The sequence below is a fragment of the Lethenteron reissneri genome, chromosome 16, assembly GCF_015708825.2.
Source record: "Lethenteron reissneri isolate LAM-NWPU_2019-01 chromosome 16, ASM1570882v1, whole genome shotgun sequence".
In the NCBI taxonomy this organism is placed as follows: domain Eukaryota; kingdom Metazoa; phylum Chordata; class Hyperoartia; order Petromyzontiformes; family Petromyzontidae; genus Lethenteron; species Lethenteron reissneri.
Window position 1 is genome coordinate 9,229,472 of NC_083794.1, and position 72,089 is coordinate 9,301,560.

A 72,089-nucleotide genomic window follows, 5' to 3' on the forward strand; every position below is an offset into this window, starting at 1 on the left:
CTTTCTGTCATCATCATCATCACGGTGGCTGCGAGATGTTAACTACCTCGCCGTGCTATACAAGAGGTCCTGGGTTCGATCACGACCCTGACGATGCCTGCGTGTCTCTCTCTCCCCGTGGTCGCGTGGATTTTTCTCCGTGTGCTCCGAGTTTTCCCACCACGCGTTTAGATTTTTTGGACGCTGTAAATGTCCACACGATAAGCCACTTCGTTGAGCTATCATTTGCGACTAGGTCGTTTCTGAAAAGCTATGTAGCTCAGTGGACCTTAGCTGGTAAGACAAAAACAGTTTAAATCTTGACTTGAAGCTTTTGTGACTGCAGGAATTCATATTATTTGGGTCTTTCGGTAAAGCCACGTAGATACAAAAATAAGAAAAAATCACGACGTTTCGATCGCAACACCTGATGACGATTGCTTGTGTTGTGATCGAAACGTAGTGATATTTAAAAAAAAAATTCTATCTACGTGGCTTTACCGAAAGACCCAAAAAAAGTTTAATTTAGATTCCAAGCGCAACGCTACTTAGCCGTACTCGCGGTCTGATCGTAACTGGCATATGCGTCCTTCGCGTGTGTTTTCTTTGGGGACAGTAGGTTATTTTAATGAAGTTATGTTTTGACTTGTAATGATTTCAGTGTGTTCGAGAGCCCTTAGGAAAAACATTTCGTCGAGTTATGAGGTATTTATTAAGTGTTGGTTTTGATTTAAGTGGGCTTCGTTATGGCATATATAATAACACAACATCACATGGATGACATGAATGTTGACCTATCCCATAATGAGGGTTTCTTTTGTGTTATTAATACAGTTCAGTTAATTTTATCTATTTTATTAGGTATAGCCCTGTGACCCCCTATAGTCCGTACAACGCCACGCGCGGCAGCCGCGATTGGGGGCACCGCGTTATGAACCTGGCGATCTGAGCGTGGTTTCTCACCCACGGCAAACTATCGGTGGCAAGTGACTTCTGAACCGGTGCTGGCCTTCCCCATTCACCGACCAATTACCGACTGGCGTGGTGAAGTTACCGGTCGACCAACTCCCTCGCCATAACCAACATGGCGTGGGGGAGGCCTACGTGCAGAGGTGAGACGACAAGACGCTTGAAATGTACAGGGTCTCATCTTCTTGGTTCTTTCGGTAAAGTCACGTGACTTTACCGAAAGAACCAAGAAGATGAATCCCCGCGGTCACGAAAGCTTTAAATCGAAATGTACAGGGTTTTTCAAAAAGATGGACCCAATTTCAAAGCAGTATATTTCACGATGGCAACATGTTACAATTACAGAAAAAGTTACAAACGGTTCAATGAGTTATTACGTTTTACTAACCATTGCCCTCCACCTGCTGTACGGACAACATCGAGACGATAGTTGAATTCGTCCCAAACGCCTCTCTTCTCACGTTTTCCTCTGAGGTGCGTGTGGTCGCCCTGTGCTCTTCCCCTTACATCAACAGCCTGTTTCCTCAAATTGTCGGTACCAAAGACGAATGCTCTTTGATATTGGCGGATTCAATGCCAAAACGCCGTTGAAACGCACACTGCACCGCAATTACGGATTCAGTCTTGCTGGACTGCAGAACACAAAACGCCCCTTGTGTTGCGGGGTCACCATCTTGCGGCGAATGACTGAGGCTAGGGGCTGTTTGTGCGCTGGGAGAGGCATCTCGTGGTAACGATTTGAAACTCTATGCCCCGCTCCCTCTATGCCCCGCCCTCTCTAGGCCCCGCCCTCTCAAGTGGTAAGAGTTTAATTCATGGGCGGTTCGTGGTTGCAGAGATATAGCGATTTAAAATCGGGTCCATCGTTTTAAAACACCCTGTATTAAGAAAACTGTGGACTAATCAACTTCAAGCACACGAGAAAAAGATACCAAACGGTAGACGGGGGGGGGGGGGGGGGGGGGGGGTAGCTACTTTGAGAGAGGATGCGTGAAGGTCGGTGATCGACTTCATAACGACTCTGGGAATCCGGAAGAATGAAGCTTGAAGTGATGGCAAAATTCCGTGGCAGTGGCAGTAACAGCATTGGGCTCTGACTCGACTACGGCAATCATAAAAGAGTGTTAACAGATTCAACATGTCCATTAATAGTGTAACACAAACTCCATGTACTCATTACGAGTCAATTTTGCTATAAAGTCAAAACCTCGGGGTTCTTTGGGCTCGTGTGGGTGACATAGCCCGAGGTGAGACGTGAATTCCAAGTGAACAATTATTTGGAGTTTATTGTGATAAATTTCCTGGCAGCCCGAAATTGCGAAGAGCATCCACAGTGCAGCCTAGGGGCTTAAAAGCCAAGATGTTGGTGTCAACAGCGATAGAATTGAAACCAGTTCAGAAGCCACAATCGTATTACCTTAACAGACATCCCACCAAAGCTAGCAGAAGCCACAATCCGCAACTGTAAAAAGAAAAAATGCACGGCATCTGTGACTATACTTCACCATTGTGTGCCATTGTGTAATCGTTGAAACACGCACTTCCTGTGCGAGTCACATTTACAATCGGGTTATTTATTGGAAAAATTCTGGAAAACGGTGCCAGGAGTTCCCGTAACAATTCAGGGAAAGCAACTTGAAAATTATATTTGCTTTGCGTCAAGGCAGGCGCTGATAAACATTAGCCTCGCGCACTGGGCACCAAGCCAGTAGTAATTCGATGAAAAATCACATTTTAACTCGTAGTTTCATTCCGGTATAAATTTACGATTGTCTGGTTTCACCATCTCCATTTGTATTGCTCTTTGCCGATAATTCCTACAATATTTATATGCTAAAAAAAAACGTAACTGGGAAATATGCATAGCATTTGCAAAAGTCGTCAAACAAAGGTTCATACAGGAACAATTTGAAACAGGTAGCGTGGGCATATGCATGAGTGTTAAGCGACGAATTGATGTATTGTTATCTGTATCATCAAGTATTTTGGCACATGCCTTCGTGTCGTTCCTTACATAAAATTGTCTATTTATTTCCCCCCTATTTATTCCAATTTTGCCGTCAGATTCTTGTCATCCGATGCTCTTCAGAAGTCATTCAACATTTTCACTCCACAGAGTTGTGCATCCCGTGTGTTGGAGAAGGGCATGTCGGAGAGATCAAAGAGATGTAAGCAGGACTTATGACAAATATTCAAGCGGCTTTTTAAAAATAATGTACTACAGTAGAGGTCGCACTTCCATAAGTTCTGCATACGAGATTGTCACCTGGACAGTCAAGGCGATTAAATTATTTACCGTACATATTACAATTTTCTTGTAGCTGGAATTTGGCCAACTCAATTGTAAAGCCAACTTTCACATCATGTTTTGTTTGTGCAGCCATTGCTTACTGGGCTAACACCATCGATATGCTACGCTTGGGATCCAGTTTTTTTGTTTGTTATCAAGGATGGCTGAAATTCGAAATTCAAACCGAGGATCTCAGACGTGCCAACTCTGCGCTCTGACCATTGAGCCACCTTTTAGTGTCCTAGTAAATGGTGCAGTGGTTCACGTGCTATGCTCAAGGAAACCGAACTCGATTCCCGGCCACGGCGAACATCGCTGGGGAGTGATTCTGAACCCGGCCCCGTCCACCTCCCCTTCACCAGCCCGCACTGACCAGCGTGGTGAAGTATGGGGTGGTGAATTCTTTAATTATGTTTTATTTTTATTATTTTATTATTTCCATTCTACGTGACTTTACCGAAAGAACCAAGAAGATGAATCCCTGCAGTCACGAAAGCTTTAAATCGAAATTTATGGGGTGGTGGTGGTGGTAGAAACGCCCACCGTGAGACCAACACAGAGTGTGGAGGCCGTCATCCATTCATGTGCACCTTAAGTGAAATGAGAGTGGTTGGGGAATTACTCATTTGATTATTTTATTTTATTCGGAGGCACCGAACGAACGGTGTGCACGTGCCGCTCTCATCGTCGCTCTCGGAATTCACTTTGAAACAAAAACAAAACAGCATGCAGCCTCCTCCTCCTCCTCCCCCTACGGGCGTGCGCGCGTGCGTGCGCGTGCCGTTGTGGTGTGTGCAGAGGCGAACGCTGGGAGGCAACTCGTGCGGATTGTCGTCTGATTGATGCGTTCGCGCTCGCACGCAGGAATGCAATGGGAGCCACACTGCCGTGAAGCTAGCGTGCTCATTGACAGGCCGGCGTTTGTCTAACTTTTTGTAAAAAGGAAATCGTCGAGCGAAATTGCTGTCATCAATCAGGCTATGAAGTTAACAGTGAGTAGAAAATAGGGGGGAAAAATGCGAACTTATTCTGATTATGGAATCAGAATCTGTATTTATCGTGGAGGAATCCGATGAGCTGTGAAGCTATTTTTCATACCGAGTTACAAACAACAAGCGATGCACAAAACGATAGGAGTGTAAAGTGAAGAAAAGGGTAAGAAAATCACTAAAATAAATAAAAAATAAAGTATATAAAATGACAAGAAGCACAATAACGGTGGTTCACACCTGCCTTGGACAGCCAAGTCATCATCAGCCATGACCTATCCACTGCTGGATGAAGGCCAGCAATGGACAGGACATACATGTCTTACAGTGTGTGTGTGTATGGCCTTCATAGGTGCTCGCTAACAGCACTTGCCCCTACAGTCTGTTAAGGCTATATGGGGGATCTTTGTGTGTATGTTGAACTTCTTTTGCACCATGCGTAGCCAACCGTACAGACATAAATAAAAAGTGCGGAGTACGTGTTGTCTTGTGGACGGTGTTTATGATTTTATTAACACCGGGAAATCACGTGTAGGGCGCGTTTTAATGTCTATTTTAACGTTTGTAGCGTCTTACGATCTGGAGTATACGGTCAAGAAGAAACATCCATAAACAGATGTTTCTATCCCTGTTGTGCCAGCCTTAATAGTTGAGTGCTAAGTGAACTTTATCGACTATAAGTCTACAGACATTCGACAAAGAGACACGTTCAGATAATTGTTCTTACGCGCATATAGGCTTACGGATACGATAGTACATTTGGCAGTGGAGTGAAGTATTTCACATTCATTTTACGGGAAATATTGTTTCGTCCTTAATCATTAGCTCTATCTGCAAAAACTGCAACATTTTTATCAGTCGAGATAAACCAGGAATTTTGTTGATGCAAAACTCACGAACACGTGTCCTGCCATTGCTAAGCTGCTAATCTGACATCGCTGGGTAAATAAGCCAAGGTTGCATCTAAAGGTCGCTACGAAGGTTTGCCAAATATGAACTTAGCGGTCGGCTTGTGATCTATTGGCATGCTGTGCAGACATAGCCATGCCGGAATTGAGCACATGATGCAGACTTTGTATGCCCCAGGTTTGGGATTACACTAAAAAGCCTAGTACACCGTCATATGCACCATCAATTATTTTCACCAGAATGTTGATATTGGCGATTAACGTTAATTAAAGGCAAATAGAGTTACGTGGTTAGTGATCAATGCTATGTTCCATAATATGCATCGTTTTTGTACAATCGTCCGTCTTCAGAGCAGCTACATAGAGAGGCCAGAGATTGAGTGAACATTAGTTGGAGAAATTTCGATTTGAAGCTTTCGTGACTGCAGGGATACATCTTCTTGGTTCTTTCGGTAAAGTCACGTAGAATGTAAATAATAAAATAACGTCGTGAGAATGATTTTATTATGTTTTATTTTTATGATTTTATTATTTCCATTCTACGTGACTTTACCGAAAGAACCAAGAAGATTAGTTGGAGACTTGCACTCAATCTCTCTGGCCTGTAAATCTCTCTGGCCATAAAGAAGGACCATTGCCCAAAATGTTGCCTGTTATATATTTTTATGGCAGTTTTATTGGCAAAAATGTGATAAGGTTTTGTTATTTGTGCTTGTGCACCACTGCCAACATGGTGTCACGTGTGTGTTGTTGAATTCTTTGTTGGCAGAAGAGAGGACGTGAGTGGGGTATCGTCTTAGAACAGCGTTGATGAGCCTCTTTTGAATTTTGTAAAACACCTTTGAGTCCTAGTGTCTTCGAGTTGAGATGAAGACATTTACATTCAGAACTATCGCAGAAAGCAGTGCATCACACCGTGTCAGGGTATGTCGCCTGGAAGTGGATGTCAAAGAACTACCCTTGAGGTCCCTACAATCGCCTATTATCCACACCTAAAAAAAGCTTGTTTTTTTGTCATGCGTTACCGGTGGTGCACGAGCACAAAGAACAACAAAGTCAACAAATGTGTCAATAACACTGCATTACAAGTAATAATAAATATAATGGGTGATGTTTTGGGGAAATCGTCTTCTCATGAACACTCGGGTGGTGAACTTTCTCATATGCCCTGCTCTAGGGGTTTTTGGCCCATGGCAATTTATTTGAATGCGTTTCATTCCTCGGAGCTGGAATAAGAAAAATAAGTGAAAATCAAAATATTGTTTGATGTTTTGTTGTTGTTGTTGTTGTTGTTGCGATCTTTTGGTGACCTTGAGAAGCTGCTTTAATTGGGAGTTGTTGTGTACAGTATTTCCAGACAGCGGAGCATGAGTAGTGCTGGCTCAATGCTCTGATGTTGGTATTATCCTTCTGAGCCACCTCTGTTAAAACATATTTTAAATGTGGGTTTTCAGTGTAAGCTGCTGCTGCAGTTTGTAAAAATATTGATATTTTTTTTTACATTCCATTTGGGAAGGTTTCTCCACATGCTAAGATCAGTGTTATTATTTCTTATTATAGGTGCACGCACATTCCATACGAAAATATTAAATGCAGGCACCTGTCATATTTGTGTCAGTCATTAGAGAGTGGCATGATTACCCCATGTTGTGCGTGTAACATGGTCCCTTTCTGAGTAAATATTTCATTCTTTTATCTGTAAAACAAAAGCATACTTAATCCATAGATGGCACAAGACGGTGTAAGCTTATGGAGCATAGACAGGTGCTCATTTTTATTGGTGTTTGAAGTCACTCTCATTGATGTCAAACAGCCTCAGTCAATGTATACAGCCATGGAAGAAAAGACCTTCAACTTTTTATATTTTTTTATTTTCATTGTTTTTTTTGATAAAGTTAAGATATTGTTCTGGGGGAGGAGGCGGGGGCCCTCCCTTGGAAATAGGTCAAATAGAACAGAAATGCACCGGCTTTCTTTTAACACTTAATTTAAAATGCATTATTTTTCAAGGCGCTGACAGTACAACTCCAAACAAAGCCCCTTTGTATTTCTTTTTTTTTACTTTTGTTGTAAGCGTTATTTTTAATCGGAATTCAAAATGCAACAGAGATGGCTCTGTGGGGAACAAGGCATGATTGTTAGTTTTACTCACTGCACTCTTTGTTTTAGCCTTCATCATTGCGGACAGCTTCCTCACTTGTCACATAAAATTGACATACTCAGTATCTCATTGACGGCCACATATTTAATCACATCCCACAATATAATTCTATGCATTCAGTTTCTACAACTCCAAAACCCTGCTGCAAACCAGAATGGTCCTGTACCCTATCAAAAAACACAATCATTTTGATGGAAGTTCAAACTGATTTTTGAAAATAATCCCATGGAAATTTCGCGGGCCTTATGAAAGTACGCCTCCACGTAGCTTTTCAAGATTGTGCTGTATGGCTCTCCGATGTTTTTTGGGGTCATGCCGGCAAAGACGCGGAACAACCCGTCAACGCATCAAAAGGGCTCGTGAGAGTATATTTTAAAAATTGACAGAATAACGGCTAGGGCCACTTGGGTCGAAGCTTCATGGCCATCTGGCGCATGGAATACCAGGAGCCCTTCCAGTTCATCCACACAACGCCGTCGTCCGTGCCGTAGTCCGCCTGCTCCTTGGTGTAGATGCCGCCCCAGTAGTAGCGGCCGTTGGGATTGGCTGCATGGCAGCGATTGTACCACCAACCACCAGCGTCCTCGCGCGAGCAGTGCTTGGTCGGGTCGCCGGGGTTCCTGGAGAAGTGAACTTTGTTAGAGAAGAGCCAGTGGCAAATTTACCCGGATCTCAAACTAAACCGTAAAAATATTTTTTATTTTATTTTACCGGGTAAGGCCCACTGAGCTATATAGCGACCTGCCCACAAATGACAGGTCAACAAAGTGGCTTATCACGTGGAAATGTATCGGAGCCAAATTCTCTGAACGCGTGTTGTTGAGTCTAAATGTGGGGGGAAAAGCTGGAGGACATGGAGAAAAATCCATGCAGCCACGGGGAGAACATGCAAACTCCAAATATACAGGCGTCAGGGTCGGGATCGAACCAATTACCTCCTGTATACCAGGCGAGGTAGTTAGCGTCTCAACCCTGTGGAACGTCAAATCACGGAAGTTAAACAGCATACACAATCAGGTTGTCCTGTGGGGTGACTTGGTGGGCAGCAGAGGGCAGTGCAGAAAAATCCTGCGAGGTGCCGATCTTGTTTAATTGCAATCCTGCCCTTGTTCAATTTGTGTAATTAATTCGGTGGGTTCTGAGCCGATTTAAACACGTTCTTCTTTGGTTTTTTCGGTAAAGTCACGTATAAAAATAAAATAATAAATTAAATATGCTATTATTTAATTTATTATATTATTTTATTTTTATACGTGACTTTACCGAAAAAACCAAAGAATAATTCCTGCAGTCACGAAAGCTCCAAAATTAAGATTAAACACGTTCATTCATTCACGCTGTCATAACCGCACCGGCGGAGTTTTAAAAACCCTGCTTTTATAACACGCTCTGGATTTTTTCAAAAGTTTCCCACAGCTAATATTGACAGAACACAGAGTAGTCCTGTTTTGCACGGCGTACTCTAAATGGGCTGCAATGGGAATTGTTAGCCGCTTCTGGTTGCTCACAAAGTGTACTCTCAAACCCATGAAAGACTTCATCCCCGCTGGCACTGGCTTAGCGGCGAGGGGCCCTCAGCGAACAACTTGTTTTGCTTCCCATAAAACAGCACCGTGCGGGAAATAGCGGAGACAACACACGGACACAAAGATCCCCCGTATAACCACACAGACTGTTGGGGCAAGTGCTGTTAATAAGCTCGTCTGGGAGCCTGGCGTGGCGCACGAGAGGGTGGTTAGGGCCAGCACCCGGGCCGGCCGTCTTTGTCTCCCCAGTGTCAATGTTTGGGTACTCGTTTGAAGCGATGAGTCGACCTTGGGAAGGCCCAGGAAAGGTTCGGATATTCACCACCGCCGTTGGCCGTGAGAGGGTTATCGAACTCGGGTCGCCAGGTTCGTCGCGCAGCGCGCCAACCGACCGACTGCCGCACACGTGCGCAAAACTCCACGCGAAGTGCAAGGACGGGGCGTGCGACCATTACCAGTTGTCGTTGTCTCGGTCGAAGGTGCTGAACTGCATGCCGTTGTGGATGGTCATGGTGCGGTTGTCGCCCATGAGCTGCGTGGCCCCATCCAGCAGTGCGTTGCCTGCGTTGCCGCTGTAATCCTCCACCCAAAGGCGGTAGCCCTGCGCCTCGTTCTCCAGCCGGAAGCTGGCGTACTGAGCGTACACGCTGCTGCCCTCCCAGTCGCTCATGTCGAACAGCACCTGCTGCGTGTGCTGCTTAGTCAGCTGGTGAACGGTTTCCGTGCCCAGCCAGTACTCGCCTGCACTCGACCGGGGATTGGGGGAGACGGGGAAATTGTTGGCGAATGTGCCGGGCGTCCTACGGGCAGCTGTACAGCGTGGGTCATGAGCAGGCTTGTTTCTGGGTTAATATGTGCATTGTTCATTTGATATGTTCTTGCATTCCATCATTTATGTTTGTACTTTTTTCGTGCATTTTTTTTTTACCTGTACTGTAAGCGTTGAGTTGTAATGTACTAACGTGCAGTGCGATGCCACGTTATTAATTTGCACCAAGAAATTGGAGCACTGCCAGATGGAGAGGCGAATAGTTACGAGAGTCATTTAACAAAGTCTCGCGGAGTCTCAAGACTTTTTAACGAGAGCCTCAAAAATGACCGCAGGAGGAGCTCCGACCGATGATGGCACGAGGCCGTGCGCGACAAGTTAGGTTACCCGTACCAGTCAGTAACACCACGGCACAGACCAAGTTCTAATCGGCGCAGATTGCCGATTTTACAGAGTCTCCTCGACAGACCTGTTCTCCACCTGAGGACGGCTACTTGCGTTGTGGCCGAAACGTCGTGAGAATTATTTTATTATGTTTTATTTTTATTATTTTATTATTTCAATTCTACGTGACTTTACCGAAAGAACCAAGAAGATGAATCCCTGCAGTCACGAAAGCTTGAAATCGAAATAAAATACAATTCTCACAATTGTATTTTATTTTGTTTTATTTTTGTATTTTATTATGTTTTATTATTTATTATTTTATTATTTCCCTTCTACGTGACTTTACTGAAAGAACCAAGAAGATGAATCCCTGCAGTCACGAAAGCTTTAAATCGAAATAAAATACAATTCTCACAATTGTATTTTATTTTGTTTTATTTTTGTATTTTATAATGTTTGATTATTTATTCTTTTATTATTTCCTTTCTACGTGACTTTACCGAAAGAACCAAGAAGATGAATATTCTTAGGTTTTTTTGGTAAAGTCACGTAGGTAAAACATTAAAAAATTAATAAAAGTAAAATAAAATAAAAATCACGACGTTTCGGAGGCAACACAAGCTTCCGTCTTCAGGTGGAACCGTCACAGCCAACGACAGCTGTATCAAGTACTTGATACAAGTACTTGATACAAGTACTTGATACAGCTGTCGTGACGGTTCCACCTGAAGACGGAAGCTTGTGTTGCCTCCGAAACGTCGTGATTTTTATTTTATTTTACTTTTATTAATTTTTTAATGTTTTACCTACGTGACTTTACCGAAAAAACCTAAGAATATGAATCCTTGCAGTCACGAAAGCTTCAAATCTAGAAGAAGATGAATCCCTGCAGTCAGGAAAGTTACCTGGAATGTTGCAAATGGACTTCCCGTTATCGAAGGCAATGTTTCCAAACCCAGCCTTGTAGGTGTTCCAGTCTCTCGCGAAGTTGGAGCTGCCATCCACTCGGTTCTGGACGACGGTCCAGCCTAGAAGTGTAAATTATTAGCGTCAGAGTAAAACAGGGATTTTGTCTCGTGCTCGACAAAAAAAACAACAACAATCAAAATAATTCAAAGCCGCTTTGTCAAAATCCATTGCTGGATGAAAGAAAAACCCTCCTCACCTGTCTACTCTGGATCTTTCAGATGGCAATTTTTTAAATATTTTATTTCACATTGTTATTTAAACTTCAGAGCCGTTCAGTAATTCAAACGGGCAGCAACCACGTCCCGATTGAGATCTCACCTCCTCCGTGGCTGTCCATGTCGCAGAACACCTTGTAGGGCTTTGAGAAGAGGTCCGGCTGGATGTAGTACGCTTCACTTGTGCGGCCACCGTTTCGATAGATGTCCTCACAGTCTGTAAACCACGGGACCACATGCGTCCCCATTAATGTTTACAATGTACCCCCAGCCTCCACCGCCAGCAGTTTGATGGGGAATGTCACAGTTTTGATTCGCTATTCAATCGAGAATTGATTCTTGTTAAGACATTTTCCGTCTCGTTTGAACAGTTTTGCTCACTCCATTCGCCGAATTGTTATATTGGAATATGTTTAACATAACTGGTAGATAATTGTCACACGCTTGAGTTTACACACGTACCTTGAGAGTTAAACTCTATTTGACGAAACCCTATTATCATCACATCCTACCCATCACTTTCTCCCAGTTGAAAAAAAATATCTGGGAAAAAAAAATACGAATTCATTTGAGCTGCATGTCAGCCAATATTTTTTTTGTATCACAGTTGCTGAGCACAAGTGCAAAGACGCAACACTAAAAGAGCACTCCTGAAGGTGTAACAGGTAATAGTTAACGTGTTTCCTGTATTGAGCAAGGTTAAAAGGACATGGGAATTGTACGATAGGAAGGAGTTCCAAAGTTAAGCAGTTGCTAGGAAAGAGACGTGTCTTGTAGAGTCTTGAAATGCAACCGAATTTAGAAGCGTCATAAATCCGAATTGTATCGTTCAATGATTCGTTTTTGACATCTCATCCCATCAACACATTTGAAAGGGCACCCACTAGTGGCAGCCATCCCTTGCGGGCCCAAGGTGAACTCACCTGGCCTGCAAACCGGCATTTAGTCTGCCAGGAGCGGGGGGGCCAGAGGGGGAGGGGAGTGGGGCGACGATTGCCACCTACAATCGCGAGCGAGTGAGTTGCCGTGCTAACGCGTCGCGAGCCCCCCTACGTACGCATTCCGGACACGACGGGCACGTGACAGCTGACGGTGCAAGGCGCGCTGCACAGCTCCTTCTGCGTCTTGATGGCCTCCTCCATGCGCTGCATCTTGGCTCGCAGGTGCTCCATCACGGACTTCATGGAGCGCAGCGAGCCGGCCACCGTTGACTCGATGCGGATCTTCACCTCCTTGTAGCGGTTCTCTATCTCCTTCTGCGCATCCACGTGGGTGCTGCTGCGAGCTGCTCCTGTCACACAGCGGCCCCGCGCATCTCGGCGTCAGCTACGCGAAGGTGAGGCTTCTGTTTATCGCTTGAGAGAGTGCCAGTGGCGTCGCTATTCAGCGTGCGTGCGGCACAACTGCACCGGGGCACTACGAGCCAGAAGGCTGAGGCTCGGCCAGCTCAATTATGTTAAATTGGACAGGGGCCCAACTTAATTTGGTAGATTGAGTCACAGTGGCGTCGCTGTCGAGTGTACAGGCGGTGTGACTGCACCAGGGCTCACGAGTGAGAGTGGAGGAGCCCAGGTGCTTCCAGATCATCAATTTGAAGTTGGACAATGGGGCCCCCATTTCATTTCTTGCACAATGGGCCATTCCCACCAAGCGACACCAATGGATTGTGCCCCTTTTTAAAATTTAAAACGTTGGGTAAAAATATAAAACTGTGTTTCTAGCCTTAGCACAGTGGAAACCTTCGAATAAAAAGTGGGGCCCATGGCTGGCCTTAATTTCAGCCAGGTTTGTCCGGGTCAATGACAGGGAAAAAAATTAAATGCCTGGCCCACTACATCAAGTATTCCCCTTGCTATGGGTTTGATGTAGTGGTTGGAGCCATTAGCGCACTGCGCTATGAACCTGGTTATCTGAGTGATAATCCCAGCCAGGACTGATATCAGTGGTGAGTGATATTGTAACTGGTCTTACCACCCACCCCTCACTGCGCCAGCGTGGTCAATTATGGTCAAACAACTACCCATGGCTGAAGTTGTATAGGGAGAGATTCATCAACCGTTGACAAACGGCTGCAAATTATTTCTAAACTGATGACTGTAGCTACTAAGTCACGTGTGTATTCCATCCTACTAACAATCCAAAAAGTACCCAGTGACATCTTAAGCCCTCGAATCCGGCGACCCAAATTCGATTTCCACTCACGAACAGCATCGATAACGAACATCTGAACTTGTACTTGGCCCTCCCTTAGGTCGACTCAGCTGTAATATGAGTACCTGGTATGGTGTGTAACCGTCAGCACTGGGGAGACAGAGGACATGGCGCTGCCCATCGACCCCCTTGCGTGCCGTGTCGGGCCTTAACAGGTGCTCGCTGACAGCGGGGTCCGTCGCCTTTGCGTGTGCGCGTGTGCGCGTGTGCACGTGCGTCAGGCGCACGTGCGAGCGCCGCTCACCGTTGAGGCGTCTGCGCAGCGTCTGCACGTTCTGCTTGAGCGTGTTGGAGTCGGCGGCCATGCGGTCGAAGCTGTTGATGAAGTAGGTGAGGTTCTGCTTGAGCATTGAGATCTTGTAGCGCACCGGGTCGCGCTGCTTCAGGAGCTCCTCGCGCAGCTCGCAGCCCGTCGGGCACAACACGCCCTGACCCCCCCCCCACAACACAGCACAGGACACCCATGAAGCGCTTTCCGTTTGTTCATTCGCTCAAGTTGTTCGGTCATCCGTTTATTTATTTATGTATTCATAGGATCGATCGTTAATTCGCTCGATCAATCACTTGCTCAAGTAATGTATTCAACTCGCTCATTAATTTATCAATGAGCTCGTTAATTAATTAAGTTGTTCGTAAAAAAAAACAGCTCTGTGGGTGAGGTGGGCCTACGTGGCTCAGAGTAAGATCACTGATCCGGCACCGCTGAGGGCCTGGATCAGAATGTGAGTTTCACACACCCACGGTTACATTCGATTTTCAAGTGCAGCTCGCTGAAGGGCACAGCATCGTCACCAATTACTGCTGCATTAAAACAAAATCACAGTACATTTTATTTGTTCACTGAAAGTGGCTCATTTATTCTCTGAAACGTAAAATATTAGTTTTTTTGCCAAGCAATGAAGATACATATACAAAGACAGAGATAAAATATCCCACATATAGCCTTAACAGACTGTAGGGGCAAGTGCTGTTAGCGAGCACCTATGAAGGCTGGCACGGCACAAAAGAGGCTGGGTGGCCAACACCACGCCCGGCCGCCTTTGTCTCCCCAGTGGCGATGTTTGTACATCTCACCAGGCACTCATTTGAAGCTGAGTCTAACTAGTTGCGGCTCAGGAACGGTTCAGATAACCGTCACCGGTGTTGACCGTGAGCGAGAATTTCACCTCGGCTCGCCAGGGTTTGTAACGCAGCGCGCTAACCTCTACACCACCGCTGCATGTCCACACGCACACACACACACGTACGTACCAGGTCGCTCTCGGGCAACATGCAGCCCCCCTCATCGCGGATCGCCTTCTGGGCCTCCAGGCCGGCCTTGGGGGCGCTGGTGGGTCGCGCCTCGTAACGGCGCCCGGAGCCAGACGCCGGTGGCGGCAGCGGTGGCCTCCTCACCCTGGTGCCACTCGGCATTGGCCTCATTCCCCTCACGTCCAGCGTCTGCAATGGAAAAACGGGGTGGTGGTGTCAGCAACGGCACAGTTCAACACCCATGCTGGGGGAAGTCATCGCCGTCGGCGACACGGTTCAGGTGCAGCCCCCCGTTTGCTTGCTCACGCCACTCCCCGAGGATGGGCATCTCACTGCAGGCAGGGCCGGATTAAGATTGTGTAGGCCCCGGGGCTACAGGTGATGTGAGGCCCCCACCCAGTAATATTCTCAAGAGGAAAACAAATATTCTTGTGGTTCTTTCGGTAAAGTCACGTAGATAGAAAATAATAAGAATAAAGTAAATTTTTATAAAGTTTATTTTTAGATGATGATGACCAAAGCAAGATTATTTTTATAAAGTTTATTTGTATTATAATTTTTTCTATCTACGTGACTTTACCGAAAGAACCATAGAATATGAATTCCTGCAGTCACGAAAATTTAAGTCAAAATTTAAGGAATAGAAAGTTAGAGAAAAATATAAAATTTTTTTTACAAGGCTAACGACAAATACAATTCAGCATTCACAAATGAAACAACTTTTCGCTTAACCTCTGGAGGTCCCTCCAGCTGGTGGAGGTCCTCTGGGCTGCAGCCCCTAAAGCCCCCACGCCTTTATCCGGCCCTGCCTGCAGGTAGATCCAGCGGACGCAGCCTACCAATCCGACTACCTTTGGAAGGGTCTCCCCTCGCAGGTCTCTGCTCAGCGTGTGGTCCGAGTAACTGACTCACATTGGTTCACTTGCTCGCACGCGATGGATGGAGCAGGTCGTGCAGTGGTTAGTGAATTGCACCGTGAACGTGGAAGCGTCATCTGAGTTTGATTACTGGTCCATCATCTGACCTCGGTGGTCAGTGAAATCTGAATTCTGCTGCACCTCCCCCTCCCTCCCACTCCAGATTTTGACCAAGTTTGTGAAGTATGGTGAAGAAAACCCCTTAACTAACGCAGCACAGAAGTGTATTGACAAAGGCTTGTAAATTATTATTATTGTTGTATTACTAAATGCGTGTATGTTGAACTTCTTTTGCACCGTGCATAGCCCACCGCCAGTGCTAGTCTGATGTGGGTTTGGGAGCGTAACTCACAGCGCCGGTGTTATTGCTGTTGGGGTCAGCGGCCATGTCATCCTGGAAAGAGAAACGCTCGTCAGGGTTAAATGGTCCGCGCATCGTCCAGAGTAACAGCAGGCGCCGGCCGTGGCGCTCATGGTGACGAGCAAATTGACGGAGGAGTCAACATTTCACTGCAAGCTGTTGCTGCTGGGCCAGCGAATGCTCACGTTATGTGGTGTTTTGTGATGATATTAACTTAACAGGCTTTCAGGTTGAGAGGCATTGGAACTTAATATTGCCCATCACACAAGTAACAAGAACACGTCTGTAGGAGGTTAACTTTGTATTTTTTTAGGCATCACCCATCAAAATGATGTCAAATATGTAATTTTTAAACGTAAAGCTGTACGTGAAAGAAACGCGTATCCACCAAGAGGTTTCATTGATTAGTAACATAAAACAACGCCAATACATTTTCTAAGCACTCCGTCGTATTTCTGGTCTGTACCCATGATGTTGGATATGAGGTTCGACCCTTCGCTCGAAATGTTGGGGAGCTTTCTCAGGAACTGAGCCAAGTCAGTTTCCACAGGAACTCAGCGATAGCCTTCAATTCCCGAAGCTCCCACCAAGTGGAGCGAAACGTCGTACACCACGCCGGACAGAATAATATTTACATTTGACGAATCCGATGAGCTATGAAGCTCTTTTTCACTCGGTACGACCCGAAAACACATCCGAGAGCTACTACACTCAGCAGCAAAAGGGCGAACACACAACGCCGTGATGTTGTTGTGGCACGACATCGCTGACGGGATGGGGCATTCACCTCGGTATCGTAGTCATTTTCTGGTTGGCCAACGAGAGAAAGGTCTTCTGCCGCTATGAGCGGCAGCACGAGACACAAGATCCAAAGCCACTTCATTTTACTCGTGGTGGCGCCTCCAACGTCTACACGCACACGTCTGCAGCGCTCGTCCTGACAAGGTCCTGCAGCAAGGGCTCGCTTCTTGCTCTGCTGGGAGATCTGTTGTCACCTTTATACAGGAGCCATTGTATGCCCAATGATTGATGAGTAACAGAAGGGCACACGGTGACTCCGATGACCATGCCTGCTTGTGTGCAAACTTTTCGTTTGTATGCTCCGTCGATAATTATTAATCTTTTTCATCTTTGTTTAGTGATTCAAGCATCACAGAACGTGCCTGTTTTATTATTTTAAAAATATATGTTTGTGGCAAGAAACAAACCACGTTAAAATTCCTGCAAGGTTAGACAAAAATAAACTACGAAAGGAGCCCTTCTGTTAGCAGCAGCAGCGTGAGGAATTGTAGGGCTGCTACCTTTGCCTTACACACCACATAAAAGGATAAGGGACAACCCAAGGCCATAGACATGGAGTCAACATTGGGGGGGACCAAATCTTCCAGGGGGTATGGGGGTACGCCCCCCCCCAGAAGAAAAATATCTAAATTTGAAAACTAATATCCTGCCTAAAATATTTTTTTTTCACAAAGACATAGGATGGACTTAAAAAAATACTTTTAAAAATGTATAATAGTGTAATAATGTCTAATAGTATTACATTGCTGTTTTTCTTTTTTACCTTTTCTTGTTTCGTTGTATGTAACGGCAGAGATTAGGGATTAATAAAGGACAACCATAACCACAATCGTATAAACAGGGGATGTGTCCCCCCACCAAATATATAAAATAATTACGGCCTTGGGACAACCAATTTGCTTATGGGTCCCTGTGTGATGAGTCTATGGGTCTCTGTGTGATGAGTCTATGGGTCTCTGTGTGATGAGTCTATGGGTCTCTGTGTGAAGAGTCTATGGGTCCCTGTGTGATGAGTCTATGGGTCTCTGTGTGAAGAGTCTATGGGTCCCTGTGTGATGAGTATATGGGTCTCTGTGTGAAGAGTCTATGGGTCCCTGTGTGAAGAGTCTATGGGTCTCTGTGTGATGAGTCTATGGGTCTCTGTGTGAAGAGTCTATGGGTCTCTGTGTGAAGAGTCTATGGGTCCCTGTGTGAAGAGTCTATGGGTCTCTGTGTGAAGAGTCTATGGTTCCCTGTGTGATGAGTCTATGGGTCTCTGTGTGATGAGTCTATGGGTCTCTGTGTGAAGAGTCTATGGGTCCCTGTGTGATGAGTCTATGGGTCTCTGTGTGAAGAGTCTATGGGTCTCTGTGTGAAGAGTCTATGGTTCCCTGTGTGATGAGTCTATGGGTCTCTGTGTGAAGAGTCCATGGGTCCCTGTGTGATGAGTCTATGGGTCTCTGTGTGAAGAGTCTATGGGTCTCTGTGTGATGGGTCTATGGGTCTCTGTGTGATGAGTCCATGGGTCTCTGTGTGAAGAGTCTATGGGTCCCTGTGTGATGAGTCTATGGGTCTCTGTGTGAAGAGTCTATGGGTCCCTGTGTGATGAGTCTATGGGTCCCTGTGTGATGAGTCTATGGGTCTCTGTGTGAAGAGTCCATGGGTCCCTGTGTGATGAGTCTATGGGTCCCTGTGTGATGAGTCTATGGGTCTCTGTGTGAAGAGTCTATGGGTCCCTGTGTGATGAGTCTATGGGTCTCTGTGTGATGAGTCTATGGGTCTCTGTGTGAAGAGTCTATGGGTCTCTGTGTGAAGAGTCTATGGGTCCCTGTGTGATGAGTCTATGGGTCTCTGTGTGATGAATCTATGGGTCTCTGTGTGATGAGTCTATGGGTCCCTGTGTGATGAGTATATGGGTCTCTGTGTGAAGAGTCTATGGGTCCCTGTGTGATGAGTCTATGGGTCATCCTCACAGCAGCAGCAGCGGTTTCTGGCTGCTCGCCATCGAACAAAGGCGGCGGTCACCGCTTTGAGACGCGTTTCTGCGGCCTTCTGGAACGCTCTTCCTTCCGATATTAGGAAGCCCTTGGAGGCTGTGCACTTTAAAATACATGTTGAAAACTCGTTTCTTTAGAAATTATTTTTGTGTTTAGTTTGTTGTCCTTTCCCCCGCACCTCTGATTAGCATGGCTGGCTACGTGCTCGTACGAAAGAAGTTCAACATACATACATATTATTTAGTTGTTATATTACACAATTAGCCCGACTCATTTTCACTTTCTATTTTGTTAGATTTTAATTCTTTGTCATCGCCTGCCGACGCTGACAAGACATTTAAGAAGAGGTGGCATTACGCACACTTTACCCCACCACACGTGATTTGCCGAATGACTGAACTGTGAGGCTGAGTCGACCGAGGGGAGGCCCAGGACCGGTTCAGATAATCGTCACCGGTGATGGCCGTGAGCGGGAATCGAACCCGGGTCGCCAGGTTCATAACGCAGCGTAGCGCTAACCGCAGCACCACCGCTCCCCACACCACGCACTGTTTGCCGGATAAAAGCGCCGCGCTCTGCCAACGCTGAGCGTTGCGAAACTTATCCCGCAAACTGTGCGCACGCACGGATCAAGATGTATAAATATTTAACTCGAATCCAGAGCACTGATAAGCCTGGCTGCTGTGCGTCGGCGACGTTGGAAGTCGGCGCAAACACAACAAAGGTTTAATCCGGGAAATGGGGGTTGGCTGTTGCTTGCGCGGCATATTTGTTCCGTCCCCCTTTTGTTTTTGCACCATTTTATGGGAATGCTCAGCTGGGCTGGCCGCTAATGATTGTGACCACCTGCGCACACCCGCCATCCAGTGGCCATGGACCCTTCAGAAGAACAAACAGAAATCGACTGAACAGCTATGAATATTAACAAAATGCACCGCAACTCATTTCCGGCTGGTTTTAGTCACGGGGATTGGTGATTGGTCTCGTCGTGTTTCGGACGCTCAGCAGAGTCTCGGGCTGGATGGATAATGCTTGGATGGGTGATCGCCACGTAGAAAATAGGTTGTTACAGGTGGCTTTGGAGGCAATACTGTGGGCTGGCCAAGGGAAGTGCCGCAAAACTCATTGTTGTATTGTACTATGCTCCCACGCGTACGCTCCCTGCTTTCGCCAAGCCGAATTGACCAGCATGAGCTATGGTCAAACCACGCTCACGACCCGCATGGCACGGGGGAACTTCATGCAGCAGTCGACAAAACGGCTGTACATGGACAGTTAGTATCGGTGGTGAGATGTTAAGTCCGTCGTCTAGTGTGTAGGAGGTCGTGCGTTCGATCCTGACGCCCGTACATTTGGAATTTGCATGGTATCCCCGTGGTCGTGTGCATTTTTCTCTGGGTCATTCGGTTTCACCCTCAACATTTAGAAATATTTTGACTTAAAACTTTCGTGACTGCAGGAATTCATATTCTTTGGTTCTTTCGGTAAAGTCAAGTGAATAAAAAGAACTGCCAGTGCGCTCACTCAGGTTAAGAATCAGGCTACAGTCTGCATTGTTGACTGCCAGTACGCTCACTCAGTTTAAAAACCATTGCTACAGTCTACATTATAGACTGCCAGTACACTCACCGAGGTTAAGAACCAGGCTACAGTCTATATTATAGACTGCCAATACACTCACCAAACTTAATAACCAGGCTACAGTCTCCATTCGTGTTGTTTCAATTTTTCTTATTTGCATTCACTTAAATTTTTTATTATTATTGTTTATCTATCTACGCGACTTTACCGAAAGAACCAAAGAATATTTCTAAATATGCATTCAGAGAATTTGGCCCGCTATAATTTCCCACATGATAAGCCACTTCGTTGAGCTATCATTTGTGGCCAGTTCGCTTCTGAAAAAGAGCTACACAGATCAGTAGGCCTTACCTGGTCAAATAAAAATAGTTTAATCGTTTTCATAGTTGGAATTATTTGTATTGCTTGCAGATAAATCAGGTGCCCAAGTGACCGGGTATTTTTCGGCGGGCTGTAACGATGACTATCAAATATTAATCGAACAATACATGAATCGAAACGTGTGCAAGACTGGATATTTTTTCTGTATATATCGTATTTCTGTAATGGGTTAAAAGTGAAGCCTGCAGCCACTCGTGGCCGCTACAAACCCGAGCTCAAACATTCACCAAAACGTGAACGAATAAATCGATACGATTGTATCGGAGGCCTTCAATTGTGACAGTTCTTCCAATCACCGGGGTGGGAATCTCAATTCCCGTAGGGTTCACATTGCACGTGGACACTCGGTTAAGTGCCACTGAATTGAATGAAATTAAAAGGGAACTAATTGAGCTTAATATTCCGCGTGGTGTTCCTAGTGCAGCATTCAAGGCAAACCAGTGGGTGGCATCAGTTGCTAATGAAATTAAATTATCCGAGCATCCTGCGTTTCTCCCTTATTATAATTTGCTTGTGCGGCAGGCCGCCGCCAAAACTGAAATATAAACAGGCCTTTAATATTTAATACTGGCCGCCCAAAGTGTTTAAATTGGACAAAAAATAAATATTCAGGAGGAAATCACAGTTTGAGGTTAAACATTGTCGCAATTACAAACCAATTACCGCAACTTATGCGGACTGATTGCATTTAGATTGGTGCATTTCCTACCCCGAATTCCCCACGCCCCTTGACGTTGTGTGGTCTTTGGCCAACTTAAGCACCCTCAGGTGGCATCACTTGACGGAGATTTCCGCTGTCCCCCGTGGCGCTCGTTCCCCTAAACAAGGGGATGAACTTTGGTGAGGGAGAAGTAGCTATCTTGCGGTTTTGAGTGATCCGCAGCTATGTAGCGGTAGGGTGACGCACAAGTACATTAGGGGTAAGAAAACTGGTAAGGAAACTGACTTAAGTGACGTTGTTTTCTGGCCACGCATTAATACACACTATAGGGTTTTCTAATAATGCTAAAAATATATATTGGCTCGCCTCCCCAACACAAATCCAATGTTTGCACCTCCTTTCCTCTAACTAACAAGGTGATGCCGGGCCACAGTTCCGAAGTAGACATACATCAAATAAGCTTGCAGTGACAAATAGATATCGTTATTTGGAAGCCTTTCTAAGTGGTAGGCCTCACGTGGCCACGGGCTGTATGCAATGAAGTCGTGGGCCAGACACGACCCACGGATCTCAAGTTTCCCACCTCTGTACTAGGGACCCGGATGATCATTCGCCACGGTGGCAAGATATGAACTATCTCGAATGGAATGCAGGAGGCCGTGCGTGGGTTCGATCCCGATGCCTTTTTATTTAGAGTGTGTATGGTTCTCTCCCCGTGGCTGCATTGATTTTTCTCTGGGTCCTCTGGCTTTTCTCTCCATATTTAGAAACATACATTTAGAGTATTTATCTGCTATACATGTCCACATGATAAGCCACTTCGTGGAGCTATCACTTGTGTTTTTAGTTTAATAGGTGTATTATTATTGTACGTACAATTTACTTATTTACCCAAGAGTGCCACACTGAGCCGTATCCCTCTTTTTTCAAGAGGGTGCTGCAACTCCATTGGGTTTGTATTTGAAGCCATTTTCAACCGAGTAATGACACGTGGTGGGAGGAAATTGGAGAGCACCTTGAAAAAGAAACCCACGCGGGTGAGGGAGCAACACTAATCCTCCGTACAGATGTAAACAGATGGCAGTTAGTCCACTTGCTGTACCGCCGTCTCTTGGCGAGCCAGGGTATGGCACATCCTCAGGCGCCCATGGAAAGGGAGTTTCACAACATTTGTGCGATCCACAGCGCAGGATTGCAATGCGTGTGCCACAACGCACGGCGAGGACATTATTTAGTTTTAGTCTCCGAAGAGATTTCATCTGAGAATGCTGTTAGGAAAATCAACTGGCATTGCCTCGAGCAAAAAAGGGGTTAATTTCGTCAAGAAACAGCGGGACAGAAGAAGGAAATCGGCAGGAATATTTCCAAAGCATTCGGTGTTCTTTTCAGAGAGAGCATCGGTTAATTATTAATTTCACATTCACAAAGTAGAAATAATTGTAAACATTTACTTAAAGCCCTTTGAAATGCGCTGCTAAAAGAGCTTCCCACTCATGCTTCAGCATGTTGGTCGATGCGGGTTTGTGGAACGTGTAGGAGCTTAGACGCGGGAGCATAGAAGTACTGTAGAACAGAGAGTCGGATAACATAACAGTCAACACCCTATCTGGTTGATTACGTTCTTCCTGAGAATGCTAAATTTGAGAGAGAGATTAAACACAGAACCAGAAACATAGACAGACATATAAGCAAACAGATATCACAGAATCACAGATATACATAGAGAGAGCAAACATAGGCACATGTTTGCTCTCTCTATGTATCTCTGTGATATCTGTCTGCTTATACGTCTGTCTATATGTTTCTGGTTCTGTGTTTAATCTCTCTCTCAAATTTAGCATTCTCAGGAAGAACGTAATCAACCAGATAGGGTGTTGACTGTTATGTTATCCGACTCTCTGTTGTATTACATTACATTTCTAAGTATACTAGATTTGTGTTTCTATTTAATTTATACCTGATGATGATTGCTTGTGTTGCAATCGAAACGTCGTATGCTAGTATTTAATTTAATTTATTATTTTATCTTTATACGTGACTTTACCGAAAGAACCAAAAAATAATTCCTGCAGTCACGAAAGTTCCAAATGATGTTTTTACTGTAGAACACAAGGATAATTTCCTGGTTTGCTGCCCTCTGCTGAAAAGCACGTAGCACGGCCCTAGAGTCACTTGTGGACAACCTGTCCGTGCATGGTGGTCACCCATCCAAGGGCTATCCAGGCTCGCACCCGCTTGGCTTCCGAGATCCGACGAGGCCGGTCGTGATTCCTTGTAATTCGATCGTAGATTTGTGTCAAATATTACTCCGTTCACAGAGCACGATTGCGTTTTTATTACAAGGTGGATAATAAGGTGAGTAAAGAAACAAACACGCCTCTCAATTCATTGACGTATGTACATTTAATTTATTCATTATGTTTGTTGTAATTTTCGCGTAGACTTTGGATGCAATTTTCTGTAGTTCCTGCCAAGGCTGTCAAGCGCACAAGCCAACGGTGTGAACATCTGAGCCTTGGCTTCAGCCCTGGGCTGCATTAGATCATTAATGTTGCAGGCGCTGGCTCTCCGGGCGTGTACTCTGTAAAAAGTCTGGGTGTGCACGCAAGGCAACCCTCGCTCACAAACACGCTTAACGGGGCTCGTGCTCTTGATCAACCACATCTCAAAGCCAAGCGCATCGCAGATGTCTCCTGTCCCCTTGGTCAACTTGAGTCGCCGCCAACGCCTGGCTAAGTGTTCGTCCACGAGAAGTGTTGGGAAAGGTAATTATGACCTCCACCACCCAGTCACGGGAAGTGACATAGTTAGTTAATCCTCTTCATCCCCCACGGGACACGAGGCTGCAGTGAGTTCCCTCCACTTTCTCCCTGTCCTTGGCAATATGTTGAGCCTCGGCCCAAGGGAGGTTGATCGCTACGGCAGGTGACTTTACAGGCGCGAAAACCACCCGGTGATCTGTTGTTGGACCGCACTTTTTTTACGTGCCCACTTCTGTGTCGAACGCAATCACAAAACCACACAAGCCTTTGGCATCGCCAGGAGTGTGGTGGTGGAAGTGTTGTACGGTCAAATAACCCCCCACGGCCGGCAATTATTTCTCACTCGTATTTCCTACTCGCTGGGGTCAGGTCTCATTGTCAGTTTCCTCCATTGCTTCCTCTTTCTTGAATTCCCCTCTCCTAGCCCTGTTCTCACTCTCAGTTAGTGAGATTCTTCAGGTCCTCCCTGACAACACTTTAGTAACGTTTACTTTTTCAGCCCTTTCTCAATCCACTGCTGGATGAAGGCTTCCCCATTCCTGAGTGGTCATCGGGGTTCTTTGCCCATACAGGATCACCGTTGGCCAGTGAGGGTTTCTGGAGGGCGGCCAAGGAACGTTTCACGTATCCATCGCCGCTGATGTCAGTCGTGGCTGGGAATCGAACTCAGGCTGCAGTGTTCACAGCACTGCCACAACCCCTGCACCACCGCTCCCCTCTTCCATTTTTTTATTTGTCAGATATTGTGAGTTTTCGAGATTGGAATTTGTAAAACTTGTTGCAGAAGTCAATAGTGGTTAGCCAATGGATATGGATAGACTCGTCCCCCCACCATAGTAATGTGGAATTTCCACAATTAGCTGTATATGAGAGATGAGCACAGTCGCAATACCCAGTTGAGCAGGAAATCACTTTGACCATTTGTAATATACAGGAGAGAAGCACCCTCCAGTTTTACAGTCATTAATTAGCATCAAAGTGCTAAACTGGTGCATATTCCTGGTGCACGAAATTCAGTCCTGTAGTAATTAAATAACCACAGCCCTCTGCAGATTCTGAATGAACCAACAAGTGAATGAATTAAGAAATAAATGATCGAATTAATAAATAAGCAAATAGTGTGTGTATTTGTAAGCGGGTGCTTGTTTTAGGCCTAATTGCAGACACACAGCTTAAATTTTAATGAGTTATTATTGCACTGTTTCATTAGGCTCATTGCAAGCGAGGCTAATTACGCAAGGTTAACTAACGCGCCACTAATTTCCACTTGTCCGGTGTTGAAAACAATGCAATGGATTACCTCCAGGCACGTTATCTCCCCACTTGTCGCATCTTGTCGATTGTGAGGTCCGTCCATCCACATGCCATCTACACCAGGAGGGATTTAACAAAAGAGAACGAAGAGTCAGCTATGTGATTAGCTCTGTAGGGATATAGAGATGTGTTAGTCCGGACAAACTGCATACTCGTGTAGTGCTGTCCAATGGAAAAAAAACTGTAAGGGGCAGTCCATAAATGACGTCACGCGATTTTGAACGATTTTTGACCCCCCACCCCCATTCGTCACACGGCGTCACAAAAAGTCAGACCCCCCCCACAAATATGACGTCATAAAGCACTGCCCCCCCCCTCCTAAAATAAAAAATGCTTCAAATCGCTTTAAACTATTGTCATTGTAGCGCGTATTTAATGTGGCGCTGCACTCTGATGTTGTAGGAGAAAACATTTATTAAAAGTATATTTAATTAAGTAGAACGTGTTGTCTATATTTATTTAAAGTTGCGAATTTTGATGTGACATCACATTTCTAAACCTCCCCCCCTCGTCACACATCGTCACAAATGTCTGACCCCCACCCCCCAGGTACGTGACGTCATTTACGGACGGCCCCTAACGTCAAAATGTTAACATCATGGGAAATATACGTTGTTTTGAGATTAGTCATGCTTTGATTTCACATCTCCCAGCAAATTCGATGAACGCGGTGTAATGTTCGATTACTTTTCTTCTCGTTTTTCCCCTCCCCCCATCGCGTTTGAGAAGCTTTGATCCATTATCCTAAACGTGACAAGAGGATATCACTTTAATACGTTGCGATCAAAGATTTAGATTTGCCTGATTCGATGCAAGTATTGTGAGTGTAAGAATATATTTTAAAGTTTAACATGTAGGCTTTCGCGACCAATATTATTCATAATCAACGTTTTTGGGTTTAGATCGCGTTATTTATAAATGTGTCGTAACCCTCCACCACCCGACACGGCCAATCAGCAAAAAAGTGTCACGTTGACAAACTATTTGTCTTTTGTCAACGTGACACTTTTTTGCTAATTGGCCGTGTCGGGTGGTGGAGGGTTACGACACATTTATAAATAACGCGATCTAAACCCAAAAACGTTGATTATAAATATATTTTAAACACTGAATTGATGTATCGTTACGTGGCTATTGCAAACCCTCTATAGCCTCCATGAAAGGAATACAACTTAAAGCGCTATTTGCATCCAACTGACGGATGAAGGCCCCTCCATATTGTATCAGCCATGCAGATTGTTTGACCACACTTTACCACGCTGGTCAGTACGACTACGTCGGATAACGATCGCCACTAGTATCAGCTTGCCGCCGGGAACTAAACTCAGGTCGTCAGGTTCATAGCACCACTGCACTAAACCACTGTGACCACAGCCGCTACCCGTAGGCTCTTCGCTATACAACATTAGCTATTGATAATACTCACACCCCACGAGATGCTCCTGAATTAAAAAAAAAGTTGCATTGAAATGGAGGAAGCACAAGGTGGCCTGGAGGCTCAGTGCATCCATCAGTGGCCGTGTCAGAGGGTTTGAGCCAGTTCCGCTGAAAACTTGGGCTCAAGTTGAGACTGGACAAAAACATCACGTGATATTTTGATTTAAAGCTTTCGTGACTGCAGGGATTCATCTTCTTGGTTCTTTCGGTAAAGTCACGTAGAATTGAAATAATAATATAATAAAAATAAATATTTTACTATGTTTTATTTGTATTATTTTATTATTTCCATTCTACGTGACTTTACCGAAAGAACCAAGAATTGAAAATAAAATATTTTATGATGTTTTATTTTTATTATTTTATTATTTCCATTCTACGTGACTTTACCGAAAGAACCAAGAAGATGAATCACGTGATATGTTTCTTTCCTACAAATAATATTCGAGATCAAATTCAGGTTGGTTGGTTTTCAGAGCGTAGCATTGCAAACCACAGCCTAACCACCGTTAGTTTTAGAGATAAATCGCCTTTGAACTGGCGTTCAAAGGCGTCACAGGATATTGGCCAAAGCACTGGAGATGCCCCTTAAGGGGCCGTCCATAAATGACGTCACGCGATTTTAGACGATTTTTGACCCCCTCCCCCCTCGTCACACGACGTCACAAAAAGTCAGACCCCCCCTCGAATATGACGTCACAAAGCTCTGCCCCACCCCCACCCAAACCATATTTCTATTTTGAAAATAAAACATGCTTCAAATCGCTTCAAACTATCGTCATTGTAGTGCGCATTTAATGTGGCGCTGCACTCTGATGTTGTAGGAGTGTTGTTATAACAATTAGTGTTGTTATAACAATTCTATATTTTTTTTAAGTTGCGCATTTTGATGTGACGTCACATTTCTCAACCCGCCCCCTCGTCATAGTCACAAATGTCTGACCCCCCTCCCTCCCTAGGTGCGTGACGTCATTTATGGACGGCCCCTAACCAGAATGGTGCCTTGATCTAACCGACACCGACATTGTATCTCTACGCCCTGTCGCCGACGTTACATTTTCCATCTTTCCCGAATATTGGACTGGAGTCTCGTGAGCACAAAGGCCCACATTGGCCCTTCAGCCTGACGGTTAAATTCCAGCGTTAAGTGTAAGGCATTAGCGTACATACGCCACACATGCAGAATCCTTAAAAATCGACAAATTCAGATTATTTATTTAAGGGATGGAGCTGTAATGGCTTCATGTATTATTTCTGTAGCAAAAGGGGGTTGCAACACAAAGGGGGCTTTGGGAGCCATTCTGGGGGGCATATTACGAAGGACCGTTACTCTAACGAGATTGCTATTTTAATTTAAATTTATATCAACATTACGCGCATGTGTGTGTCATAAATATTCTACTCGTACATACACGCATGCTTATGCGTGGAAATGTACGTACATATAATTAAATGTACGACTGTATTATGTACATTTCGAAGAAGAAGAATAAAAAAAACATAGTTCAAACGTGCAGTACTCTGTAAAAGACTTAGAGGCTTTCGAGGATGAGTGACGATGTTGATTTGAAGCTTTCGTGACTGCAGGAATCCATCAGGCTGATGACGACCGCTTGTGTTGCGATCGAAACGTCGTGATTTGCTTTATTTCTAACTACGTGACTTTACCGAAAGAACCAAAGAGTAGAGAGTGACGATGTAAGCGAGCACCTATTCAGGCCGCTACAACACGGGACGATGGGCAGACTGGTGGGCGCAATGGGTTAGCACACTTGCGCACTGTTAACCCATCGTCTTGCGTTTGATTCATGGCCACGGTGGTGGGTGACATCTGAACCCGAATTTACAGCATCTTCTTCACCAACACGCAACGACGACCAGAGTGATGAAGTATGGTCACACAGCCCCCATGGCTGACGTGGCATGGGGAGTCTTTCGTCATGCACGCATGGCTGCTTATGTGTCCCTTGTGTTTACATTGACCCGTGGCACGGGGCACTTACTTTAGGCCGAGCTGACCTACGGGAAGGCCAGGGACAGGTTCATATACCAATTGACACGTGATGTGCAATGGCCGGCAATTGAACCGGTCGAGTCGGATAAAATAGAAATGCCATAACCACTGTTTCTAAATGCTTACGTGTGAGTGAATATTATTTGCACCCTGTACTGCGGTATATTATTATGATAACGATTACAGTAATAATTTAGAGCCTATTGTTAATCCATGGCTGGATGAAAACTAAACTAAACTAAAAACGAACCTTTGTATCTTACCAGGTAAGGCCCATTTAGCTATATAGCTAATTTAATGTACTACCTTTTGTCAAAATCCGATTCTGGATGAGGGCTTCCTATTACTACTATTTTTATTTTAACAGGTAAGGCCCACTGAGCAATACAGCTCTTTTCAGAAGAGACCTGACCATGAACGATAGCTCAACGAAGTGGCTTATCATGCGGAAATTTATAGCAGCCAAATGTCCACGTTTGAATTTGCCAGTCCAGGAATTGGCCTCTGCGTTCAGATGCCAGCATTTGGTTTTCTACAAACATCTGGTACTGGGGTTGTGTTGACTTTCAACACGGTTCACTGCCCAGTTTGGCCAGACCAAGGCCGACTGAGAAATATGGTCAGGTTTGGTCTACAGTGGAAAATGTGGTAACCCTACTCAACATGTGCTCTGCTTTTCATAGGGAGGGGGGGGGGGGTTGACCCTACTTCACAATGCCGGTAGTGCAGGTTGTTGAAGGATGGGGGAGGGGTTGACCCTACTTCACAATGCCGGTAGTGCAGGTTGTTGAAGGATGGGGGGGGGGGGGGGTTGACCCTACTTCACAATGCCGGTAGTGCAGGTTGTTGAAGGATGGGGGGGGGGGTTGACCCTACTTCACAATGCCGGTAGTGCAGGTTGTTGAAGGATGGGGGGGGGGGTTGACCCTACTTCACAATGCCGGTAGTGCAGGTTGTTGAAGGATGGGGGGGGGGTTGACCCTACTTCACAATGCCGGTAGTGCAGGTTGTTGAAGGATGGGGGGGGGTTGACCCTACTTCACAATGCCGGTAGTGCAGGTTGTTGAAGGATGGGGGGGGGGTTGACCCTACTTCACAATGCCGGTAGTGCAGGTTGTTGAAGGATGGGGGGGGGGTTGACCCTACTTCACAATGCCGGTAGTGCAGGTTGTTGAAGGATGGGGGGGGGGGTTGACCCTACTTCACAATGCCGGTAGTGCAGGTTGTTGAAGGATGGGGAGGGGGTTGACCCTACTTCACAATGCCGGTAGTGCAGGTTGTTGAAGGATGGGGGGGGGTTGACCCTACTTCACAATGCCGGTAGTGCAGGTTGTTGAAGGATGGGGGGGGTTGACCCTACTTCACAATGCCGGTAGTGCAGGTTGTTGAAGGATGGGGGGGGGGTTGACCCTACTTCACAATGCCGGTAGTGCAGGTTGTTGAAGGATGGGGGGGGGGTTGACCCTACTTCACAATGCCGGTAGTGCAGGTTGTTGAAGGATGGGGGGGGGGGTTGACCCTACTTCACAATGCCGGTAGTGCAGGTTGTTGAAGGATGGGGGGGGGGTTGACCCTACTTCACAATGCCGGTAGTGCAGGTTGTTGAAGGATGGGGGGGGGTTGACCCTACTTCACAATGCCGGTAGTGCAGGTTGTTGAAGGATGGGGGAGGGGTTGACCCTACTTCACAATGCCGGTAGTGCAGGTTGTTGAAGGATGGGGGGGGGTTGACCCTACTTCACAATGCCGGTAGTGCAGGTTGTTGAAGGATGGGGGAGGGGTTGACCCTACTTCACAATGCCGGTAGTGCAGGTTGTTGAAGGATGGGGGGGGGGGGTTGACCCTACTTCACAATGCCGGTAGTGCAGGTTGTTGAAGGATGGGGGGGGGGGTTGACCCTACTTCACAAAGCCGGTAGTGCAGGTTGTTGAAGGATGGGGGGGGGGTTGACCCAACTTCACAATGCCGGTAGTGCAGGTTGTTGAAGGATGGGGGGGGGGTTGACCCTACTTCACAATGCCGGTAGTGCAGGTTGTTGAAGGATGGGGGGGGGGGTTGACCCTACTTCACAATGCCGGTAGTGCAGGTTGTTGAAGGATGGGGGGGGGTTGCTCAGGTGTGGTTCAGATACCGGTGTTAGCCGTTATCAGGAATCAAACTCAGGTTGCCAAGTTCACAGTGCACCGTGCTTAACTATTGTGCTGCCACTCCACCCCCCCCCCCCCCACGTTAGTCCTCTGGTAATACTACATGCCGAGGTTTGAGACAATGAGTCAAACTTTAAATTCCAAACAAATGCAGTGGGACGTGAAGGCTAATGGTAACGCATTAGTCTTCCCGTCCCTACGCAATTCCTTGTTCAAGGAAGGGCATCCACTAAACCCACACTTCACCCCACCACGCGTGGCCTGTTTGATCGACTGTGTTGTACACATTCATACCGTTGAGCGGGGCAGGGGAGATGTGAATACAGTTTCCCACGGTTTCGACTGCCACGCTGGGAGAGTGAACCTGCGAACCTCTCGATCGCAAGTCCAGTGTGCGCTAAATCACCGTCAATAGACTTGCCGTTTGTCGGAAGCGTGATTGCGCTGCATGCAGTAGCCTGGCAGAGCGGAGCGTAGCAGTTTTGCATGTGGGCATATCTGTACATGTTTTAATTGTGCAGAGATGTAAAAGAAATAATGCATGTCCCCTCTGGCAATCTTTACAGCATCTTACCTAGGCCTCTTGTTGATAAGCCTTTGCTGGCTTAAAGGAAGCAGGGCTTTTAGCTTCCAGTTAGGCATGCAACTAAATTATAGGAATAATGATGGGTAATTACCGGTAATATGACATGTATTTAATTAGCTGATATTTTATTCTTCCTTAATTACACAGTCGGGTCATTTGACTTTGCTTCGTTAATTAAGGCCCGCCGAGGCTGGCCCTTATTCATTCAGGCCATAAATTTTTAAAGCGTTAGCCCACATAGAACATTTTCAGCAAACGATACATATTTAATTATCCGTCATTGCAGACAGATAAGGCGTGAGGGGGGGGGGGGCGATGGAGAGGCAGCCAGGATATGCGAGAAAGACATCGCCTCTGCCTGCAGCAGCAGCAGAAGCATCAGCAGCCTAGCGGGACATTCACGGAGAGTGGGGAGTGCAGTGGTGGCATTTGCCCACTGTGTGCCCGAAGCGGAAATTATTTTGGATGCCCCCCCCTCCTCCCGTCATCCACGCCACCCACCCATCTTTCCATTTATAAACTCCTAGCGAGATTTAAATTTCGATTTAAAGCTTTCGTGACTGCAGGGATTCATATTCTTGGTTCTATCGGTAAAGTCACGTAGAATGGAAATAACAAAATAATATAACTATAAAACAATAAAAATTCTCACGACGTTTCGACTGCAACACAAGCAATCATCATCAGGTGTGAAATCCACAGCAAGACTATTTTCGAAACGTCGTGAGAATTTGTATTGTTTTATATTTATATTATTTTGTTATTTCCCTTCTACGTGACTTTACCGAAAGAACCAAGAATATGAATCCTAGCGAGATGTCGGAAGGGAGAAGATAGAGAGGAGACGGAGCTGCAGCAAGATGAGAGAAACGTCGACGAATGTAGACGTCACTATCGTGAAGACAGATGAAGGTGACACAGAGAGATGCAATTGAGACAGGTGTGGAGTGAAATTACAGAGACGCAGAGGCGAAGATGAGGTTCGATGGGAGAAGACAGATACAGATAAGGTGGGGATGGGATAGATTAGTGTTTTAATGAGTTATGTTGAATGCATATCAGTAGCGAAATTCGTGCAGATATTTTGTTCACTCGCAATTTGTTTGCGTTTTTCACACATCTGTGACCCCTTGAGAAGTTTGAGTCCCGAAGCATTTGCTTAGTTTGCTTATGTCTAGCACCACCTCTGGGATGCAGGAGAGGTGTGGAGTGAGCTGCTGGGGAGGGGGGTACCTGTGATGTGGTGAACTTGGGGGAATTTGGGAGCTGGCCCGGCGAGGTTGACTGGAGCATTATTGGCACTGCTGTACTGGATATGCTTTGTGGATCACTTCTTCAATGGCAGCTGTCCCTTTTGATCACAATCAAGCTACCATTATATGTCTACCAATACGTATGGCTATCAATGCTCGAAAATGGCTTTTACAATATATATATGCGCATATTTATTGATTGGTGGAGCAGTGCCTTAATGGTTAGCACATTGCGCTATGGAACCAGTGACATGAGTTTGAGTCCAAGCCTTGGCTAACGTTGAGTGGCGAGCGATGTCTGAACCGGTCCTGGCCTCTCCCCTTCACCAACCCACACTGACAACCCAGCACGATGTGGGGAGGCCTTCATCCAGCAGTGGATCCACAAAGCGTTGTAAATTGTTAACAATATCACAACTTTAGATTTAAAGCTTTAGTGACTGCAGGGATTCATCTTCTTGGTTCTTTCGGTAAAGTCACGTAAAAGGGAAATAGTAAAATAATAAAATAATAAGACGCTGTTTTCCGACAGACCTGTTCTTCACCTGAGGACGGCTGCTTGCGTTGTGGCCGAGACGTCGTGAGAATTATTTTATGGTGTTTTATTTTTTATTATTTAATTATTTCCCTTCTACGTGACTTCACCGAAAGAACCAAGAAGAATATCATAACTGTTAATTATTTACGATGCCCACACATTGAATAGGGGCACCATAGATTATGGAAACTTACGAAAAACCAAACAGGTCACACGCGGCCCATAGCTTGTAATATTTGAAGTGATGTGGTCGCCGTCACCTGCTAGGAATCACATTTCTGTTGCGTCTTGCACCTGTGTAGATGCCTCTAGATCAGCTGCACACTACAGACGCGCAGGATTATATATATTTTGTTTAGCGGTTTTTTTCTTTCTGGTGCGAAAGCGTAAACTGTGTGTTTCTTAATACCAAACGGCACAGGGTCAATTAAGTAAACTTCCATGAGATGGCGCTGGTCAAAAGGCGTTCCCTGCTGGTTGCCAACGCCGATGAAAATTCACCTACAAAGAGGAAAGAGGCACGAGCAGAAAAAAAACCCACCGTGTGAATAAATGATGTGACAGAAAACGTAAAGTCACCGTTGTGATACTACGCGTAAGAATTCAACCCTGAGCCATCATTTTTGTTGTTGTTGTTGCAGTTCGCGTACGTCTCGTAGCAAGTCTGTTACGACATCAGGTACGTGGGCTTTGGAAGGACACCGTCGCTGGAGGAGACGATGGCCGGCGGTCAAGGCTAACGGTGGAGTGGCAGCCGAAGGCCGGGGCACGTGCAAGGGGACATTAACCGCGTAAGTTGAGCGATGAAGTCAGCTCGTGTGCAGGAATCAGATGCATTGGTTTGCATCGCGAGACATGAGATATTGTGTTGAGGGGCTTCCTAGAGCGGCAGATAGATCTCGAAGATGGTTCACGAAGGTTCCAGGCAACACAAAGTGCACAGAAACATTCATGTGTTGTGAAGTTCCATAAATATTGCGCTTTAGATATTGGATTTATATGTAGTCAAAATATATGACTATTTATAAATTTAGGCATACATTTGCTGCCTGAAAATATCCAATGTTATTGAATAACAAAAATTCTGATGATGAAGTAAAAAAACATCGTGCTCGATGAGGCTTTTTGCTGGTATTTTATGGCTGTTTAATCGTGGAGAGTGCTGTAAAAACATGAAAATCCACATTTTTAAGATAACCCATGCCAGCCTCAATAGAACACTACTATTCACTTGCAGTCGTTTTCATTGTATTATCTCCCTATAGATGACTGCAGAATAATTCACTCACTTCAGCCACTGAATTCACTTACTCTCAACAAATGCCTACTTGCAAGACAATTAGGTTTTGTGGGTGATCAAGTTTCTCCCAAATTAGTGTTTTGCAATTGACCTGTTGGGAACAAGCTCTGTTCATATGAAATGAGTAACAGGAAAGGCCACCTGCTCTTCAGCATGACAAAGACACCACCGTTTGGGTACATCATCAGTACGATGGCATTGTGTAACCGCGTCCCTGACCATGTCCTGTGATTAAAGCCAAGACTGGAATGTTCAGGTATATATATAAAAAAAACGATTCCTTGGTCCAGCTGATCCCTGCAACAGATTGATGATGGTTAAATAATTAACAAAAGCTAAAGATTAAATCAAGGGCGATAATTATGTGCATGTTTATGGGATATGTAAATAAATTGGGAGTAGACAATTTAACATTCATTTCAAGACTACGGTAAAGCCCACGCCGATATTGTTACCATTCACTTCGATAGATGAAATATACCATAATAACAATAATACAGAGCCTTTGTCAATACATCGTTGGATGAAGGCCTCCCCATACCGTGTTGCATGGGGGTTGTTTGACCATACTTCACCAAACTCAGGACTGGCTCGGACATCACTTGCAACTAATGTTAGCCGTGGGCGGGAAGCGAACACAGCTCAGCGTGCGCTAACCACTGTGCCACCACTCCACCCCCAGGCATGTGAAACACAACATGGAATGTGCAGTTCAGCAAGTTCAACAAACAAACACCCAGTCCACGTCTCGCTTTCACATTCAGAAGTGTGATGACTAATATGGCACCGTTGAAATACGCAAAACAGACGCATGCCTAGCATATCGATAAAGAAAAAGGTACATAAACACTGTTAAATAAACGCAAGTAGATTAATATAACAACTGAATAAACCCATCAGTACGCATTCATCTTATCGTTTGGTGTACAATAAAACTGCACAACTGCTCTGTTACAATCATCCAGAATGCGCCCGATCTCATCACATCTCAGATGCTAAGCATCACTCATTTGCAAAGTGCTTGGATAGGCGACCGCCGTCATGCATTAAAAGCGTTGTAGGTTGCTGCGGGACCTCTTCCTGTGCAGCAGAGGGCAGTATAGTCAAATCAATTGTTGTACCGTACTTCTATGCTCTCGCATCTAGGCTCCCTGCCTTCACCAACCGGCACTGATGGGCATTGTGGAATCTGGTGAAACAAGCTTCACGAGCCACATCATAGCGTATGGATGCCCTCAACAAAAGGACCGTTGCACGCTCGACAATTCACATCGCTGCTGTGCACTTGTAAAGTGGTCGCAATGGCTCGAGTCAGCCAGAGTCCACTGACATTGTTTGTATCGGTTGATATTATGACAGCGTTTGCGCTGGTTATTGTATTTTTTTTCTCTCTCTCTTTCTCCTCTCGGCGCGGCCGTGCGCTGGGAGAAGTCGTATCGAGTGGCTGGACGCTTGAGGTCTGTCTGACACGTTGTAAAAACTCGTGTTCGATAAGGGGCGATCGGGGCGGGGAGAAGGACCCGCGACATAGCGACGGGTCCGTCATACGCGGCCGCCCGCTCGACGCGACCCGGTCTTCCGACCCACCCCCCCTCACTCACTAGGCGAACGCCACGCGAGCAATGTGACACGCGGACGCGAGCCTCCAGAATCAATCTCACGCCAAAAACCGTAAAAACGATTTCTCAAATCCACGCGGAGAGGGGAATAGGCGGTGGGTTGAGAGGCAGTGTGGGTGGGTGGGGGGGTACTCAGGAGGGGTGAAGGGAGGCACGAGGATTGGAGTGGTCAGAGGTCTGTTGGCCATGCACAGAGGTCCTCAGATTGTATTTGTAATGTGTCACGGCCGTGGGTTGTCGAGATTGTAGCGCGTCCGTGCCGGCTGCTGTATAAATGAAACGGCCTCTCAGCGAGCCAATTTCCCTCCAAAATCGTTTGCCGCTCTCCTGCGGGCAATACGCTCGGAAGGGAGCGGGCAGAAATATTTCGCACACATTAGTGGGCGGTGCCGGCGGAGGCTATGAGATGGGGGTGCAGAGTAAGGGGGCAGCGATCTGAAACGGGAGGGTATGAAGATTTGGGGGGGGGGGGTGACACGCTGTTTTTACGGCCGTCACTAGTTAACAGGCTTTTTGAGAGGGGCCCCATCGCTATCCCGTTTTTTTTGGCTGAAGCTAAACTGATGTACATCACAGGATCATCAGAGCAGAACTGCAAAGCATCCTTATTTCCCAGGTGTCCCACTAATACCTCCAAACCAGCCCCCCCCCCCTACCGTTTTCCGACAGCCGTTGCATGGATGGTTGGAGTCACAGTTCAATAGTAAAAGCCAAAACGAGCTGACAAATGCGAGCTAAAATCTGACCTTCCGATGGAATCTGATGCTTCCGAAACTAGCCGGACGTGATTCTTTAGAATACCGGCACCCTAAGCACGATAGCAGCATAAACAACGGTGTTCAGATAGGATTGGGATTGCCACAGCAATATATGTCTTCTGAATGTGAGAAATGGCATTTAGGATGTGCATTAGCAAGGTCCGGATGGTATTGCCACGGACATTACTGGAATCTATTGCTTGAAAATGCAAGCAACGGACATGGTTGAACACTAGTATTTTTCCCCTCTAATTATATAGACATTACAATACATTTAGTATTTTATCAAAATGAAATTCATTCGATATATAAGCAATGGCTTCATTTATTGAATGCGTATATGTATAGAATCTGTATGAACAATGAAATCGCACCAGGCGTGGGGTAAAGTACACCTCTGAAAGAGCCTTGTAACAATTTCCCCGCTTTTCCAACGGTGCCGTTTCGAGTCGGCGCTTGGCCCCTACACGGGTTGTTGAGTTTTTAAGATTTAATTTGGTTCTCCCGACATCAAAAGAAAACAAATCGGCTTGCTAAAACGCCTGCAACAAACAGAATTTACCTCCACCTCCCACACCCCCTTTGCTCTGCTGACAAATGAACCGAGAGCCCCCCTGTGTTGGCCGGGCTGCCAGGGTTGTGTAACTGGCCTTGGGGCGCTGGTAATTAGCAGAGTCCGATCGGCTATCCGCTACAACCCAGAGGCAATCGATGCACACAGACCACCGCAGCAATATTCTCCCCCCCCCCCCCGCTCAGCAATACCGATCATTTATCTCTTAACGGGCTGCTCTGGGCAAAAAATAAAAATAACCCCCCCCCCCCGCATACAAACGGCGAGCTGACGTACAAGAAATATTAGTCCCATGTGCTAGACGGAATGACACGGCCCAATGAATATGTTTTTTTTTTGTTTGCCAGGCGTTTCATTTTGATTGTATTTATATGCCATTAATTTGTTTGTTTATTTGGTTTGTTAAATTTTAAAATGCAATTTTCCGACCAGTTTCGTTTCCTACCTTAGCCATTGCAATTCCGTTTGGAAAAATGAAATGGTAAAAAAAGAGGGTACGATTTGTTTTTGACAACTTACAGAGAAAACCCGCAATGAGCTACAACGAACATCGTTCGAATGATTGGACGCGATCGTGTGGGCTCACCGATCTGCGTTTTCAAAGGCGCGACGGCACACAAACCCAATTGGCAGATTACACATAAATAGGACGAGGCCGGATTTGGTGCCCAATTACGCACCCTTCTTTGGAATCCAGGGTGGGTGTAAAGCCACGTGTTTACCACGCCCTGCTACCGAGCCACTTCGCACATGGTCGATGGGTTCAATTCCCACAGCTGCCTTGTATTTGTTTGTTGGGTATAAACAAAATGCATCATTTGCTTTGAAGGCTCATGTCAGACAACTGGTGATGCTGCTTACATAATAGGCCACTGCGCACTAGTGCCACAGACCCAATTTGCAGATTTAAACATTGCCCCCCCCTCCAAATACATTACAATTAATTATTTGGCGGTGGAGTGGTGGGGTAGTGGTTAGTATGTTGTTGCCAGTTCAACCCGGTATCCCGAGTTTGATTCCAGGTCATTGATAACGTCCGCAGTACCCACCAGTGCGGTGATGTATGGCCATTCAACACACGTGACAAACATGGCATGCGGGAGGCATTAATCCAGCGGTAGATTACATTAGAACACCTAAAAGTTGTTATTCGTGAAAGATTATCTTTTGCGGCAGCCGGCGAGAACGCCGTTGAACAAAGTGGACGAACCGAGTTCTCGAAACCGGCGTTTGCGAACGCGTACGTGCACCGATTGCGCGCACATAATAACCACGCGATCGAGTCCAGCTCGTGGAGGAGGAGCACCGGGGAAAGAAGAAGAGAGAAAAAAAACAACCGCTGAGATGCAGAAAGCAAAGAGAGAGAGTGAAAAACAGAGACATACTGATGGCAAGCAGTTAGCCTCGGCTCTGCTGAGGACCATGATTAGAACCTAAAGTTCCCTAGAGAGCTCATTTACCTTCAAATCACTCTCATTTTCTCGCTCTCCTCCACGGCGCGCACGCTCTCGCACTCTGCCCACAAACCCAACCGTGCTTTCTTCCAGCGGCATATCCGCCTCGCTCGCTCAAGCAATTGACTCGAAGTCTCCGAGCTGAGCACGTGCGGCCCATTAGCTCAATCTGGCTACGGGGCATTATTGAGTGTAGAAGGAAGGCTGCGCGGAGCTCCAGTGGACCCCGACGAATCCTGGCCAAGTCTTCCTCTGTACGGAGAGCCCCTAATGGTGGTGCGGACCCATTAGAGGCGCCATACCTCCCCCCCCCCTCCATCCTCCTCGTCCGATATAGAGAAGAGACGGAGATGTAGCGAGATGAGAGAAGAGATATAACACGGAGTGAAATGAGAGAGTTGTAATCAACAGCCAGAGATGAGGTGAGATGAGTGAAAAGGGCCGCAGACAAGCCAGAAATGAAAGCGATTCATTAGGTTGTGTAATTCAATTGGCCTTTTATGTTTTTTTTCTTCCAATCTCAAAACGAGCTGACATTTGGTGCAACCCTATTTTTGAATGAATCCAGGGACCCCCTTGAGATGCATTGGGCCCTCCCTACGCTTTAGCTTGGGCGTTTTGATGATGCCCAGTGCCGCTGCTGATCGCCGCTCCCATCCCCGCCACCCCGAACCTCCGCATGAAGCCGTCTGTGCTGGAAACGCGCACTGCGTTCATGCCGCTCAGCCCACTCGATCGCGTTTCCGTCTCATTTCGAGAGAGAGAGAGAGGGGAGTCACTTAGAAAAAAAGTAGCAATGCATTAAAGAGCAAGAGAAGTACAAAAAAAATAAGTCGTCGATGTAAGTGCAGCGATGTGCACCGGGATTGCGGCTGTCGAGATTTTATGGCATTGGCATTGCCGTGAAAGTGAATTCAGGCATTTCACAGAATATAGTGGTTTGCCTGGTACAGGAAAGACGGGGGGGGGGGGGGGGATCAAAACATAAAGCTAAGAAATAAAATACTCCGGAGGTAATCTATTTTTGCAGAAAATAAGCGCACGCTAAGCACATTGATTCTGCTGAGGATATTTAAAAGTTATCTTTTGAAGGTGACTCATTCCCTTGGACGTTTGTGATCTCTCAACCGATAGAAATATATAGCAGCGGCCTAGCCGACTTGATCCATATCGAGCCTATCTAATGGACACAACATATTTTTTTAAATAAACTTTCAGAGCTCGGGGATGTTGCAGTGATGCAATGGTTCGCACACTGGACTTGTGATCCAGAGGTCGCCGGATTGCTCTCTCGGGCGCGGAAATTGAAACAACGATTGCAAGTTTCTCAAATCCCCCCCCACCCCCCTTTCCTCTGTCCACTTAGCAGTATAAATCGGTACACCACGGCCAATCGAGAGGTCGTGTGCGATGACGGAAAATGATGGTACTCTCACCTCTAACCGGAATGGAAGAGTGGACGAAAAAAGGAAAAGATAGATGAAAATACCTTGTAGAGAGGATCTCTTAGAGTTCCATCTCGTGGAAACGTTTCCTGCAGTGCTTTTTGTGTTTAGTTTGCTGTCCTTCCCCCGCACATCCGATTAATATGGTTGGCTATGTACGGTGCAAAAGAAGTTCAACATACATACATTACGGGGCTGCGCCTGGGTTTTCTGTACAAAAGCTGGGAATAAGAAAAATTATTTTTTATTAAATTTCTATTGTGTTGACTCATAAAATCCAAAATTCTAAAATTACCCACAAATTACTCAATTAGGCTGATACATAGCTAACATTGTCCCCGACTGGCAAACCAATACCGCAGTTCGCTCTTGCAAATGAGACTATTCTGGTCTCTTAATTTCTCACGTGGCTATTCAAAATGAACTAAAAAAAATAATAGCATGAATTCCACAACTAATTGGGAAGTGCATACGTGTTCATCTTCCACTGTATCAAAACACACACCACACGTATTTACACTACATTGGGGGTGGGACAAAGCGTCAATTGATTGACTAATATAGATTCTTCGAATTGCATGTGTAAGGTGTAAGCATCAGCATTTCTCCCCCGCTCCATTCATGGTTTGTTGTGTCACACGTGCGAGAAGCAACACTGCCCGGAGTGGTTCGCATATTGGTCATGGACCTGGCAACCCGAGTTCGATTTCTGACGACGGCTAACATCAGTGGCAAGTGTTATCTGAACCTGTTTTGCGTGCTACCCCTATTTTAAGCAACCTGCACTGACCAGCGTGGCGAAGTATGGTCAAACAACACTCATGATTGACACTGTGTGGGCAGGCCTTCGTGCGGCAGTGGATCGGAAAAGGACTGTAAGTTATTCGCAATTTATTATACGTACGTACCGAATTAGTTCACCTAACCTTGCAGCCATGAGAGGTGCCACCACTCACGCAAAGACAAAAAAACAACCAATTGATTCCTGAAACGTATAATGACTGAATCGCGACTAATCATCGGATCTCTGGGGGCGTGGGTGAATCGTTCCAGCCCTGCATTTCACGCTGTTACTTGTGTATAATTTTTCCAATAAAACCGGATAAAGCGGGACGTTAATAGCATGTCGGCAGCTCGTAACCTCATCCAGGGGTCGTGGCACAATTAAGCAATTAAGGCCCTCTGGCCGTGTGGTAATTGCCTCAAAATAGCAAGGTTTCCGGGGAGGGGAGATGTTTCCAAAACACTATCTCACAGTGTGAGAGCAGCACATGCCTGCCCTAATCAGCCCATTTTAATTGGAAAGTACCAATTATGAGCGGCGTGCAAGCTCCCAGTCGTGGCGTTAAAGTCCGGGGGTCTCGGCGGGCCGAGCCCGCGCGTGACCCCGGCGCGGGCGCTCAACCCAACTCGGCGTCTCGACACCGCCACGCGGAGGGCTTCAAATCGTGTGGGCGATCCGACGAGGGCGACGAGTGGTGTGGCTGGCTCATAGGGTGCAGGGGGACGCATCGACAAGTGGTGTGGCTGACTCGCAGGGTGCGGGGGGGGGCATCGACAGGTGGTGTGGCTGGCTCACAGGGTGCGGGGGGGGGCATCGACAGGTGGTGTGGCTGGCTCACAGGGTGCGGGGGGGGGGCATCGACAGGTGGTGTGGCTGGCTCACAGGGTGTAGGGGGGGGCATCGACAAGTGGTGTGCCTGCCTCACAGGGTGCGGGGGGGGGGGGGGCATCGACAAGTGGTGTGGCTGGCTCGCAGGGTGCGGGGGGGGGGCATCGACAAGTGGTGTGGCTGGCTCACAGGGTGCGGGGGGGGGCATCGACAAGTGGTGTGGCTGGTTCGCAGGGTGCAGCGGGGGGGGGGGGGTGCATCGACAAGTGGTGTGGCTGGCTCACAGGGTGCGGGGGGGGGGGCATCGACAAGTGGTATGGCTAACTCGCAGGGCGCAGGGGGGATGGGGCCTGCCTAAGGAAAAATGTTATCTGGAGGGTTGACGGTCGCCTTTTCAGTGAATGGAAATCCGAGGGAAAAGGACGGAAGAGATTTCGACAAAAAAGGTCGGATGTGGTGAGCTGAGAGAGAAGAGAGGTGCAGTCAATGTAGAGACTAAATACATTAGTTGTATCCTTAATGTTAACTTGCTCATGACATTATATTTAGAACCGATCTTTGAAAAACCTCTATTATTTTATGATCATGGGGCTCCTTAGGCTGTTTGGAGGCTCGTGGTCTGCTTTGGGCTCTAAGACTTAGCGAGGTTTGCTGATGCCGATGTTGCCACTGGGCTGAAGTTTCATCATTATGTCTCACGGCAGAACTGCCCACGACCTTTTGGTTTGTGGAAATTTAAAGAAAGCCCAGTGTGCAATTGCAGAAACGCCGGCCAGACCATCGACCACAATGTAGTGAACCACTGTGAACTCCAAAAAATTCACGGAGGCATTGAAGCAATCTGCCGCACGCCAATTGAATCCTTTTTCTGGATAAATAGTATGGAACGTAGACTTAAAAGTTGCTGTTCATCCATCCATACTCGAGAGCAATTGTTACATTCCATGAGTTTGTGCAAGTGTGCCTAGGGCATGCAGACCGCATACACCATCCTGGTTCGCTCACAAACATTGCCACCTACCGCACTTAGGACCAGTCCGTTCCACTCATACCAAACTTCTAAAAGAGGGGGGGAAAAAAACCTCACAATTTAATGGAATAGCATTCTTATCTGAGTGTTTGCCATCGTTGGGAAGCTCTGATTCTCTGCAGTCAATTTGGGGAGAGACGGGCGAGTGTGGGAGGGGACGGGTGGTGTAATATTGGACGGAACTGAATCAACAAGGGCGATTCATCACACGCAGATCAATGGGATGGACTGACACGACCAGCAAACAGAGCCTCTCCCCTCGGTCAGCTCTGCCGACCATGCCGTGCCGTGCCTTTTGCGAACGGTACAAATCCTGCCAGACGTACGCACGCACGCACTCACGCATGCATGCGCTCACATGCGGGTTGCACCCAAATATTCCGGCCCTCTCTCTTTTGCAAAAGACAAATATAACCCGTATAGCCTTAACAGACTGTTGGGGCAAGTGCTGTTAGCGAGCACCTATGAAAGCTGACGTGGCACACGAGGGCGTGGGTGGCCAGCACAATGCCCGAACGCATTTGTCTCCCTAGTGGTGATGTTTACATATTGCACCGAGTACTCATTTGAGGCTGAGTTGACCTAGGGGCCCAGGACCGGTTCAGATAATCGTCACCGGTGTTGGCTGTGAGCGGAAATCTAACTCGGGTTGCCGGATTCACTACACGACCGCGCTCTTTCGCACACAGACATACCCACTCATGCAAAACAAAGACATGTTTCCAACACAGACTGTTGATGCAACAGCAGCACATATTAGTGCCAGTATGCCGCACGAGTGCGCGGCGTGGCGAGCTGTCTTCCCAGTGCTGATGTTTTTTTAATTACATATTTAAGGTTGAATTGAGCTGAGTACATGTTCAGATATCACCACTGATCTAAGCCACGTTTGGGAATCGAACTCGGGTTATCGGGCTCATAGAGCACAGCTCACTAATCAACGTGGCACAGTTGCATCCCAAGCCTAAATTATAATTGTTTATTTTCTAACACATTAAGATAGGCCAACACAGTCGTAATTATACGTATCAATTACAAAAGCTGTGCCGTCTCATTGCTCATAAACATTCCACCACTTTGCCTCGACGCTGCTTTTTCTCTCTCGCTCTCTCTCGCTCGCTCAGCCTTCCCAGCGAGCAGAGCTTACGGCTGAAGAGTGAAAGGGCAAGGACAGCACCTCGTGTTCCAACACTATCGACCCATCGGTACACTCCGGCTTCTGACTCGCTCGAGGCCGGCGCATGACTTTCCCTTTGCTGCATTGCCCCGAGCCCAGGAGCACCGTACATCACGCTTCTGATGTTTATAAGCTCCAAACCAAAGAGACGATGATGACGATGATGAATCCATGATTGATCGATCTCGGGTCCGTTGCGTGCATTATGCGCGAGATACGTGAACCAACAGCCCGATGGCCAGGCGACGAAGTGAATACTCTTAGTTTTTTCGGTAAAGTCACGTAGGTAAAAAAATTGAAATTAAAAATTAATAAAAATAATATTATTTAATTTTTATTAATTTTAATCCTTGCAGTCACGAAAGTTTCAAATCTAGAGGAAGTGAATTTCAAATCTTGAATAATATATATAACAAGCTAATGGTTATGCATGTATACGCCGTATACATATTGAAAATAACACTATACAAATCGTGATAGGAATTCAGATAGGAATGTTCATCAAGGCGAACTGGACCAATGTAATCTTCACACAAACTTGGTCGCGGGCGTGGTGGCGGTGCCTCGCGATGTGATCCAGCACTTTGGTACATGAGGGTAGGTGGATCGTGCAGAGATTGCTGAGACTCAGTCGATGGTATTGCGTTGAGTGTATGGACGGAATCCGTCTACACGGAGCGTATCGTGTGCACCTCGTACGAGTGATGGGGTTTTCTCCGGGTGCTGCGGTTTGCTTCCCACACGGAGGACACTCGTACATAACGGATTTGGCCAAACACCCCAATTGGCAACACTCGCCGAGGCTTTCCTGCGTAAACAGAGGGCATTCATATCTGGCTCGCTTTGAGACTAAAAGCGTAGGCAGATATATATACAAGGGTCGGATATGTGAGCATCTGTAGAAAATGGCAGTGACACACCGTTTGTACACAAACAGGTTTCTGGACGAAAAACGCAAGCTGCTTTAAATGGGGAAACGTTATGTACTGTATCCCAGACGTATGCGAATGTTCGCGAGATTGGGAATACATTACTTATGTGAAAAGGTCAGATTTATGAACATATATAGTAGATGAATTAGATCACATGCACAAATACTGTACTGGATGAGGGCAGCTACTTGGTTCGGGCTGATATGTCGCAGCCGGCAATACACATTTTTACCGCATTATTATAATTACTGGTATTGCATTATCCGTAGCGCTGCCACCGCGTTTAAAACGATCCAGCAAAAGTGCAGATTTTTCTTTTATCTCTCAGCAGGAGCCGTTCCCCTCTCCGCTCTATCACCGTCTCCTTCGGGGAAGGACGCCTTGTCGAGACGAGGATTAATGCAGCGCTCGGAAGGAGGACTCCAAATGTGTTTTTGATTTACTAAAAGCTTCGCCAGACAGACCTGTAGCGATGATATCAAGCAGCCAGGGTATTGATCTCATCCACCCCGCGAGAGGATGTCCCTCAATGACTGGTGGCAACAGGGAGGTGCGCAGGGAATAGGGGGTGGTGGGGCTGTGCATTCACTGCCGAATTCACTGCACACACGGCAATAGTTGGGTGGTGGTGGAGGGGGCAGCACTTGATGGCTGAGGTGGCTGAAGAGGGGGGGGGAGATGGGCTGTCTGTCAGGACCCAGTGCACACACACGTGGGGTCGTCCCAGCGGGCCAGATTTTTGTGGCTGTAAACATCAGCTGTCATTACCTGTCTGTGTACGGTAGCGTGCTTTATTTTTTTTTGCTTATTCTAGCGAGCGTGGAGAGGTGCTCCCGTCTCGGGGCTGCGAGAGCAGGAATTTTGCGTTGCGGCTGTATTGTTATTATTTGCCCAGCGAGATGTGTAGCCGGAACCTGCGGGAGCACCGGCGGCGATCGATCCGCCTTAAGTGGTGGTGTGGAACACACAAACAAAAAAACTTTACACAAATTGAAATCACTCCGATGCATCTCGCACGCAAAATGAAACGCGACGAACGACCCTAAAGCCAGGGACGTCATTTCGGATTAAAATGTTATTTTTCCACACCCACCAAACATTACTTCTGATGGCTGCTAATCCATAAAATAAAAATAACGGAAAGTAGAATTGCATATTTGACCATCAAGCCGTCTGAAACTTTTATGTAAAAAAAAACATCCTTCGAAAAAAAAAATCCAAAGCGGACACACAAAAAGGCTATAAAATAATATCTATGTATTCTGCTGAAAGGTAAATGAAATACCGAATAATAAGAGCGAGACAATTATGCTCCACCATGCTGCTTTTACAGCATCGTTGGCCTTTGCCCGGCAATAGTAATGACTGTTCGGGGACCCGCTGATGATCTTATGTGGCTGGAACAGGCATAAGTGCCTCGGTTTAAGAGGGCAGTGTCTACGATAATTGGTCCAGGCTACAAAAGCCTCGCGACAATAAGAGCGGTAATTAATAATTGTGTGCGCTGCGGGCATATAGGGGGGAATGGGTGGGTTGGGTGGAGGGGGGGCTAGTGGTGATGAGGGCCGAGGTCACGGGGGGCATCGGCGTGCAGCGATGGGCGTCTTCAAAACTTCGCCCTCGCTGCCGGTAAAACCGGTGGAGAGGCGGGGAAGGGTGACCTCGTAAGGACGCGGAGGGGGCCGCTTTACAAAGCCTACGAGACCAACAACAACAACAACCAAAAAAAATTGATGGATCAAATTACACTGGTCAACAACAAAAAAATCATTTTTTTCTGGCCTGGACTTTTGCAGCTGTTTTAGACTAATTTCAGGGTGCTGATTCCAAATCTGATCTCAGATTTGCTCTTTCACATCATTTTTATGCTATCGGCATACCCCATTTTCATTGATTTTACCCGAAATTAACTCTGTCACTTATGATTGCAAGTTGTTGCGAGTCAGTGACTGCTTTAGTGTTAAAATATGGTGCTGTATTTTTAGGATAGTGTGTTTATAATATAATTTTATGTAGATTTCCACATTTATTAAATATTTTTCTTCCGCAGTTTTTATTGAAAATTCAATATTTAATGTCTCAAAATCCTGATGTGATAGACAAAAACAGATGCCAGATTTGGAATCAGCACCCCCAAAATTACCTTAAAATCGTTGGAATACCTTATGCCAAAAAAAGTGTGTTGACCTGTGTAATTAACCCCTCTGCTTGCCACGCTGCCCGCCCGCCCGCCCACCCCGCACCCGCCCAACGCTGAATTGAGCTCATGGAGGCGGCCACAGATAAACAGATCGATGTGGCCATATCCGCTCACTTTGGCGGTGGAAAAGCAGCTCCGAGACTCGTGCCGTTCCACCTCGCCCGCAGCCGAAGAGCTGAGCGCGGCGGGGGGTGATGAGTGGTGGTGGTGAGTGGGGATGGTGATGGGCCCTCTGTGCAGCCGTGGAATCCGAACGCAACGCAGCCCCATCGCTTACTTATAGCGGCCGGAGAGAAAGATTGTTATTACCGCGGGTTGCAGGTGTTGTGCATTATAAAGCTCGGGGTGCACTCGATCAATTTGGCTGCAAAAGAGGACGCAGCGCCGTTGCATACAGTGCTGCTTCAGATAAATAACGCGCACTGTACGCCGCTGATGAACGGTGCGTTGCACGCCGCGCATGTACGAAGTGTCGTGTGAAAGAGATACAGGATTTATAACAACAACAACAAAAAAACACCCTAAAGGCACGTTGATAACGGAGATGCGTTCGGCAGCAGTTGACGCGTTCGGCACCGACAGGGGCCATCGGGCGTCGAAATGCAAATGCCTGTGACCAAATCACCAGAATTGTACTCGAATCCGCGAGATATTGGGAGCTAAGCGGGGGATTTGTGGCCTGCACAGTGCTCGGATGGGTGACCACCTAGCACAGGCAAAAAAACAGGTTTAGTTGGGTATTCTTAGGTTTTTTCGGTAAAGTCACGTAGGTAAAAAAATTGAAATTAAAATTAATAAAAGTAAAATAAATAATTTTTAATTTCAATTTTTTTTACCTACGTGACTTTACCGAAAAAGACCTAAGAATATGAATCCTTGCAGTCACGAAAGCTTCAAATCTAGGTTTAGTTGGGCACTGCGGGTCGTGGAGAACAATTGGGCAACAAATCCATTGTTCCCTACTACTTGACCAGTGTGGTGAGGAATGGTCAAATAACCCTCGCTGCCTGCACGGGGCACGAGCAGGCAGTGGGTTCACACTCGGGGTTTACGTGAGCACGTGGTGAACGCACCCGCATGCCGAGACACTTGACAGCAAACGAAGAATCACATTATGGGTGGAGTGGGGGGTTGAATGGAAGTCATAGCAGGGCAATCTGGGAGAGAGATAAATAGAGAGTGGCACAGCCCAGGACTTACGATTGGCACGGTTGGCTACGTACGGTGCTGAAGAAGTTCAACGCACAGCACCACCACCACCACCACCAATGTGCCTAAGCGATAGGCGGGGCAGCAAGGGTAGAATAAACGCAGTCCTGGGGCATCCTCAGGAGGCCAGGGAAGCCAAAGCCAACGAGAAGAGCTCATTCTAGATTTGAAGCTTTCGTGACTGCAAGGATTCATATTCTTAGGTTTTTTCCGGTAAAGTCACGTAGGTAAAACATAAAAAAAGTAAAATAAAATAAAAATCACGACGTTTCGGAGGCAACACAAGCTTCCGTCCTCAGGTGGGACCGTCACAGCCACGACAGCTGTATCAAGTAAATGACTAGTAAATGACTTGATACAGCTGTCGTGGCTGTGACGGTCCCACCTGAGGACGGAAGCTTGTGTTGCCTCCGAAACGTCGTGATTTTTTATTTAATTTGACTTTTTTAATGTTTTACCTACGTGACTTTACCGACAAAACCTAAGAAAATGAGAAGAGCTCATTTTTTTCCGGACGAAGAAAACTAATCTTAATAATGGAGCACAAACCGGAACAACGCAAGACTTGAGCACAAAAAAGCAAACACAACAATTTCTCTCGTTTGCATTCTTTGCGTGTAAAACAACAACAGTCGGGGAGTGCGTCCTGACGCGACCACAAAAGCCACAGTGCAGATGCCGTGGCCTGCAAGTGGCGGCCGTCGTGGTGGCTTTGAGACCCATTAAAGTTGTGGACAAAGTTGAGACGAGCTCAGCTGTTTGTGTTTTATTTTCTTTCTCGCTGCAGTTTGTGGGGGACACAGCTGGAGACAGGGACAAGCACAAGCGGAATGGCAGCGGCTTGACCGGTGCAATCGTATAAAAGCCACCCAGTCATTTCCCCTCCCACCTCCAGGCCGGCCATCTCTTCCCTCCTTTTTTTTGTAACGACCAGACGAGAAATATTCCCGGTCTTTCGGCACTTTACTTCGTTCATCATGTCGTTTGTTTGCCATTTTTATGTTTGCTTATGTGCTCCCTTTTTTAATCAAAGATATAACGCCGGTTTCCCGTGTAACATTAGTCCCATTGTGTGTTACTGTGTTCATAGACACCAACAAGAAAACAAATCACCCTCAAAAACCCATCACCAGATCCCCCGCTGCTGCGCTACCAGCAGCATAGCGGCGAAGGCACCTGCCTGACCTCCCTCCCCTCCCTCCCCTCCCCCCTCCCCTCCCCCCTCTCCCTCCACCTCCCTCCCACCCTGGCTTCCCAACCCTCAAGATTTGAGATGACAGCGCTGCTTGCTCAGCAGCAGCAGCAGCGGTAGTCTGACGACGACAACGACGACGGAAATTGTTGAGCATTTTCCGTAAAAAAAAATAGAGAGAGGAAAGAGAAGGGAGGGGGGACTGGTGGGGTGGAGGCTGCTGGGGGGGGGTAGGGGGGGGTAAATCAATTTTAATGACAGCGGCCTCTCACGCTTCCGCCCAAAAAGCTCTCCGATTGCTGCTGTCGATCGCAGGCAACCGTACGGAAGTGCCGATACGACTCATCTGGGAGCCGCGGAAAAAAAGCGCTGTGGCTGCACACGACGTCGAAAGTAAAAGTATAAAATTAAATAAATTATGCCAAATCGCGCGTCCACACGCGCGTCCGATAAACATATTGGCCAGGGTAAATGATCGCTCCTTGCTGCCAACTTCTCGCAAATAATTCTGCATTTTTAACAGCTTCTGGCTGTTACTCATCATAATCATCACCAGACATGATCAATCCACTGTGGATGATGGCCTCCCCAAGGCAAGGCCATCTCCTTTGATCCTGCGATATAATAATTCCACCTAGCAATCCGCACAAGAGCTGATTTAATCGCACCACCACCACAACCATCAGGGTGGATATATGTTCATGAGTGCTCCATTCCTTGGCTGCCCCTCTGTCATTATTTATTCTTCTCGACCACCAACCATCATCCCCGTCTAGCGACGTTGCCTGCCCAAGCTCGCGCTTGCTTTGCGTAACAGATTTTTTTTTTTTATCCTGCCACATTTTCGGGTCACGAAAGTTTCTGATAAAAAATAATAATTAACCCGGAATTGGCCGGTGGCGATGCGTATTTTGGTTTTAACCCGAGGCACTACGCACGAGATCGGCATGCTGGGTAAACATTCACTTTAGACCAATTCAGCGATCAGGAAAAGAAGCACAATTTTAAAGGTTGCCCGCAAGGATAATTAAAAATACACTTCACCTGTGACTTGATGGTTGGATGGAGCTTCCTATTTAATTTATCCTGCAAAGTGCTGCATTTTAAACTTTTTTTCAATTGAATTCAAAGTCAGTGAAGCAGTTCTTTTTTTATTTATTTTTACAAATTTATGGACTGCTCTCAGGGCCGTAAGTACCTGGCAACGTTCACACGGGCATAATGTTTCCGTGGTGTTCAGAAGTAACTTACAACGAGGGCTCATCTTCTTGGTTCTTTCGGTAAAGTCACGTAGAAGGGAAGTAATAAAATAATTTTTAAAAATAATAAAAATAAAACATAATAAAACAATTCTCACGACGTTTCGGCCACAACGCAAGTAGCCGTCCTCAGGTGAAAACCAGGTCTGTCGAGGCGACAGCGTCTGAATGAAACAGCACACGTGCTTGGAGCCTCGACAGACCTGGTTTTCACCTGAGGACGGCTACTTGCGTTGTGGCCGAAACGTCGTGAGAATTGTTTTATTATGTTTAATATTTTATTATTTTATTACTTCCCTTCTACGTGACTTTACCGAAAGAACCAAGAAGATGAATCCCTGCAGTCACGAAAGCTTTAAATCGAAACGAGGGCTCAGTCCGCTGCTGGATGAAGGACTCCCCATGTTGCCACTATCCCCCACAGTCTTGCGATGCTACGATCCAACTTCGCTCCTGCGCACGTGCTGATTTCATGACTCCCGTCTCTGCGGGGCATGTCCTTTTCGGGCGCGCATTCACTTTCGGATGAAATTCTCTCACCAAATCTCGTCCATTAGCCATCATTCCTTCTAGCGACGTGGCCTGCCCGTGGCCTGCCCGGCACACATTTTACTTGAGAATCAAGATGGTGTCTCTAAGTTGCATTTCCTCTCTGATCCATGCGCTTTATTTTCCATCTCTCAGCGTAATTTCCAGCATGTCTCTGCATGCTTTATTGGTTACTTTTCAGTTTTTGATCCATTTTCTTTGGCATTGTCAATGTTGTCGTTCTTCTCCGTATGTCAGATTTGATGATCAAATTTAGCTTTCCAAATGCACCCTATCCTGCTCTCTTTCATCTCATGTCATAACTTGAATCCTGATCTTCAGTTCAGACCAGCGTGGGGAAGTATGGCCAAACAACCCTCCAATGTGGGCACGGCAAGGGGAGGGCTTCATCCTGCAGTGGATTAACAAAGGGACTCTACATATATACTGCATATATTTTGGATCGTTGCTTTATTTTATTCATGGTACCTTTTTGCCAGAATCAAACATTTATTAAACATAATAATAGACTTACCCTTTCTGGCAATAAAACAGGTGTTAAGATGTTGAAACACCAAATAGATACCTTTTGCAATGCATCAAGTCTGCGTGAGCCACACGTACTTGTGGAAAAACATGCAAGTAAACATGCTCTGATAATACAGGGTGTTTTAAAACGATGGATCCGATTTGAAATCGCTATATCTCTCCAACTACGAACCGCCCATGAATGAAACTCTTACCACTTGAAATGGCGGGGCATAGAGAGGGCGGGGCATAGAGAGGGCGGGGCATAGAGAGGGCGGGGCATAGAGAGGGCGGGGCATAGAGAGGGCGGGACATAGAGTTTCAAATTATTACTGCTGGATGCCTCTCCCAGCGCACAAACAGCCCCTAGCCGCAGCCATTCGCAAGACACACTGCCTCAACGTTGGATAGGTCGCACGGGACCGCAAGACTTGGCGCTACACTCTTGGCCCCCAAGATCCCCAGACATCACACCCTGCGACTTTTTCTTGTGGGGATACGTCAAAGACCGTGTTGTTTTTGTGCCACCATTAGCGACTAATCTAGATGACCTCAAAAACAGAATCACGGCAGCGGTGACTTCAGTGGAAGAAGACACTTTGAGAGGCGTTGGGGACAAATTCAACTATCGTCTCGATGTTGTCCGTACAGCAGGTGGAGGGCACATAGATCATTTATAAAATGGTTAGTAAATTTGATAACTCATTAAACCGTTTGTAATTTTTCGTGTAATTGTAACATGTTGCCATCGTGAAATATACTGCTTTGAAATTGAGTCCATCTTTTTAAACGCCCTTTGAAACTGATTGGTCTACACCAGAGACAACCTTCTTTAGGGCCTAGTCACACCAGTGTCAGATCAGAGAACGCCAAAAGGCGAACAGTACAAAGACAATGCACGTATCGGAGCACGTATAGCTCGTATCGAGCAGTTATTTAAATAAAAAATAAATCTTTAGTATCATTCTCACAAACCAAAATTGTAAGTCGAGGCAATATTTTTCAGCGGATCCCTCCTGCAGAGCTGATGCAGCAGAGAGAGAGAGAGAAAAGCTTTAACAGAGTAAACAACCCGCAGCTTGATAAAGCGGAGGACTATTTCGGGGATCTCAAACAAACGAAGAGGAGCGGAAACTTTAATCGTATGCGCGGCCTATGGGAGCGGACGGAGTTGGGACCTGGAGAAAACAAAAAAAAATCAGCGGCATTAATTCCGGCACCGACGCGAGCCTTTGTTGAGCGGATACATTTGGGTTTGCATCCCTGTGGGTTACCCGTGTAAACACGGGGAGGGCCTGTCCGTGCCTCGCAGGCCTCGCTAAAGGAAATTCCCTGCGGCGAAAGGTCGCAAGTTATTTTCTTACCAGCAAAATTGATTTAAATTTAACAAACAAAAAATGCACCGACAGACAAGGAGCGGCGGTTTGATAACGAAGCCGAGCAATGATTACGTTGTTGCGCTCATTTTTTAAATCGGTGCGTGCACGCTCTGCGTTAAGCGGCATCCAATGAATTAGCGGAGCGGCAAATCCACTTTTTTTGCAGCTAACGCGGCGGGATTGACATGCAAACTGTGCCGCTGTCGGCCACGGACGCTGCTATTGACTCTCGGTGCTTAATTGTGTTGGCGCTAATAAATGCACCGCTCACAGCCACCGCCGCCTGCTGCTGAAACTGCTTACTCTTCTCACAGCGGCGTTCATTCTTCCTGCTGACAAAGAAAAAACAACAAGCCTTAAAGTTACAATTTCCCCTCCCCCCCTCCCCAACTCCCTACACCACGTGTAACTGCACCCGCCTGACACGTAGCCACGTGTGTGTGTGTGGGTACAACAATCACACGCCACCTGCCACATACAAAATAGTTCGCAGATCGGCGAAAATAAACAGTCACGACCAGAAATCTCACGAGTAGATGCGGTTTATTGATGGCAAATTAATAATTTTGAGAATTAGAGGATGCAAGTAACTTAGGGACATCGTCGTGTTGACTGTTGGGGGAAAATAAAAACAAGTAAACCCGCAAAAACAAAGTTTCTCACTCTAAATCCTTTATATGCGTGGCGGCTAGAGTCCTCTCGTCCTCTGGCTTGAGATGGCTGCCACCTATGGGTCAGATGATTGTCTGCCAGTATTAAGCAATTGGTAATTAAATATTTAATTTGTTTTCCCTAAACAGTGTAAAATTTTGGAATTTTTTTTCACGAACATTAATTGTCTCGCACAACGAGTCTGTGTGCAAAATGTCAGCTCGATTGGATCACGGGAAGTGGGTTAAAAAACGACCGAAAGGTTTGCACGGTCGTAAGCAAGCAAGCAAGCACGCAAGCAAGCAAGCACGCAAGCAAGCAAGCAAGCGAACTTAATATAAAGGATTTAATAATAAGAGGGCTTGGGTAGAAGGGACGATATCAGCGATGGAAAGTAAGAACGGTGAGACAGCCATTGGAGCAGTGTTATTCACTCATTTTCAGAGGGGTGGCGGGGGGGGGCACTTTCGCGGATAAGACATCATCAGCGCGAGGGCTGCCACACCCGCCTGCAAGGGGTTGCTTTCACATGTTGTGTATTGTCAGTCAAGGGAACACGCCCGAAAGAGCACCTCCACTACGGGAGATAGAGCCACACAAATCGACTCATGTGCAGGAGCTCGATGGCTTGGGAAGGCCTTCATCGAGCAGCGGATGGATAATGTAGTGAACAAATAATTGTACCCCGTCAAGGTAAGAGTTCAAATCCGGGTTTGCTGTGCTGGAATCCATGGGCGTCCGTCTCTGCGTAGTTGGTTTGTCCCAGCTCTGGCTTGATGCCATTTCTCACTGACGCACCTTGGGGTTTTCCCCGAAATATTCCCTTGTAAATGTCAGGTGTTGTCAATGCAGCGGAGAGATTAAGATATTGATCGGCACTGTGCTATGCAGTTCACATGTGAAATAATACTTTAATACCACTTAAAAGTGCACACAAAAAATATAAATTACGGCCCATTGTCAATCCGATCTTGGATGGAGGCCTCTCCATGCCATGCCGGTTGTGGGAGTTGCTTGGCCATACTTCAACACACTGGTCAGTGCAGGTTGTTGAAGAGGGGGGAGGAGGGGAATCGCAGCACTGACTAAGATATAAATTGGCCCTGATATTGATCCTGACGAGGAATCCAACTCTAATGATCTGCAGTTTGCTAATCAAGGCGCCACTGTTCCACTCCTACATTTAAACAAAAAAAAAACGTTCAAACGTTTACAGAATTTCAAATTTTAAGGAATTTTCATGCGGGGGAATAAATACATAAGCGTAAAAAAAATCACCCGTGAAAATATAAACAAAAATATGTACGGATAAAAAAAATATATCGGCTCTGACACCTGTGGGCTTTTATACTTCAAGTGCCGAAGCAAAAGGGTTTTTGTCAAGCGAGAGCTAATATTGTTCCCAGTCCGAGTCAAGGTGTATGTGTGTCGAGCATGCACTGCCAGCTCCCATCAGCGTTAGGTGCTCGCGAGGGGTCTTCACACCAGCTCCCACCTCCATACGGAGCCATCTCGAGCCTCAAACCCCCCAACCCCAATCCATTTCCTCCCGGCCCTGTCAGCTCCCATTTACTCTCCTTGCTGCTGATCACAAGGAAGGATCCGGACGAGCAGAGTCGGGTGGACACGCGGGAGATTATGAGAGGCGGACAGGCGCGGACGGGAGCGCGATTTACATTTTTCGTTCACCGATTTTAATTGTATTTGGAAGAGGCCCAATACGTGCGTACGTGCGTGCGCGCGCACACACGCGCGCGCGCACGCACGCACACGAGTGCTCGCGCGCAAAAAAAAAAACCCTCCAAGACCGAGAAATAATGTCGCAAATGAAAGGGATCTCGGGGGACTGTGCGATACGCATTAGTGGGCTCGCGTAGGCGAGGGCTGCGCGCATCTGTCGGGGGTGGTCCGCGAGTTTCTGCGCACGCACATTAATTCGCGTGCACTCCGAGCGGCAGGGTCTGGGGCGTGTGCACTCATGCACACACACACACACACACTCCGCGCGCGCGCACACACGCACACACACTCACGGGCGCGTGTGTGCGCAAGCATGCGTGCGCGCTTGGGCACAGAGCGGGTGGGACGAGGTGGATGAGTGCATGTGACAGTGAGAGGGACCGAATTTGTCTCGGCCGTGCAAAAATGGGGGTCGCACCCTCGTGATATTTTTTGTTTTCAATGTGTGGTGACCCAAAAGGGAGGCACGCGGTGCGGCAGGAAATTTTAGCAGCCTGACGCTCGACCTGTTTGGCCAGAAGACTTCAACCTCTGCACGTGTGGCTCTCACTACCCGCTCCATCTCTCATCGCTCCATCACCCTCCCCTCCACTGTTCCACATCCCACGTTGGGTTTGGAAAACTGAACTCTGACATCGGGCTCAGCAAAGACACATGAAATGAACGCAGCCGGTTATTGTAACGAATATTTGACGTCTTCGGAGGCCTTGATTCATAATTTTTCTGACAAAGAATATGCAAACGTGCCAATTATATTTAAAAATCAGTCTTATGCTGCTGTATGTGGCTGTACGCACGGGAATGTTTTGTAGATTGCGTTTAAAAAAACAAAACGTAACAAAACGCAATTAGAATTGTCACGGCGTAGTTACGGAGATTTAGCAGAGCGATGATCTCGTTGAGACAACCGCTCATTTGCAGAGTGCGATGGGCGTGCAACACATTTGTTTGGTATTCAGCCGCACCAAATGCCCTCTTGTCGACGCGTCTGTGTGCTCAAGAGGGCGTGCAAGTCGTGGCCTACGGACCCCAACAGCCGGAGTAGGGAGGAGTTTGATCATCAATTATGTATGGCAACCCTAGAGCTCGCTCTCTAGCCAACCTCTCTCTCTCTCTCTTGCTCCCTGTCTCAGGCTCTCTCTGTCTCTCTCCTCAAACTCTACCACCCCCAATCATTTCCACCCACCACCCCCCCGCTCACCCAACCCGGCTCTCCCCCAGCACCCCTTTACCACCGCCCTATGCACCATCGCTCCCCCTCCAGATCCCGCCTCTATACCTCCCGGGCAGCCGCAATCACTTTGAAGTCTGTCTAAAAATAAAACCGGCCTCTAGCCGCCCCCCCCTGCCACCCCCTCCACTCCACTCCATTCCATAAGCAACCCAGCAGCCTTCGTGGCACTTAATTCGCACGTTAATGAGGGCTGCGAATAAAACTCGGGCGGGGGGGACGCGCGGGGAGAGACGGAGGAGGATCGAGGCCACGGCAATCGGGCAAACTTGGACTCGGCGACGTTATGATGGCTTCAAATGGTAATCAAACAGCCTAACATATTGATTCATGAATAATTGAGGGCCCAATGACACTAATGTCCAGATTTTCGATCAGTCGTGTCCTTGGGTCATGCTCAGTCAGAAAATTTCAAAAAGAACGGAGGGATATTTTTTTCTCTCTCTCCCTTCTTCTCCCCCACTATGATATTCCCCCAAAGCAATTTGCTTTTATGAAGCCCAAATGTAACCCGGAGTCAGTCCTGTCTATAAGTCAATAGAAATCAGCATTCCCCCCCCCCCCTCTCTCCCTCCCTTTACACCGTATTAATCGGAAATGTTGACAGACACAAAAACAAAAAAAGCGACGCGCCACGATGCGGACAACTTTATCAATCAAAATGTAAAATTGTGAGCGCTTATATTATGTTACATACGAGCCTGCCAACGAATGTAAATACATATATTTTAAAATTATATACGAAGTCAGTTGACCACAAAAGAGGCAGGTTTAATACAAATTATAGGAGTTATCTTACATGCCGGGAGATAAATACTTAATGGTTTAGTTGGCGGGCCTTAATGATGGAACTGAATGTATTACTCATAGCAAACCATGACAACACAATATATTAAATAGTTTACAGGTCAGATGGCTGAAATTTCAAAACATTCCCTTTTAGTCATCATCACCGTCGGTCATGGTCAATCCACTGCTGGATGAACGCCTCCCAATGCCACTGCCATATTCCACCATCCAGCGATGGCACAATCCACGCGACACCTGCACGCAAAATAATTGTATTGCTCCATCTCCTCGGTGAACGTTCTCTTGGACGCGGCGCCACTCGGTCACAATTCCTGACCACCAACCATCATCCATTCCAACAACGCGTCTTGCTCACGACCACTTGATTCTCTGAACAGTTTGAATCACGTCTGTGTGTGTTCTCGAATCCACGTGTTCCTAAAGTCTGTCTCTCAATGTAGTTCCGAACCTGCATCGCAGCCTACTTCCTTTACACACTTTTCAGTTGTTCTTCCATTTTATGTTAATGGTCACGTGTCTGCACCACGTGACAGCAGAAGAACAATAATTTTCGAAATAATAATTCCAATTTGGTTTGCTCAACACATTTCGTCGATGTAGTTTCGTGTTAAACTCAGGCCCTCCAAAATATTGTCGTGTTCCGATTACGAGAGTGTGTGTTTGTAATATCTCGCCTTGGCTTATTAATAAACCGGGTTACGATTGAAGATCGATAACACAGAGATGACCAATTAATAAGCAAGACACACTCGTGAGATAGACGAGCTGTAATAGGTCAGGCGGGTAATCGTGATTACATTGTTCAACTGATAAAGATATTACGTCAGGGGAGATATAGAAAGGAAACGTAGAATATCGATAGCTACGGTAGGTAGAGAGAGAAATAAATAGGAAGATGGATTAGACCGGTAGGGAGGTACGAGGGAATGCACAGATAATAGACTGCCTGGTAGACACATGATATTGATAAATATCTAAACGGATGCTTTTTTCTTTTCAGGATAACGTGGGTTGCAAGTGTCCGGGTTCACATCGCATGCTAGTGCACGGATTGCGGTGGAGTGGTGGGGCTATGGTTAGCGCACTGCACTATCAACCTGGCAGCCTGTTTTCGATTCGAGAGCGAGGACCCTCACCGCAATGGTTCTGGCACTTTGCCACGAGCTCTGCACCTGAGTGCGACTCCTGGCATTGCACTAGTAATGCACTCTGACGCCACTAACGCGAGTTAGCCAGGGCTCACGTCAGCGGTGAGTTCCATCTGAACTAGTTCTGGCCCACCCCCACAGCACCCCCCCGCCCCTCGCCCAACGCTCAGCGACTTACGGCATCATAATTAGACCTTCTTCACAGCAGTGGATTGACAAAGATCTGTGTATTATTATTTATTATTATAATTAAATTTCGTCCATCGTGTGGTTTCTGTTCGAGGTTATTTAATTTTGGGGTTTTTCCATGTGAGCAAAAAATTGCGAATTATAATTCATTATCTTCATAATCATCATCATTATTAATCGATGATCTATCCACCATCAGATGAATGCCTCCCTAAGCCATCCGCCATATCCCGTGGTCCTGCAACGTACCAATCCATCTAGCACCTGCACACGAGCTGATTTCATCACTTCATCTTTTATAATCGATCGGTTTCCGGGCATGTTGCCTTTCTTTGGCTGTTACTCTGTTGTTAGTCTCGTATAGTGGCCATCGCCCCTCCTGCGAATGCCCACTTAATTATCTTAGCAGTCAAAGTGACGTGTCTCCAGCTTGCATGCGTTCGCTGCTACAGTTATGGTCCGATAATTAGAATCTCTTTTGCAATTATTCGCGCACAATGGTGATTTTTGTAGCGCCTTTGACACACCGAATGTCCTAGTTTTGCAGTGTGAACCTTTGATGCTTTTTGTACAAAGTTTTAGAAACACACATTAGAGGTGGATCCCGAATGATCCGTGCACATGCACGGTTGGCAGTTGTTCCGTACAGCCATTTACAATAAACACACGGAGCAAGTAGATGCCAGTGAACTCGAGCGAGCACAGTTAGACAAAGATCACCCGTGTAGCCGACAGACAGTGTCGTGGCGAGCGTTGTTAGCGACTGCCTATTAAGGCCGGCACAGCGCACAAAGAGACCGGTGTAGCCAGCACCGATCCATGCCACCTTTGCCTCCCCAGTGTTGATGTTTACACTTCCCATCATGTAGATACTCCATTTAAGGCTGAGACGCACATTCACGCGGCATGCAACATGCACACGCGCACGCACGAACACGCAAATCACCGTCACACGAACGCACAGGCACACGAAAGCTCTGCTGCATGTGAGAGGGTTCCCTTGGAAGGAAATCGATACATTTGACAGGAAACGGTGGGTGTGGTGGGAAGGGCAGAGAACATCAGGTACATTTATCTGTTACAGAGTCTATGTACAACAAACGCAACTGGGGAACTGGGAGAGCGAGAGAGGGAAGCAAGGAGAGAGAGAGAGAGCGTTGTTTTGAAGGTAAGGAGGTGGATGGGAGTGGACACGGAGTAACAGGGGGAGAGAGAGAGAGAAAAAATTAACCCGTAAAAACAAAGTTTTTCACTATAAATCCTTGATATGCATGGCGGGTAGAGTCCTCTCGTCCTCTGGCTTGAGATGGCTGCCACCTATGGGTCAGATGATTGTCTGCCACCATTAAGCAATTGGTAATTAAATATTTAAAAATTTTCCCCTAAATAGTGTAAAATTTTGGGAAAAATGTTTTTCACGAAAATTAATTGTCACGCACAACGAGTCTGTGTGCAAAATGTCAGCTCGATTGGATCACGGGAAGTGGGTTAAAAAACGACCGAAAGATTTGCACGGTCCTAAGCAAGCAAGCAAGCACGCAAGCACGCAAGCAAGCAAGCAAGTGAACTTAATATAAAGGATTTAAAAAGAGAGAAGGAGAGATAAGATAAGAAGGGCGCAGCAGTAAACAAAACAGCGAATGAGATAAGATGTGTATGCAATATCGCTGGCACCCCGGAAGATGCCGACAGAAAGATGTTGTAGCGGCGTGACAGATAGCAAAAGACCGCGTCCTGGCTTTTCATTAAAACCTTTAAAAACAATCTTCACAGCTCAGCAATCGTATTTCATGACAATCCTGCAAGCAGTTTCCTTTTATTTTAGCTCAAAAATGAAGCAGCGAGAGAAAATGAGGTTTACTTTTGATTACCATCCATCTGGGGGGGGCAGAAAACCGGATTAGTTTTTAATATAAAACTGTTGAAGTCTGGTACCGCACACCAGTAATTGGATTGTGCATGAAGAGTGAAATAAATGCTCACCTTTCGATTTAATATACATTTGCTGGACCACAAAGGAGATAACACAAGCTCAACTATCACGGGCGCCCCCCCCCCCACATCACTAGCGCCCCCCCCCAAAGAAACACGAGCGACTGAGCACGGCGAAGATTGCATGCATGTCATTTAATCTGAAGCTGCCTTTTAATGTACATCTTGCCATTACCCGTGATTCATTTTTTCGTCCCCTTACTTTCAGTACTAAAAGCCTGACCAACTGAATGTATATCTTAGTAGCCTGGGTCTAGGTCCAAATATATTTGATGACCTCACAAGGATGACCCCCATCTCTTTCAAGCTACGAAAATAAAACCGCGACCATCAAGAGTAACGCAATGTAACGGCGCGCGCCTTGTCAAAATAATAGATGGGCAAATATAAAAAAAATGTTGGCCAGTACTCTCACACACAAACTGTAACACTTTACAAAGTGACTCCGAAGCGACGCGGAAAAAGCGGCACACAAGTCAAAAAAAAATGTCACCCACCCCCCCCCCTCCGTTCTCACTGTGTTGGGATGATTTTTTCTTTTGGTACACCTCGCGCCGTGGATATTATGAGCGATGACAATAAATATTTCAGCGTTAAAGAACGTCGGGCGCGACGAGCCATCGATCCCCGTAACTAAGACCGCAAACCACTGCGGCGTGAAGAATGTCGCAGCTGGCGAAAGACACGGCGCTCTGCATCAGACGCAAAAATTGGCCATTTAAAACATCAAAACGACACGGGAGCGCCGCCAATTAAGCATTAAACCGGGGGGAGAGCCTCAGCGACCCGGCCTCCGGCTGCGAGCTCATGCCACGGCAGAGAATCCCGCGATGGATGGCCGTGGGCCCCGGGCACAGCGTGCCCCAATCTTCCTCTTCGCGCACCAACACCCCCACACACCCCCTCGTTACACACGTCTTCCCCTTAATGAGCAATCCCTCCGCCGACCTGTCCGTGAGCTTTAATGAGGAGCAAAGAAGGGTGGCGTGCGGCGGCGGCGGTGGAGGCAAGCGGAATAGGATTGGGGATGGTGGATGGAGTCGGAAGGGTGGAGGGGGGTTAGCGACCGACGGACGCAGGGGGGGGGGGGGGTTAAGGTGCACGTGAGCTCGCCTCTAATGTCGCCTATCGTCTCCCCAAATAGAGGGTCAACGAGTGGCTTTAACGGGCGTGAAGGGGCCGCCGCCAGCTGAGATGCGGGCTTTTAGTGGCCTCATTAGCCCGGGCTCCCCGCCGCGCACGGGACTTTGCCCGCCGCGGACCGGGCCAAGCGGGAGCGCTGGTGGTCGTTTGGCAAGAGGGGGGGGGGGGGCGGTCCGATTGGGGACATTTCCAGCGTGGTGCAAGTGTAATGCGGTGTTAGGCAACAGCGCAGTGGTACACGCACACACATCTCGCTACACGGCACTGCTCTATTAGCTAAGGGTCAGTCCCTAAAAATCTGGGCCATCGATACAGGTAAACTAACGTGGAAACGTTGAGCGTTTTTTTTAAAGAGCGTCCGTTTAGGTATACCATAAGAGGAATAAAAATCACACTTTGCGCGACGCTTTTCGGAAGGCTCACGCGAACGCAAAAGTTCAGAGGCGGGAGAAGCTTCCCCTTGCCTGAAATAACGGACGCGTTAAACATTTTTTACAGACCACAGCAAAGTTATCGCATAATAGCACAATAAAACAGAATCACTTGTTAGCGCAGAAAATCAATGCGCGAATGTTTCCGCACAAATGAGTAAGAGCCTTGTTAAAGTTCACACTACTGTGGGTGGGCTCCCCCATACACCGTGCATTACATTACAAACGGAAGCCACTTTCTATATTTTTTTTATTCACGTATTTTTATTCGAGGGGTGGGGGTGTTGGCGTGAGGGGGGGGGGGGTGGAAGGCGAGAGGCAGAGCCGTGAAGGAGAACGACGGATAGGCGGTTGCCCCCCGCACCGATGCAGCCGGTTACCCGCAATCAATCAAAATCCATTAACGATCGGCAACCGCAGGTATCGGCGAGCCCGGGATGCATGCGGCCATCATTCGGCTGCCAGTTGCGGATTGATCAGTTGCCACCCTGCTGTTGCCTGTGCTCCGTGCCACCCCCACCCCCCCGATAGAGACAAGTAGGTGAGCCGAGGCGCAGTGACTCGAACGCTTTTAATCACGAAACGATCACGACCGTTGCAAAGGTCACGCACAGCAACGTCCAGAGAAATGCGGCGGAAAGTGATGGTCGCCCCCCCTCCTCCCCCAGCACTCCAGGTGAATATCTCAGTTTTACTCCCAAGCGCCGTGGTCATGGAATCGGTGGAGCCTCGAAACGAGCATCTGGTGCAATGCGTACACGTCAGCACTGGGGAGACTGAGGTGACCTGGGGAGGTGCTGTCCATGCAGCTTTCTCGGGTGCCGTGCCGGCCTGAATAGGTGCCTGCTGAGAGCACTTGGCCCAACAGTCCGTGAGAGGCTATGTGGGGAAACCTTTGCCTTTGTTTGGTCCTTCACAGAGCAAGGCTCTTTGAATGGGAGGTTTAATGAGTGCACTTTTAAGCTACTACCAGCTTTATTGTCTCTTGATAATACCTCTTCAGCCCGAGCTCCTATGAATTGAACCATCAACCATAGAACTCCTAAGGCATTGGAACCACTTGTCTGCTTTGAAATTAGGTTGAATTTAAGGGCTGATTTTATCATGCAGCAACTAACTCAAGGGCTTCAATGTAAAATGAAGCACACACACACACACGAATACAGACAGACGTGCACACACGCACGCACACACACACAAATCGCTATTCAATGACATTTAAACTGCAGGGAATGGAGATTATAGCACAAGGAAAGCTCTGTGTAGAGCAAGACTCTATGGCTTTTTAAATGTTGGTCCAGAATTAATGATAAAAAGCCCACTGTTTGGGCCACATTAAAGACCCCTTTATCCTACCCGGCAAACGCACGCACAAACACACACACAAAGAAAAAAGGGCGATCGCCCCTTTGGACAGTCGAGGCAAGTGCTGTTAGCGAGCGCCTATTAAGGCCACACACATACACAAGCAATAGGGGACCGTTGTTGGGTCACGAGCGGAGGGAGTCGGGGTGCAGGTAAAGGTGAGGGTGGTGGTGGTGGTGGTGGTGTTGAGAGAGAGGGAGCAACGGCCAGGCACATTGTTCCAAAATATGAGCTACCATGCCCCATCTTTAAGACACACACACACACAAATATGACAGAGTAAATAAATAAATAAGTGATGGGGTTTATTAATAATTGAAGGGGCGACAGGCCAGCACTGGGCGAGCGTGGCTGGCACATGGCAGTGTGGCGTCGATGACATTTACCCGCCCGCTGGGCTCTCAGCGTGCCTCCAGATGTCCCAGGCCACCACTTTGCCTCCAGATCAATGCAATTAGGACCAACCCAGAGACCTGCCTCTTACCCCCTATCAGGACGGGGTTGAGAAAAAAAAATAAAAAGTCATAATATAGGAAGCACCACAAACAGTAGCACCAGCAGCAGCCTGGGTGGGTTTACATTTTTTTTGTCGGATCCACGCAATCAAATTTCTAATCGTGACACGCGCATGCTTGCGGGTGGTGTCATCACGCGTCGTCGAATCACGTCGCCCCCTGAATTCGACGAAATAATGGAGTCGGCTCTTGCCGAAGAGCGAAGAAGGGTGGCTCTCAGATTGATTTAATCGCAGCTCTGTCGCAACCTCTGGCTCCGACACCACCGCACACTGTGCCCAAGTCCCCGTGCGTGCGGGCGTCAGCCACCTCTCTCCCCTCAGGCGGTGCCAGGAGACAGATTTGCAGGGCCAGGATTTTTTTTTTCTCCCTAAATGCATGAATTGATGTTTATCAGAGGCGAGGAACGTGGCTTTTGGCTTATTCTTCTTGCTATGAAAAGCTGGCCGGAGGTTACAGGAGAACGCGCCTAGCTCATATATACGACGCCGAGAATAACAAATGTCGCTACCTAACCGATGTCACGTGCTTGATATAATTGTAGAATAATTCACAGGCCTTTGTCAATTCGCCGTAGGGCTCGGACCTCACTCACGAGGTCGTTTGAGCATTCTTCGCCACGCTGGGCAGCGCGGGTCGGTGAAGGTAAGGTGGTAAGTAGGGTTGCCACCTCTGAAGTGGAAAAAAATAAACCCCGAGATATATCGCGAGAAAGAAATACATCTGACAATATTGGAAGAGGGGAGAACGACATGGCGATGAATTGTCTTGAGTGGAGGAACATGATTGTTGTTCTTATGCAACAGAAAACAAAACACACCCCGGGACTTTTATTATCCCGGGAAGACTTCGAGATTTCCCAGGACAGCTTTCTCAAAGAGAGGATGATTCATGGAAACCAGGAGAGGTAGCAACACTCGTTAGGGGAGTGGTGGGCGGGGGGGTCCAGGACTGTTTCTGAAGTCACCCACCGCTGATGCTAGCCGTTTCCGGGAAAGTAACTCAGATGGCTTGTGTTCATAGTGTCGTGGGCTCGCCACTGCGCTACTGCTCCACAAATATACCACATCAACACAATGTAATTGTGGGCTACGTGTGGGCATAAACATTCCTGGCTTTAGAGCGCATTGTTTTAAAATCGGTGTTACAGAACCAACAAAATGTTCGGTTACACAATTAAATCCTGCACAATTAAAATGGCATTCAAAGCCAAACCAAGATTAGGTCAGTTCAAGAAATGTCTGACCGTATTGTCAGCTCAGCATTCAAGTTCAAGTTCAAGTTCATTTATTAGGTATAGCCCTGTGAGCCATTCAGCTCTTGAATCGGGTGCAACCGCAACAAACAAAAAACAAAAACATGAACAAAAAAACATCTTAAAGTGAATATGTGACTAAGTGCAAACAGAAAATCCAAGAAAAGACAGCAAAAATATTGCAGAAAAAACACCGTACACCAACGCTGTGTGCAAAAATCCCAGTGGGATGCAAGTCAAACAACAACAACAACCACAAGACAACTTAGATTAAGGCCATCAGTCTAACTCTGTACTACAACAACACAAACATGGCTAAACCAATACACTTTTCGAAATCACCAAAATAAAGCCATGAAGGCAATGAAAAAGCAATCATAGGAACTGACGGAATTTTCACAATAAATGGCATAAACAACATGTACTACCAAAACCCTGCAGCCATAGCTGGCTGCATGAGTCACTCCACAACAGCAGGAGCATCAATCGGAGTATTGTAATTTTTCAATGCACCTTTAAGATCAGCACACTAAATCAAAACACAGGTCATACTTTGTAGCGATCATCCGGAGCGAAACATTTTATTTTAGGTCACTGAATAGCACTGGCAGCTAGGGGTGTACAACTCCTCTAAAGCAGTTTTGAGTGAAGATCTCATAGGTAGTGACTCAAGTTTCAATTTATTTGCAACAGCATTCCAGACCCTGGGGGCATCAATAGCAAAGGCCCTTCCTCCAGTATATGTACGGCAATAGGGAATATTAAGCTGGTAAATGAGTGTAGACCTTAGGTCAAATTTGTTCTTTGAAACAGAGACGAGATCCAGCAGGTAATCTGCAGATTTTTTTGCAAGTACATCATGAATAAATAAGATCTGGTGCACAAGCCGTCGAACATTCAGAGATGTTAAGTTTGACCCAATGTAGAGATCACAGTGGTGAGTCCTATATGGGCAGTTCAATGCAAATCTTAAGGCCGAGTGATACATTGAGTCAAGCTTCTTCAGTACAGTACTTGGGGCTGATTTATACACAATGTCACAGTAATCAAGTAGAGGCAGTACGGTAGCTTTAATCAATTCCAAACGGAACATAGGAGGGAAGCAGTGCTTGTGTCGATATAGAAAACCAATTTTAATTTTTGTCTTTTTCCCAATATAATCAATGTGATCTTCAAAATTCAGTTTTGAATCCAGGATGACCCCAAGATACTTATAGATCTTGACTTGCTCTATTTGATCATTATTTAAGGTATGTAATTGGGGAAAAATAACTTCCCGCTTTAGTCCTGGTGAGAAGCATAGCACCTTGGTTTTGGCAGGATTTAGGACTAGTTTAAGAGCAACTAGCTGATGTTGTAGTTTGTTGAAATCACTCTGGAGCTTAGCAATCACGTCATCCGGAGAGCGGCCAGCAGTAATTAGTACCGTGTCATCTGCAAAAAGATTTACCCTGGAATAATCCAGTTCAGTGCCCAAGTCATTTACATAAAGAGAGAACAAGAGGGGGCCGAAAATGGAACCCTGTGGAACCCCTTTTGTTATCTTAACACTGTTTGACCTCCAACCATCTGTGAATACAGTTTGGGTGCGAGAAAAGAGGTAATTTTTTAACCATTTTACTGTGTTTTCGGAAAAACCGAGGCAACTTATTTTACTAAGCAGGATGTTGTGGTCTACTGTATCAAAAGCTTTGGACAAGTCAAGAAAAAGACAGGCGCAGTACTGCTTATTATCAAGGCTACTGTAAATGTGATTCAGAGAGTCTAATGCAGCAGATGTGGTGCTGTATTTTTTTCGGAACCCAGATTGTTTTAGATGTAATAGATTGTTGGCGGACAGGAAACTGCTAATTTGGTAGGTCAATAATTTTTCAAAAATTTTCATCAACGGGGACAAAATAGAGATAGGTCGGTAGTTATTTGGATCATCTTTAGGGCCCCCTTTGTGAAGTGGACGAACATAGGAATGTTTCCATTCTAGAGGAACTGATGCTTCTTTGATGGACAGGTTGAAAATATGGGCTATAGGTTTGTATATTAGGTGACCAACAGTTAGTAGAGCAAAGACGGGAATACTATCTGCTCCGGTAGAGGAGGACCCTTTGAGGTAGGACAGTTGTTTCAGAACATTACTTTCGTGGATTGGCTGAAAACTAAATTCGCTTAATGTTTGGACAGGAGTGTAGGAATTTGCATGAGCAGGGGTGACTCCCAATACATTATCAAATAGGGTACCAGCTTCAGAAAAATGAAGGTTAAAATTGTCAACTATTTTTTGGGGATCTGAAAAATATTCCCCATTTCGGTTAAGCTGAACGGGCAGATGATCTGTTTTGGATGCCTTTTCGATACATTTGATTGTTTTCCAGAAAATCCTGGCATTTCCATGAGATTCAAGGAGAGTGGAAGAGAAGTAGTTATTTTTTGCATGCCGTATTTTTTTGACGCATCTATTCCTTAAAATCCTGTATTCTAGCCAGTCATTGACCAAATTACTTTTCTGAGCACATGCCCAAGCCTTGTCCCTAGTTTTCATGAGCTTTGTAATCACAGGATCAAACCATGGTGGACGGTTGCCTTTAGTTTTAAATTTAACCAACGGAGCATGTTTGTTAAGAATTTGGAGAAACGTGTACCTGAAGGTCTCCCAAGCCGTAGTCAGGTTTGGAATATCACAGACCTTGTCAATAGCATTGATGACAACCAGGACAGAATGCTTGTTTACTCTCCACGTTCCTCTCTTCTTCCCTGTGTATGGCTGAGTAAACAGCAACTTCAACATCTACGTCTAGGATTGAAAGCCATACAAACACTTCAGGTGAGGTTGAGTCGATTGCCCTTGCTGCCATTAAATTGCCACAGTTGGCAGTGGTTTATGATGCGCTCCACGGTTTGGTCAGGTTCTCCGCAATCACACTGCGGGGTTCCCTTTGATTTTCCACTTGCCAAGGTGAATATTGCCGCAACATGAGTAACGCAAGCAAGACTGAGCGTCACTATAGCTTGAAATGACTGAGGCATGCATGCATTCATCATAACAATCTAATTTTTTACTTAATCCGCAGCATCACATTAAGTGTCGGTCCAACACGGCGTCAATCTGTCCAACACACTTCACTTGTGTGCCTTGTTTTCGGGGCGAGCGATGGTACCCTGCTGAGACCAAACGCAGTGCACAGAGCTCATCAGGACGTTTTAAAAATATCCCGTGCACTGCTGTTGGATGTACAGCGTCGCATAATTTTGGAACAGTGAAACTAATTCTAGATTTGAAGCTTTCGTGACTGCAAGGATTCATATTCTTAGTTTTTTTCGTTAAAGTCACGTAGGTAAAACATTAAAATGAATAAAAGTAAAATAAAATAAAGCTGTATCAGCTGTCGTGGCTGTGACGGTTCCACCTGAAGACGGAAGCTTGTGTTGCCTCCGAAACGTTGTGATTTTTTATTTTATTTTACTTTTATTAATTTTAATGTTTTACCTACGTGACTTTACGAAAAAACCTAAGAACAGTGAAACTACATTTGGGAGAAATGGTCTGCAAGCAAGTGCATAAGACCCGTTTCTTCTTTCTTATTTTTACCCAAAAGTCGCATTATCTCCAGGGGTGGGCTGCTCAGATTTTATTTCTCTATGCGCTTCAATTATGTGCCTCTTTTCTAATCCCATCCACTGTCCTTATACTGAATCTTGTTCCACAGCATCCCTCCATCTCACCCCCAGTCTGCCTCTACTCCTTCTGCCCTGCACTGGTGGAATTTCCATCGACATTCTAGTACGTGAGTCTCTGTGTGAGTTTATGGGTTTCTGAGTGAGTTTATGTGTCTCTGCATGAGTCTGTCAGTCTCTGTGTGAGTCTGTGAGCCTCTGTGTGAGTCCATGGGTCTCTGCATGAGCCTATAGGTCTCTATGTGAGTAGGTAAGTCTCTGTGCGAGTTTCTAGGTTTCTGAGTGAGTGTATGGGTCTCCTCATGAGTCTCTATGTATCTGTGTGAGTCCGTGACTCTCTGTATGAGTCTATGGGTCTCTATATGATTCTATTGGCTTATGAGTGAGTTCATGGGTGTCTGTGTGAGTCTATACGTTTCTGTATGAGTCCACATTTCTCTGTGTGAGTCTATGCATTTCTATGCGAGTCTATGAGTATCTAATCTCGACAGCCCTTCTAATTGCATCTTCTTTTACTCTTCTCAACATGTGCCCAAACCATTTCAGTCTTGCCTCCTTTATCCTTTCAGGAATATTACAGTAACCCCGGCGAATGCTTTAACTCATTCACTCCTCCTTTCCCATGGATATATTCCGAACACCCATCGGCCCTGTCAAGGCGCTTATCTCTCTCTTACTTCCTTATTGTGCCCCCGTGTTACAGACGGACTTGAAAACAACAACCACTGCCGCCTCCTGATGTTGTCATTCATTTGCGTCGCTGAACTTTTTGTGTGTAAAGTGCGTACGGAGAAAGGTCAACATCCTTACGGCAACTCGGATTGTTGCGTACTTTTTTAGTTCAGCCCAGCTCACAATGCCCAAGCTACAATGATGCACGCGGGTTTCAAAAAAATATAAATGAAACAACGCGGCAGCGCTAAGTAAAGAGCACGAAAATGAGAAGAACAAGAAGAAAGGCAGAGGAAAAAGGAAGAAGAAGAATCAATAAGTAACGCGGTCCATGCAACCGGCATCCAATTACAAGACCGTGGGGGGGAGGGAGGGGGGGTCGGTACCTTGCTTCTCCATTCTGTCGTCAACGATTACGACGTCAGCAAAATTCACCGTGTGTGGGATTTCTTTTTTTGTGTGGAGTGGGGGGGGGGGATGTGGTGGTGCGGGGGGGTGTTATCTGGGTGAACGTTGAGGTAACGTACAACCCACGCGTGTGGCCTGCCTTATCGCCGGCTTTCACACCAACATCGGCCGATATCCACCCCAGGGTTACGGGGCAGCGATTCATCACAGGGGCTAATGACAACTAATTAACGCCGCCCGGCAGTTTTTCGTAATGAACGGCCCTCTGTACTTCTTTTTATTTTATTTGGTTATTTAGTTACTTAATGTAGATTAAACAAGGGCATTTACTTTGATCTGCCGTGTATTGACCGAGCGCGCGTGCGCGCGTGTCTGTGTGTGTATCGAAGAAGACCAAAACTGGTGTTGATGCTGTAATTTGTATAAAGTCATGCTTTGTCTGGTTTATCATCATTGTGCTGCCACGACAAGGTTGATCGTGATTTACTCGTGCGGCATTGTTTTTACGGTGAATTTTAGATGTTCTTTTATAGGTGATAACGTTACCAATTTACGCTTGAATAATTTACTCTCTCTACAAATGTTTAAAGGTGAGACATGTTTCTTACTGGTGGGGTAATGCATTAATTACGAGATTAAAATTCTCATCGCAAGGGCATTGCCTTGGTACAAGTTAAACATTGTAATATTGTTAATTTATTAGTTTTCCTGCTATGCCTCTCTTCATTGCTACTAAAATAAAGGATTTAAAAAATCTGAAAATCTATTTTTTTATATGTAATCATTGGTTCCCTAAATAATACATATGATTTGTGATCAAACAAGATCGGAGAACAAAACATAAAATGTAAACACAAAAGTTACCTTAATTTTTTCATATATAAATATTCCTTGGAATTATGGTGAGTGATGTGGTACTTTGCTTTTAAATAATTACTGTAGAAACTTTGAATTGATCAGTGTCCAAATTCAGCCGCATCTCAACACCGATTATTATCATTTGCTCATCCAACCAGCACACAAACCCAACAACTGCATTAAATTGCCCAACAATCCGTTGTTTTTTTGGGATACGCACTCAAAAACTTTGCACCCATCCCGATGAGTGCGCAACCGCAAAGTTATTGTCGAAACAAAGCGCATCGTTGGCTTACAGAGAAAGCGACAGCAGAGAGAGAGAAAGAGTTTCGGGTCTCTTACGTGTCTTACGGTGAAGGCGCAGCTCTGCCGATGAGCCAGGTGATCAGGTCTTCCTCGTGCCCCCTCCCGCCCTCCCCATGATGTTTTTCTTGCTTTATTCCTCTCTCCCGTCATATGTGTT

General features: G+C 46.4%; 1 protein-coding gene and 1 long non-coding RNA gene across 4 annotated transcripts; one reads left to right on the forward strand and one right to left on the reverse strand.

Moving 5' to 3' along the window:
* Positions 1-6,877: 6,877 nt before the first annotated feature.
* Positions 6,878-16,881, reverse strand: FGB (fibrinogen beta chain). Its single transcript, XM_061552344.1, has 9 exons — positions 16,690-16,881; positions 15,894-15,935; positions 14,625-14,813; positions 13,618-13,801; positions 12,220-12,447; positions 11,266-11,379; positions 10,884-11,006; positions 9,278-9,563; positions 6,878-7,916 (listed from the first exon to the last, which is right to left on the reverse strand). Exons 1-9 carry the CDS (start codon positions 16,783-16,785, stop codon positions 7,691-7,693), a joined length of 1,488 nt encoding a protein of 495 aa, XP_061408328.1. The 5' UTR covers positions 16,786-16,881; the 3' UTR covers positions 6,878-7,690.
* Positions 14,770-49,823, forward strand: LOC133342948 (uncharacterized). Of its 3 annotated transcripts, none has more exons than XR_009755198.1 (3): positions 14,770-14,904; positions 33,995-34,144; positions 49,451-49,823. It is a non-coding gene; the product is annotated as an uncharacterized LOC133342948 (long non-coding RNA). The 3 variants fall into 3 exon arrangements; XR_009755197.1 differs by lacking the exon at positions 49,451-49,823 and adding an exon at positions 45,583-45,835; XR_009755199.1 differs by lacking the exon at positions 49,451-49,823 and adding an exon at positions 45,586-45,835.
* The last annotated feature ends 22,266 nt before the right edge of the window (positions 49,824-72,089 follow it).

Excerpts from the sequence above, each read along its gene's own strand:
- FGB (XM_061552344.1), bottom strand. The coding sequence starts at position 16,785 with ATGAAGTGGCTTTGGATCTTGTGTCTCGTGCTGCCGCTCATAGCGGCA. Across the intron at positions 14,814-15,893 it reads ACAGCAATAACACCGGCGCT|ACGCTGGACGTGAGGGGAAT; the intron begins GTGAGTTACGCT and ends TTTCCATTGCAG. Across the intron at positions 7,917-9,277 it reads GACCGAGACAACGACAACTG|GAACCCCGGCGACCCGACCA; the intron begins GTAATGGTCGCA and ends TCACTTCTCCAG.